The sequence below is a fragment of the Malania oleifera genome, chromosome 6, assembly GCF_029873635.1.
Source record: "Malania oleifera isolate guangnan ecotype guangnan chromosome 6, ASM2987363v1, whole genome shotgun sequence".
In the NCBI taxonomy this organism is placed as follows: Eukaryota; Viridiplantae; Streptophyta; class Magnoliopsida; order Santalales; family Ximeniaceae; genus Malania; species Malania oleifera.
Window position 1 is genome coordinate 93,607,089 of NC_080422.1, and position 72,089 is coordinate 93,679,177.

The window sequence follows — 72,089 nt, forward strand, 5'->3', positions numbered from 1 at the left end:
CAGTTCACTCCCTGTCTTTTCCTTCAAAAATGCCACAAATCCCTGACATCCATTTAGGAGCAATCTCCTCACCTGAATAGTTGAAACTAACTAAGGTGAAGATTGCACTTGCGATCCTAAAAACTTGAATTTTGGTCTTCCTAAAGGTCTAAATATCACTTCTTGTGAATGGCAAACTATGTTAGCATAATTGGCTGCCAACTAGTCCATACCGAATATCACATCGAACCCATGCATGTCTAGCACTATCAGATCAACATACAAAATTTCTCCTTGAATATCAACTGGGTAATCCCGAAATATCCTACTACACCTCACTATTGACTCGGTCGGTGTTGTCACTAACAATTCGGTATCTAACAACTATGTTTCTGCCCCATACAATTTAACACACCTCATAGATACAAACGAATGCGTAGCTTCTGAATCAAACAGTGCAATAACTTTAAAAAAAAAAACGCATACTAACCATACCTATCACCACATCACTGGCTATCTCAGCATCACTCGGCGTCAGAGCAAAAACTCTAAATGGAGTCATATTCCTTTACTAGCCTCCACGTGGCTCCTGATAACCTCCCCAGTACGGTCTAGGAGCAAAAGCAATATCTGGTGGTAAAGGGCAGTCTCGCACTAGATGTCCCTATCTACCGCAGCGATAGCAGGCAGCTTGTCCCACTCGACACTCTCCCCAGGGTCTCCTCCCACAAGTTTGAGAGACAGGAGGACTCTGCACTACCTGAACCTCGTGACCTCCAATCCCCTATCTCCGTCCTCTGCCATAGTTTCCTCTCCTCCACTGACCTAGCCTAGGACCCTACTGGTAGCCCGAAGATGCAGACGTCTTCTTCTACCCTTGTTCCTCTTCGTCCATACGCTCGCTAATCTCAGCCAAGGCTGCTCTGTACTAACTCAGCAAAGTCTTGTATTTTCAGCACCACCACTTTCTTGAATATACCTCGCCTCAATCCTCTTTCAAACTATCTTGCTTTCTTTACTTCATTAGGAACAATATACGAAGCGAAGCGAGAGAGCTCTATAAACCAGGACGCATACTGCTAAATTGACAACTATCCCTACTTCAGATTTAGGAACTCTTCCACTTTAGCCTCCCTGATAGTAGCTGGAAAATACCTCTCAAAGAGTAATTCTTTAAATTCGTCCCATATCATGCCTATCAGTGTCGTCCTCTGCTGCTCTAGGAGCCTCACAGTAGTCCACCACCTTTTGGCCTCCCCTGTCAGTTTATAGGTGGAGAATAGGACTCTTTGCTCCTCTGTACTCTACAATATGGCCAAGACTTTCTCGATCTCCTGTATCCAATTCTCGGCGGCTACAGGATCGACTCCTCTTGAAAATGCCGGAGAATTCATCTTCGTAAACTTTTCTATCGTGCACATATGGCCTGCAAACGAACCACCCTGCTCTCTAGAGTTCTTAGAGATCACAGTCATAACTTGTTGAGTCACGCTACGTAATACTGTGTCAGAATTAGTCATGCCTGCACTCGAGGGCCCTGCTCCATCACTGCCGCTCACATGGGCACTAGCTCCTCCTAAATCTATCCTAAAAAAAAATAAACGTAACTTAGAAATCTTATCCTTATAATTTACGCGCCTAACCTGACCTCTTATCTTAACATTCTCAGCTTATTTCTAACCCCAGTCCTACATTCTAGGAACACAACCTAACAATAGTTTACTATGGTTTTCCTGAAATCGTCACCTCAAGAAAAACACAGAAACCACCATGGAAGTCCTACCTCTAGACTATAGAACAAAACTTTAAATCATTTTCCTATACTCTGGTATCGTTTTCGTTGCACTCTAAAGTCTACATAACCTAACATCCTAGGCTTTGATACCAAACTGTAACGTCCTACTTATTTTTCATATATATTTTTAATCTCATGATAATAAAACCGATGTGATAAACCTAATAGATCATAATCAACCTAAACCCGTGGGTACTAAGGATACATCAGAAATACAACACGGAAGCCTAAGCAACAGGAAACATAAAATCATATACATCTCATATTACCATATAACACAATACCATTTATCACAATTCCAGAGTTACTACATCCATTGTAATTATATATACAACCCAAAAGAGTCCTAGGATCACTTCCCATAAAATCCATCTGACCCTATCAAAATACTTACCCTTTCGTAAGGGTAGATCAGCTGTAATTACCTCTGCAGAGCTTTATCCGCTCTCCTATCCGAGGTTCCTAAAATGTTCATATAATTCAGGGTGAGACACCTCTCAGTAAGAGAAAATAAACTAATACCAGTATGTGGCAACATAAGTTTTTCCGTGTTATACATAAAATCATACTTTAACATATTTGGCAAAACTGTCTGTATCACATTTGGAAAAACATATATAATCATAACATGGTAGAACATACTGGATTTCCACAAACATAATTCATCTCATAATTCAATAACACGAAAATACCCTGGAAGGTTAGCTGGTTGTTGTCATGTCTTACCTGTACAGATTGGGTTGTGTGGCCTGAAGGCGGGACCTGACAATGGCTGGCCGACCACTGCCAAGTCAAAAGCAAAGTCTATAAGTACGATGGGTCTGCCAGACTTGGTCCGTACACTAGGGGCGCCAACACTTCAATAAACCACATCGACTATCCATCCTCATGTTGCCCCGTACAACAGCTATAACATTATCATCATAATGATCATGATCACATAGCTACGATATCGTGCACGTGTAAGCCTAAACCAAGCCAACCAAGTTCTGATAATATATAACATATACCCAAACAGTGATACATAGCTGTTTCATAATAATAATTGCCAAGTTAATATCATCATATCGTTTTGCATATATAACGTGAAAATCATCGGCACGTACGCCGACATTTCATATTTTACCATTCACAGCCCATACATTGTCATATCATATATAAAACTCGGCCTGTACACCGACATATCACATAAATCCTCGACCCGTACGCCAGTATATCATATGAAAACTCTCGGCCCGTACGTTGATATATCAGATTAAAAACTCTCGGCTCGTACACCGATATATCACATAATCCCTCGGCTCGTACGCTAGTATATCAGATCAAAAAATCTTGGCCCGTACACCAATATATCATATCAAAACTTTGTATCATTTAAAATTTCTCCATAAAACAGTAAATCGTATTAAATTCTACTCATGCCACACACAAAATGGTTGTTACATATATTTAAAACATATTCTCATTTACAGCAGTATTTTCCCAAACATAATGCTAATACATATTTATTCTTCTGAAATTAAATGTTGTAAAATTTTATATACATTTTCATGAAAACAACTAGCTTAATTTATCCCCTTACCTGATTCCTGAAAAGACCCTAAGATAATCAATCCAACACTCACAGGATTCTCCGTTCAACACCCTAAAAATAACATCTCCCAAAACTAAACTTCAATATTTCTTCGTGTACAACATTTTCTATAACTATGGTAAAGCCAAATTTTGAATAAAAAGTCTTACCTTGAACCTGGGATGAATTCCAAACTAGCCCCACCGACAATCCACTCCAGCAGATTTATAGAGAACTTCCTTAGGAGTGTTGTGGTGGCTTCAAGTAGTCAATTTGGCGAAGAACCGACTTAGAAATTAAAAGAGAAGGAGTGGAAACTAAAGTGGAAAGAGAGAATCTGTTTTGGGGTTAAAAATCTATGCTAAAATCCATATTAGGGCTATTTATACACTGGTCTTCGTCGACGAGTCACGTCACCTCGTCAACGAGGTCACGAAGGAAGTTCATCGATGAACGTTTGTTCCTCGTTGACGAAATTCAGAGATGAAAAAATAGTCTCTCGGTATTTTCTCGTCAACGAAACGCTCCCTCGTCAACGAGCCCAATAAGCCACTTCGTCGACGAACTCAAAACGTTCGTTGATGAGGCCTTTCATCACCCCCTTTCTAATTCCCATTTTCCTCTCTCTTTTATTATTTAAATATCATAATTCTTCGGGTCACTACACACACTCTCTCTCCTCTTCGATTTTCCCCTCTTCTCTCTAAGATTCTAGGTCCATTCTTCACCGGATCGACGATCCGAAGCCGCCACGACACTCTTAGGGAAGTTCTCTTCAAATCTGCTGGAGTGGATCGTTGGCGAGGTTAATTTGAATTCCATCGCAAATTCAAGGTAAGGGTTTTTATTTGGAATTTGGCTTTCCTACAGTTGTAGAAAAGGTAGAACTCGAAGAAATACTAAAGTTTTGTTCTGTGAGATGTTGTTTTTAGGGTATTTAATGGGAAACCCTGTGGGTATAGGACCAGTCATACTAGGGGCTTTCCAATAATCAGGTAAGGGAAATATGCTATGCTAGTTTAAATAGAAATTTTTACAAGTAAAATATAGTATATGTTCATGGGTTTTTCAAAGCAGGAATTTATACAGTTTTATAAATTATGTTTAATGAATTTTAGTTTGTGTGGCATGAGAATATTGATATAGTACAGAACTTTACACAGCTTTTTACAGAATTATGATTATATAGTTTCTACAGTATCATGATGTACAGATTATACAGTTATTACAAAGTTATGGTTACATAGTACTTACAGAATCATGTTTTACAATATATATACAGAAAGATGTTTTATAGTATTTTCAGGATCATGTATTACAGTGTATATAGACAAGAAGATGTTTTTACAGTTTTTCATAGTACCATGATTATACAGTTTTACAGAACCATGACATACAGAAATACAGTTGGTACATAAATATAGGTGATGCAAAAATACAGTTGATATAGAAATACAGTTTATTACAGCGTCATGGTTAATATAGTTATTATAGAATCATGGTAAAATAAATAGATTTTATATAGAAATATATTATATAGTATCAGACCCTGATGGACCATTACAGATCAGTTTACAGAGCATGGTATCGTAGCTATTTACAATTCAAAGTGCAACCACATAACTCAGATAATATGTGAATTTATAGCAGTCGATCGTGCCTATGTAGTGGACAGGCTCCCCATCAGTTAGGGTTAAGGAGGCCAATCAGACTGTCGGAACATAGTGATCTATCTTGGTAGGCAAGCCAGTGATAGGTCTCGCCTATGGGCCACACAACCCTGTCATGAGGGGTTAAATCATGACATACAATTATCTATCTAGGGAAGTTTTCTCAATTATTATACGTATATTTAGATTTACAGAAACAGTAGATGTATCTATGAATATTAGAAGTATTAAGAATAGAAAATTTATAAAGACAGTTATGTTAAGTAACATATGTACTATACGTTATTTATACATGTACTCTCAGATTCGGTTATCCATGATATTTTTTTAAATCAGATTTTTATAGATATGTAACTCATTTGTCACACACTAGCAATAGCATATTTCATCTTATTGAGCATTGTCTCATCTCAGCAATTTAATATTTTTCAGGTGATCCAGCTAGATGAGCATATCAGGCTAGCAAATAGAGGGGGCTACAGTACTGCCCTATTTGAGGGTGAGTATTTTGGGGGGATATTATTGTTTGGCCCTAGTTCAGTTAAGAGTATTTTTGGGAATAGTTTTGTATATATATTTTGGGAAATATTCTGACACTCTGGTATTGTATATACATGGTTATAGTTTTATGAATTCAACTTCTTGTTGCTTAGGTTGTTTGTTGTAGCTCAAATTTCATAGGTCCTATCTAGACCAGGTTTTTGGTTTGATTTATATTAAGAAGTATCAGAGCAATGAAATTTCACAGTACATATATATAAATGGTGTTATTTTTGGGTCATTGCAGATTATAAATATTAATTCTATTTTCTCTTCTTTTCTCTGGGGGGAGTGAAATGGTAGGGCGAAAATGAAATGGTGTACTTGGTCAAAGGTTTGTAAACCCCTAGATGAAGGGGGTGTTGGCATAAGGGACCTTAATGACATTCAAAGATCTTTTCACATGAAGTTTTCTTTGGAGACTGATGATGTTAGATAATCTTTGGAGCCATTTCTTTAAGGTTAAATATGTTAAATCAAGTCATATGGCTTTAATCAATTATACTTCTACGGGCTCTCGCTTGTGGCAAACAATCTTAGAGGTATTTCCCAAGGCCTATCAGAATATTTATGTGAAGGTTAGAGAAGGAAAAACTTCTTTTTGGTTTAATAAGTGGTTGAGCAGTGGTCCCTTTGCGGAGTGTTCTTACACGATCTAGCATCCTCAGCTTAAGATTCAAGACTGTTGGGAGTCTGAGAATTGGGATATTGATATGCTAAAAGATTTGGTAGGGGTCCCCAAAACGGATGAGATTTTGTTGTCGCCTATAAAGCACAAATCGGGGCCTGATGTGTTTATTTGGAAGCCTTCCATAAATGGAAAATTTTCAACTGCCTCTGCTTGGGAGGTGATAAGAATTAAAGGGGAGCAATGCCCATGGATGGAGTGGGTCTGGCATAAACTACTACCTAAGAAAGTATCGATGTGTATGTGGAAAGTTATGTTTCAATGTCTTCCTATAGATAAGAGATTACGGAAACTCGGAGTTGATATGGTCTCATGTTGCAATTGTTGCGTGGATAATAAAAAATTAAAAAAAAAAAAAAAAAGAATCTCTCAATCATGTTCTGAGTACGAGATCCATCGCAAGTATGGTTCGAAAGAAAGTAGCATCTGTCTTGAAAATTCTAAATTTTGATGATGGACCTTGGAGGGTTCAAATTAGTAGATGGTTCAAATGTGTCAAAAAATTAACCCAAAAAGGTACGATCATCGGTTTGTTACCTACTATAATTTCATGGAGACTATGACTCAGATGTTGTAAAGCCCTCAAGGAAGATAAGTGTTGGCCTAACATGGATTTTGAATCTCGTTTTGATGATAACAAATGAAGGTTGATTTAACATATTGCTGTTAAGTGATTATGTTTCAGGAATGCTTAAATGACAAAGTCCAAAAGATCAAAATAATTGCAAGTTCAAGATCACCAAAGACCATAAGGCCACACTCATCTTCAAAGTGATCCAAATGAAGCTCAAATGGACCCAAAATGATAAAAGCATGTGGAAACCTAAAGTTGACTCAAGCTCAAGTCTAACAGAACTCAAAGAAAAGACTTATATGAAGACTACAAGCTTATAGTGTTTAAGGCTTTAGGATTACCTATGTAAGTACTTCATGCTAAATATCATGTGGAAATGATTTGAAGCTCATTAGGGTTTGTCTTGGACTTAGATACCATTTTTTAAAACCTCGAAAAATGTTTTTATAAGTAACAAAGTAAGAGAGCCAAGTGTTTTTGAAAACTCAACTGAAAAACGAAAAATTTGTCTATTCAGGCGACTAAAGAATAAGTTCAGGTGTTTGAAGATTTTCCTCAGGCGACTGAAGATTTGGCCTAGGTGCCTGAAGATTTTCCTAATGAATTTAAAAAGAGGTAGAGTAGGCTCAGGCGACTGACCCTTGTCACCTTAAGCACCTGACCCTGTTTTCAGTTGAAAAATCACAATTTTAAATAACCTCAGGCGACTAGCCCCGAGACTTCATGCGCCTGAACACTGTTAACGGTTATATTTTTTAAAAATTTTAATATTTAAATTTAAGTTTCTTATGCCCCAAATTTTGTAAAAATTTGGAAAATACTCCAAGTAAACTTGGGCAACACGAATTAACCTTTTGGAGCATATAAATACATGTTTTCACAAATCAAACATACACCAAACAATTGAAAATATGCTCTCAAGCTGAAAGCTCTCTTTTTCTCTCAAAGCTCTCTCTTGCTCACTCTTTGATATTCTGAATTACTGAGATATTCTGAAGTGTTGACCATTCTTCTCTGAGCTCTACAATCTGAATTGTTGATCCTTAGTTAGAGCAGTAATCTGGAGAATTAGTTCTTGAGCTTCAACTCTATTTCTTTTGATATTTGTTATTGAAGTATATAGTGCTTTCAATTGTACTAACCAGCTCTATCTGAGAGCATTTTTTGTACAAAAGAAATTGTTTCTTATTTCTTTTTTTTTTTTATGATTCAGGTGATTGGATCGTTGTAACCAAGCGTGGGGTATCGCTTGGAGAGGGGGCTCCACTCTAAAGGAGGGTTGTAATCGGTTTGTTTCACCCGCAAAGGAACGTGTTAGTGGAATCTTTAGGTGATCTTGCCTAAGGCGAGGACGTAGGCTGGGGATAAGCCAAACCTCATAAAAAATATCGGTCTCACTCTCTACCATTTTCTATTTAAATTTTAGCATATACAAACTATGTTTTCAAAGTGCAAGATTGCTGAAAAACTGAGATTGAGAAGACCTTTTAATCTAAGAAAGCAAGTTGGTTAATATTTTGCGGAAATCTTAAAGGGAGTACATTGATTAACTGCTTGCGGAAATTTTGATTAAAAGAAGCGCATAAAAATTCATTCACACAAGGCTACAAACTGAAATTTGGTAAACGCTGAAATAAGAAAGTGTTGCAAGCTTTCACAATTTGGTTAAGTATTATGTGATTGGGTAATTGTTTATTGTTTGGGTTGTAGTTGGTATTTGGCTTGTGTTTGGATTGTGGTTGATTTAACATTAAGTCATTCTTGTGTGTTTACTTAAGTTTACAAAAGGTTGAAAATTCAAAAAAACACTTAAAAGAATTTTTATAAACCCAATTCACCCCTCCTCTTGGGACTACACCTTGACTTTCAATTGCTATCAGAGCCTAGTTATAGCAAATCCTAATTAGAAGATATATAAAGGTCTAAATGGCACACCTAGGTGTATCCCCTTTTGCTAAAGGTCAATCCTCTACTAGACCGCCTTTTTTTGTGGTTTAAATTAAACATTTTGGAAACAAAGAATGAAGATATATATTCAAACCATGGATTGGAAAGCATGGAAGGTTGTCACACATGGTGACTACATTCCTACCAAACTCGTAGATGGTAAAGAAGTCCCTAAAGAAGAAAAAGACTTGACCGACAATGACTATAAAATGATGCAAGTTAACTCTAGTGCCATGAATGCATTATATTGTGCTTTAGACATTAATGAGTTTAATAGTGTCATGGCATGTAAGTCAGCCAAAGAAATTTGGGACAAATTAGAAGTAACCTATGAAGGAACTATAGATGTTAGAGATAGTAGAATTGACATGCTCACTAACAAGTATGAGGCTTTTAAGATGAATTCGGAAGAAACTATCACAAGCATTTATACTAGATTTACTCACATAATAAATTCTTTAAATGCATTAGGGAAAAATTATACAATATATGAAATGATTAGAAAAATCCTAAGAGAACTTTCTTCAATATGGGAACCAAAGGCCACAGTAATAATGGAAGGTAGAAATTTAAAAAATACCTACCTTGATGAGTTAATCAGATCTCTTCTCACATATGAGATGGCAATGAATGAAAGAAATTTAGAGAACAATAATAAGAACAAAAAATCAATAGCCCTTAAGGCTACTAAAGAAAGTTCTAGTGATGAGGATGAAGACAATAAATTAGATGATAAAGAATTAGCCATCACTAAAAGACGTGGAAAAATTTTCAAGAAAAATAGAAAATTTCCTCGAAAGTTTAAAGAATCAAAAACTAACAAAGGAGAAACAATGACAAAGGAAACTAAAAACGATCCACCTACATGTTATAATTGTAAGAAGGTTGGACACAATAAACCCGATTGTCCATAATTGAAGAAGGACAAAAAGAAGAAAAAGAAGGCAATGAAAGCTACGTGGGATGACCCAAGCTCAAATGAATCAGAGGATAAATCAAGCGAACAAGAAGTTGCCAACATGTGCTTTATGGAAAACAATGCTGAGGCAAACTCTTATTGTAATTCATCGAAAAAATCTAGTGGAGAGTCTAGTAATAATTCATGTGATAGTATGCCTTCTTACAGTGAAATCCAAGCTGAATTATTCAACTTACACAATAGGTTCATCAAAGTGTCTAAAAGAAACATAGCCTTGAAAGAACAAAATGAAAATTTTAAGAATCAACTAGAAAGTTCTAAATCGGCTGAAAAAGAAAAAGATTCTTATATTGATGATCTAATGAATAAAATTAAAAATAAGTCTCAAGAGTTAGTAAAACTACAAGTAAATGATGAAAGCAAGAAAGACCAAGAAATAAGTGAACTTAAAAGTAAAATTGAAGATAAAAATAAAATCATTTACAATTTTACTAGAAGAAAATAGAATTTTGAAAAGATGGTTGGACAACAAAGGATGTTTAGCAACAAAGAAGGAATAGGTTACAATGGAATAGAAAACAAAAGGAAGAAAAATTTATTTATGGGATATATTTTAAAAGAAGCAAAATACTATACAAGCACATCTTCTACAAATATACATGAAAACACTACTTGCTACTTATGTAAAAATAAAGGACACATAAAGTTCAATTGTCCCCTTAAAAAGAAATATGTCAAAATCAAGAATGAATGGAAAGTAAACACTAAAACTAGGCATGACTTAAAAAGAATTAAGAAGGTTTGGGTTCCAAAAGTAACACCATGAATCCTTCCTTGTAGGTATGTTTTAGGACTACTCCTTCAAAGGAAAAATGGTACTTGGACAACGGGTGTTCAAGACATATGACTGGAGATAGAACAAATTTCACCACCTTAGTTCAAAACGATGGAGGGTATGTGACCTTCGGTGACAACGCCAAAGGTAAAATCGTCGGAATAGGTAAAATTGGTAAAGAACCCTCACTTACTATTGATGATGTTTTGTTGGTTGATGGATTAAACCATAACCTTTTGAGCATTAGACAACTTAGTAAAAAAGGTCTTGACATAATCTTTAAGCAAGATAAGTGCATAGTTCAAAGTCCTAGAAAACATGAAATTCTATTCATAGCTTATAGAGTAAATAATGTAAATTGTATAAACCTTGAAAATTTAGTCTCTCAAGATGTAACATGCTTGGCTGCCATGAATGAAGCTAGTTGGCTTTGGCATAGAAGACTAGGACATGCAAGCATGGACCTATTATCAAACCTATATAGAAAGAATTTAGTTAAAGGTTTACCAAATACAAAGTTCATAAAAGATAAAATTTGTGATGCTTGCCAACTTGGAAAATAGATCAAAACAAGTTTTAAAAAGAAGAAACATATATCTACTAGTAGACCCTTAGAACTTAAACATTTGGATTTGTTTGGTCCTACTAGAACCCAAAACATAGGAGGTAAGCAATATGTCTTCGTTATAATTGATAACTACTCTAGGTTTACTTGGGTATTGTTCTTAGCCTCCAAAGATGAAGCTTGTAATATGTTAATAAATTTATGTAAGAAACTTCAAAATGAAAAAGGATACAATGTTTCAAATATAAGAAGTGATCAAGAGAATTCAAAAACAAAGATGTTGATAAATTTTGCAATGAAAATGGAATTAATCATAATTTTTCAGCACCTAGAACTCCACAACAAAATGGAGTTGTTTAAAGAAAAAATAGAACTCTTCATTCCCACCCTCGGTAATTACTCATTGACGAGCTTCAGAACTTTCGTTGACGAACCTCTGTTGTTCCCTCGTCAACGAATACAGGACTCTTGTCGACGAGTCCTGTTGTGTTGCCCCTTTCATGTTTTTCTTCCTTCCTCCTTTGCCTACCAAAATAGAATTATAAGATTCACAACTAACAATCTCCACCTTGGCGATTATACGCCAATTCAAATCAGCATGACAATATATTTAAATTCACACCAAAGAAGGAAGATTCAAATCAAAATGAAGATTGCTCTAGCAGCAATAAAATCAAACCAAAAGAAGGAATGTCCAAATCAGCATGAAGATTCGTTGCTATCCAAATACGAAACCTTCGACGGACATATCGTCATTTTCAAATAGAGGCTAACCCAAAAGGAAACCGTTGATCACACCATTGACGGTTACATTGACGATTTCAAACAGAATATAAACCATCGATCTCACCATCGACAGTTTCATCAAACCGTCAACGAATTTAAAGGAAACCGTCGACGGTTTTGACCGTTTCTAAAGCAGCCGAGGATTCTCTTATTTGAATATTTATTGTGTTTGGCTTTTTGGAGCCTAGTTGTGTTTGATCCGAATGATGAACCGACCCGAAATAATGTTTCTTGGTTTTCTAATGGGAGATTTTTAGCTTGAGGCTTAGTCCATGGAGGATTTTTGGGCTCGTTTTGTAGCCCATTGTGAATCTTGTGCGTGAGATATAAAAACATGACTAGGGTTGGCCATCGTAGTTTTTTTTTAGAGAGAGAAAATATTGTACTGCCGCACTCTCTATATTTTCTTCCTAATAATAGTGAAATCCCTGAAATTCCGTGGATGTAGGCAAAATTGCCGAACCACGTAAATATTGTCTTGTGCGTGTGATTATTTTTCTTTGGCATGTGTTTTTCTCTATTTTGTTTCTCACGGGATTTGGGAACTTCGTGTTAATTTCCTTTCAATTGGTATCAGAGCCTAGAGTTAGGTTTGAGTGGGAGTGATGGCAGAGGAAGCAACAAAGGAAACTGGAATAGAAAATTTCGACGGCATAGACTTTGGATTCTGGAGAATGCAAATAGAGGATTATCTTTGTGGGAAGAAGTTGCATCTTCTGCTTCTATGGAAAAACTTGTGACTATGAAGGATGAGGAATGGACTCTTCTTGACAGACAAGTACTAAGACTTATCAGGTTAACTCTATCTAGGTCTGTTGCACACAATTTTGTAAAGGAGAAGACCACAGCAAATCTGATGAAGGTTTTGTCTGGATGTGTGAAAAGTCGTCAACAAACAATAAGGTGCATCTGATGAAGAAAATGTTAAACTTGAAGATGCTAGAGAATACATCAGTAGCACAACATCTGAACGACTTTAACACTAACACAAATCAATTTTCTTCTATAGAAATTGATTTTGATGATGAGATCCATGCACTGATCGTTTTGGATTCCTTGCCAAACAGTTGGGAGGCAATGAGGATGGCAGTAAGCAATTATACAGGAAAAGAAAAACTGAAGTACAATGACATACGAGATTTAATTCTAGCTAAGGAGATTCACAAAAAAGATGTAGGTGAAACCTTATGATTTGGTTCTACCCTAAACCTTGAGACAAGAGGCAGAGGTAATAACAAAAATTCAAATCGGGGCAGATCAAAATCCAAAAATTCTAATCAGAACAGAAGTAAATCTAGATCAGACCAACAAGTACAATGTTGGAACAATGGGAAAACGGGTCACTTTAGGAAGCAATGCAAAAGTCTTAAGAAGAAGAATGAAGATGATTCTGCTAATGCTGTAATAAAAGAGGTACAGGATGCATTACTTCTTACAGTAGACAGTCCCCTTAATGATTGGGTTTTGGACTCAGGAACTTCATTTCATACCACTTCACATCAAGAAATCATATAGAACTATGTTGTAGTTGATTTTGGTAAGGTGTATTTGGCTGATGATACAACCGTGGATGTTGTGGGTATGTGAAACGTCTGAATGTTGTTGCCCAATGGGTTTATTTAGATACTGGAGAAGGTTTGACATATTCCTGACCTGAGGAGAAATCTTATTTATGTTGGACAACTTGATGATGAAGGGCATGCAATGTTGTTTTTTAATGGTACTTGGAAGGTTACAAAGGGAGCCAAAGTATTGGCTCATGGAAAGAAGACTGACACTCTATATATGACCTCAAGTTCAAGAGACACAATTTTAGTTGTTGAAGCAAGTACCAATACAAGCTTATGGCACCATAGACTTGTTCATATGAGTGAGAAAGGGATGAAGATGCTGCTGTCAAAAGGGAGACTAACAGAATTGGAGTTAGTTGATTTTGACATGTGTGAAAGATGCATCTTAGGAAAGCAGAAAAAGGTGAGCTTCTTGAAAACTGGTAGGACACTGAAAGCTAAAAAATTGGAGTTAGTACACATTGATTTTTGGGGGCCTTCTCTAGTTGCATCCCTTGGAGGTTCAAGGTCATCACTTTCATTGATGACTCAAGAAGAAATGTATGGGTTTATTTTTTGAAAAATAAATCTGATGTATTTGAGACTTTTAAGAAGTGGAAGGCTATGGTTGAGATAAAAACAAGTTTGAAAGTAAAATATTTGAGGTCGGACAATGGAGAAGATTACATAGATGGAGGGTTCAGTGAGTATTTTGCTACACATGGAATTAAGATGGAGAAGATGATTCTTGGGACACCATAGCAAAATGGTGTGGATGAGCGCATGAACAGAACTGTCAATGAGTGTGCTAGGAGTGTGAGGTTGCATGCTAGACTACCAAAATTTTCTAGGCTGATGCTGTTAGTACTATAGCTTACCTGATAAACTGAGGACCTTCAGTTCCCATGAAGTTCAAACTTCCTAAAGAAGTTTGGAGCAATAAAGGGGTAAAGTTTTTTCATTTAAAAGTTTTTGGTTGTTTTTCTTATGTTCACATATTGATTCCAATACTCATAGCAAACTCGATGCGAAGTCTAAAATATGTTTTTTCATTGGCTATGGTGATGAGAAATTTGGCTATCGATTTTGGGATGAACAAAACATAAAAATTATCAGAATTAGAAATGTGATATTTAATGAATAGGTTATGTACAAAGATAGGTCTACTATAGCACCAGATGTCACAAAGATAGATGAGAAGAAATCAGAGTATGTCAACTTAGATAAATTGATTGAAAGTATTGTTCAGGAAAAGGGTGAAAAGGATAAGGAGAATGTAGAATCACAGGTATATCAGAGTACACCTGTAGCTGAAGTCCGTAGATCTTCCAACACTATTAGACCTCCACAACGTTATTCACCCGCTCTAAATTATCTCCTATTGACTGATAGTGGTGAGCCAGAGTGTTATAATGAAGCATTGTAGGATGAAAATTCAAGTAAGTGGGAGTTAGCCATGAAAGATGAGATGGATTCCTTCTTGGGGAATTAGACATGGGAACTGACTGAATTGCCAGTAGGGAAGAAGGTTTTGCACAAAAAGTGGGTATATAGAATAAAGAATGAATAAGCATGATGGTAGCAAGCATTACAAGGCCAAATTAGTTGTCAAAGGGTTTCAGTAGAAGAAGGGCATTAACTACTTAGAAATATTTTCTCCAGTTTTGAAGATGTCAACAATTAGACTGATACTAGGAATGGTGGTTGCATAAAACTTACATCTTAAGCAGTTAGATGTGAAAACGGTGTTCCTTCATGGTGACTTGGAGGAAGACATTTACATGATTAAGCCAGAAGGGTTCATTGTTCAAGGACAAGAGAATTTAGTCTGCAAACTGAGAAAGAGCTTGTGTGGCCTAAAACAAACTCCAAGATAGTGGTACAAGAAATTTGACAGTTTTATGCATAGAATTGGGTTCAAGAGATGTGAAACTGATCACTGTTGCTATGTTAAGTTTTTTGGTAATTCTTACATCATTTTACTGTTGTATGTAGATGATATGCTCATTGCAGGGTCTAGCATTAAGGAGATTAATAATCTAGAGAAGCAATTGTCAAAACAGTTTGCAATAAGGATTTTGGGAGCTACAAAACAAATCCTTGGTATGAGAATCATTAGAGACAAGGCTAATGATACATTGAAACTTTCATAGTCAGAGTATTTGAAGAAAATTCTCAGTAGGTTCAGCATGAATGAATCTAAACCAATGAGCACACGCTTGAGTAGTCATTTCAAATTAAACAAAGAACAATCACCGAAGACAAAAGAAGAAAGGGACCATATGAGCAAGGTGCCCTATGCCTCATCTATTGGCAGTTTGATGTATGCTATGGTGTGTATAAGGCCAAACATTGCACATGCAGTGGGAGTTGTGAGCAAATTCATAAGTAGGCCAAGAAAGCAGCATTGGGAGACAATCAAGTGGATTCTGAGATATTTGAGGGGTTCATCAAATACATGTCTTTACTTCACAAGTGCAAGTTTGAAATTGCAAGGTTATATAGATGCTGATTTTTCTAGTAATATTAATAGTAGAAAGAGTACTATTGGGTTTGTATTTACTCTGGGTGGTATAGCTATATCTTGGGCTTCAAATCTACAAAAGATTGTTATTTTGTCTACTTCAGAAGTTGAGTATGTTGCACAAACTAAAACTGGAAGGGAGATAATTTGGTTACATGGTTTTTCATATGAATTGGGTAAGAAGCAGGAGATAGGCATTCTACACAGTGATAGAGTGCAATTTCCCTTGCTAAAAATTCAGTTTTTCATTCAAAGTCGAAGCATATACAGACAAAATATCACTTTATCTGTTACCTTGTTGAAGATAAGTTGGTAATACTTGAGAAGATCTATAAATCTAAGAACCCAGTAGACATGTTGACTAAGGTTGTCACTATAGAGAAGCTAAAGCTATGTGCAGCTTAAGTTAGCCTTCTAGCTTGAGGACAGGATGATGAGTTACAGGGATGAGAGATTGTTCCTTTGGAGGATTGCAGTTGATGTTAGTGATTGAACTAGTCTCCAAGTGGAAGATTTGTTGAGCTTTGTGGAGTCTCTAATTGTGTTTGATCCGGATAATGACCCGACCCAAAATAATGTTGCGTCGTTTTCTAATGGGAGATTTTTAGCCTGAGGCTTAGTCCATGGAGGATTTTTGGGCTTGTTTTGTAGCTCATTGTGAATCCTATGCACGAGATATAGAAATCGTGATTAGGATTGACCGTCGTAGTAGGGTTTTTCTTTTTCTTTTTTTTTATAAGAGAGAAAAAAAAAATATTGTACTGCCGCACTCTCTGTATTTTCTTTTTAATAATAGTGAAATCCCTACAATTATGTGGACGTAGACAAAATTACCGAACGTAAATATTGTCTTATGCGTATGATTATTTTTCTTTGGCGTGTGCTTTTCCCTATTTTGTTTCTTACAAGATTTGAAAATTTCATGTTAAATTCCTTTCATATTGAAGATCTGATATCAATCGCAAAATCTGCAAAATATATGCTAACTTAGCAATTTTTACGAGATTTATAATATCTCTTTGATTTACAATTATTCATATAACTCCTTCTAAATTCTACTGCTTGTATCACCTAGCGTTCACGTTGCCATTCATTTTTGAAATAAGAAATATTATTTTCTTCAAAACAAATCCTCTGTTTTTTCTTTTTTCTTTTTTTCTTTACATTCAACATAAAAACGAGGATGGGACTGAATATAACGTGACGCTCCTCCTCCTATACTCGCAAAACCAGAAGCCTTGTGGTCTAAAAAAGCCTTTTTTATTTTTTTTGTTCTTAATGTTTCTAGTTACCTTGTTGCATGCAGTTAAGAGTGGAGAAACACGTTGATCTTGTTCTCCACCCATTTACCCCTTGCTAGAGTATGCTAGCTCTCCACTAGATTTTCCCCATACTTCCACCTTTTGGAACCCACCATAACCTCTTCAGGCTTGTTCAAATACAGAAACATTTTCTATTATTTATTTTTAAAAATTTTTTAAAAATTACAAAAATATCATATATTTTAAATTTTTAAAAATAACACACACACACACACTAAGAGAGAGAGAGAGAGAGAGAGAGAGAGAAGAAGGTAACATATTTATAGTTATAAGAATAAAGTAACTTTCCTTTTTGCACATTTTGACCTCATGAATGCTGTTTTCCTGATATGAACCTGTTTCTTCTTGTGGGCAAGGAGGTATGCATTCATTTCTTTCAAAATAGTTTAAAGGAGGTAAGCAAATTATGTAATCACATAATTGCTGTTACTCAAAGCCTCTGAACAAACAATTAGTTAAATCAAAAGCGATTTATCATAAAAAAAATAAAAATAAAATAAATAAAACAATAGAGGCAGTCTAGCCAGCCCAATCTGGTTGCTACATCCTGCCATGGATGATGTATGGCATGTTTCTTTTGAAGCTTATTTCATTTACATCTATAATCATTTACAGAGGCAATCCCAAAAAAAAAAAATTAAAAAAGATATATTAGCTAACCTAGGTGCTGATCTCTCCTCAAATGGCTACACCGACCAGAGATGATTTATCCACTACTACAGTGAAAATAAAATTAAAAATTAAAAAAAAAAAAAAATTTTGATTAGCTAATGTGAACAAATTTTTGCAAGCAATTTGCACCTCCTCTCTCCATCTACTTTTTAATCGATGGTTTCAAATTATTTACCTGTCCTTAGTCGACCTCGAACGGAGAAGAAACTCCAAGAATTCTAAAGAAGCTGAAGCCATTTCAAGCATCTTCCTACCACTCTTCTAGCCATTCTGGAGTGTTGAGTTCTTCAATATCTCGAGATGGGGAAAGTTGAGGAGCAGTAAAATCTTCGGAGTGACTTTCCAAATGTTGTGCTATTCTAGAGGTGATCTCAGGCGGAACAGGAAAGGTACATTCTGCGACCGCTTTCCAATCAATGCCATCAAACCACGGATGACTCTTGACAGAATCAGGACCTTGGCTTCCAAGTCTCGCATTTTCGTCAATATCAAGTAGCTGAACAAAACCACCAGTCAAAATAATAATGAAGCTTGGAGGGAAGGGATAGAGGGTGGATTTCATCCTTTGGTATTGCATTAAGAAAATAAAATGCCAGAAAATAAAACCAAATGGTTGGTAGAGACCTTGGTGATGAGATCAGCAGCCACAGGAGAGAGAGTTGGAGGAAGAGTTAGCTGTCCCTTTGCAATCTTTGCACATGTATCAAGCTCACTTTCCCTCCAAGATCCAAATGGCATTTCACCTTGTAGCATGAAATATATCAAGACTCCCAACGCCCACCTGAACAGTTTTTTACTAGAATAATTTTAAACTCTGCAAACAGATGTAGGAGACTCGAAAGGCAAAGTAAAGAAAAACATTTTGAACAGCTTAACAAACTATGGCTAGATTGCTGAACCATAAAAAATCCATGAATAAAACTAATGATGTGCAACCACATAGAAGTTATTAAGTGCTTGTCTTGGACGAGATGATAGCTGAACCAGTTTTGAAAAGCAAAGAAAAAGAAGAAATACGTGGGGGATAGAATGACCAAGTGCTGAAATAAGATTCCGCAAGATTAACAGTATAATACCAACAACTGCATAGTAAGGATGGCATGGAAGGGAGCTGTAATCTGTTTAAAGGAATACCTTCCCCACTAGGATAGAGGTAATGGCATAATTACAGAAAATGCTAACACCCTAGTGAACCACGAATTGGTACGAGGATTACAGAATGTGGTACATTTTTGTTACGGAAAGCTAAATCTAACAATCCAAAGTTTTAATTCAATGTTTTTTCCTGCAACATATTTTTTTTATAAGTTAAAAATTCTATTTTTGGTCATCATTAATCTATTTCACAAAAGAAAATCTCTTCCAGATTTAGAAACATCTCAACATCCTCTCCAAAATATACGAGTTCCATTACACATTTTACACCAATATATCTCAGAAGTATACCCCTAATGTTCCACATTTTAGAGCATGTGCCATACCACGATCCTATTCTCGATCCACGAACCTAAACATTCAAGGTTCAGGGAGACACTGGGTATGGATCATACTAAGGTTTTAGATCCACTGTCTAGTCATAGCTACAAAAGTAAAGGAGGAATCTTGATTCCATCCACCAATTGCAGGAAGAATGGAGTGCAAGTAATGGATGCTAGTGCAAGGGAGAGTATGCATGAACAAAAACAACGGGAAGAACAGAGTCATAACTCAAATAACCTCCTGGCCATGATTGCAATGAATGGCGGTGGGCATGCCATCACAAGCAAGAGACAAAGGAAAATAAAATCTACATTAACGTTTAATATTTTGAATTCTGTTTGAATAGTATCTACGTATTTCATCAACTCTGTAATGTTCCAGTTAAAAACTAATCCCCAGATCAATCACTACAAAGTCCAAACAGAGATTTTGTTAGAAAAAGATAATAATTATAATAACAATGAAGGAATAACAGACAGTTGCAATATCTAATGCCCTCTGCCTCCACACAAATTTTGCTATCAGAAGTTTGTATCCAAATCATAAATTAGATTATCTTTGCAATAATGATTTACATATGCTTGTCTAGACTAAACATCAGTGACCTAAAGGAACATAAAAGGTTAAGATAATTTGTATCCAAGTTGCATTTTTTTACCAGTCAGCGGGTAGGCTATGACCTTTTCCTTGGACAATTTCAGGAGCTAAAGAGTCTGCCAGCCCACATATTGTAAATGTTCTCTCACCAGATAACTTCTTTCCGAATCTAAAGTCTACTAGCTTCAGGACAGCAAGACAGGTTAATACAGCATCATACCATGCTGACTCAGAGAAGGAATTGAAATTATCATTAGCTCAAAGTTTCAAGACAGAGATAAAGATATCATATAACAGAGTGTAAGATAATATGCCAACCTGTAAATGTCCACTTCTGTCAAACATTAGAACATCTGGCGATACACCTCTGTAAATAACACCATTCTGAAATTCACAATAAAAGCACAATGAAAAGGAATTGAAAGCACCAATTCACCATCTATAAACAGGAGACCCAGGAGTTGACGAAGGAGGAGGAGGAGGAGGAGGAGCGATTCTACTTCTTGCACCATACCTTGTGTAAATCTCCTAAAGCAGTAACAACAGAGGCAGCACAAAACTGTGCAGATGGTTCATCCAATGCAGTGTGGAGTATAGAAGCAAATGGGCAAGCAAGGCATGTGTTCAACAGTATGCCAGCATATGTCTGATCAGCACAAGTGCATAGAAGCTGTGGCACACTAGCTGAAGGGCTCAAACTCTTCATCAGGTCCTTCTCTTTTAAGGCCTGTGCTTCCTTTCCTAGTCTTTTGATCTTCTGCTTTGAAAACCTCTTCAAACTAAGGAGATTTTCTAAAAACATCCAGAGAGACGAATTTCAGTCATGACACATCCATTGTTATGCCACATATTTAAGTTCCTAATATCATTGTATTGTATTTGATATCCATCAGCCCTCATGATCACTAGTGCAAACTTCATCATAAGTAAAGAAGGCAAACCATGCTTTTATAGCAATTAATGAGGAATGCCATTGAGAGTGGCCAATTATGTCTCATATTCAGAGCGGGCTATCCATTTGAAGTCTATTACAAATGGGAGGGCTTAGCGGGAGTGCTTATCCACTTGAAGCTTGAGCCCTCCATGTGCGAAACCTCTGTCTTAACTTAAGCCCAGTAGGGGTGCGTACAGTACGTTTGAGTCGGGGCATAATGTAATTGTCTTGTCGTATGAGGATATTTTGGAATTTTTCACACAGGGCTATATATATTATAGCCAGGGGATGAATCCCTAAGGCAGTTTTCATAGTTTTCATTTGATAATAGTGGAGCGTAGGGGATCCATGGATGTAGGCACATTGCCAAATGTAAATTTGTTCTTCTCTGTTTTGATTTTTCCCTATTTTTCATAATTGCTGTGTGCATGTGCATAACCTTAGGAGGAAGAAAGTGGACCACAAAATGAGCACAAACCTGAGTCTCTTAAAAGTACAAGCCCAATCTCACTGCAGTCAGTCGAATATAGACATAGTCTCCAGTCCTACGTAGATATTATTAGATGATGCAGAGTGTAAGACACTTTCCAGAACATGGCCTTAACAACATAATTACAAGCAGAATTCTGCAACACTTACCAAATCAGAAAGCTGAACTCTACCAAGATTTGAAGGATCAATATTTTTCACAGAATCCCCAGTAAACCTTGAAGAATTGTCCCTTGACCTAATTGAATTCAGCAGCAGGAGAAATATGAAATTTTTTTCTAATCAAAGGCATAAAACAAGTGTAAAAAGAAAACATTGCTGTTTGCTAAAACTATATTTCCGAATTGAACCCCTTGGAATCTAAAAAGGAAATTTCATTGTTAACAATTTGAACAGAAACGTACTTCTGAACATCCTCTGAAAACTTCGCCAAAGGACCAACCACCAAGTCAAAATTTTCCTTGGTTAAAATGGCACATACCACGTCCCCAACAGCTACTGCACTTAATGGGCCAATATGTTCACCAAGAAGTGTCCATTCACCAAAATAGCTTCCCTCTGTCTTCTCCACAGAGAGCACTTCATTACTCTGAATATCATCATCATGCTTCTCACCATCAGACATGAGGCTGTGGACATGCTGGCTCTTCACCAAATCCATGTTAAAAGTAATTCTCACTTGTCCTTTCTGGATAATGTACAATGCAGAGAGACTCTCATTCTGTAAAAGATGGGGGAAAACATAAGATACAGAAAACATAGTGAACAGGATATTTTCTTTAAGAGATCAAGTGAACCTGGTGAATTATTGACTGGCCATCTGAGAATGGAACTTCAGAAAGAGAATCTGCAATGTGACTCAGCTGCAAAATTGTTAATCTTGAGAGAAGATCTACGGATCGTAGTAGCTTCAATGATGACAAATTTGAAAACTCTGACATAAGAATTCCCCGAAAATCTTCTCTTTTCAAAGCCCAGAGAGTTCCACTTGTCACAGCACAGACAGAGGCCTGGAGTGGTTTATTATACCTGTAATGCCACAAATCCCAAAGAAAAACATAACCCATCATAATAATCCAACAAAGTTGAAGTGGACCAGCAATAGCAATAATCAAGCTATTATATTATGTTAGCACCGAAAGAATCCATGGGTGGGCTTGATACACATGGGTGAGCACCAACTTGACCCAAAAGCTTAAGTTTGTTGGGTCTTAAGTCCAACCACGTACATAAACACCCATCATCCACTCGATTTTTCCAAAGTGGGACAAACTCAAAAGTGGAATTCCCAACACGTGCCTCCAAACCAATCCTACTTCCCACATCCTAACTCTATTCGGATCCATCTTCTAGGCCTAAATGATCTTTACTGGCCTCGGTCACACACTTGGTTCTCCAACTGTTAACACGTCAGGAGAATTAGCTTCATGCCTCGACTTTTTATGATGTCGCTCGCCCAAAGTTATAAACCGTAAGCTTTGATACCACTTGTTAGCACCAAAGGAGTCCATGAGTGAGCTTGGTACACATGAGTGAGCCCCAACTTGAGCTAAAAGCTTAAGCATGTTGGGTCTTGAGCCCAACCATGTACATAAGCACCCATCATCCACTCAATTTTTCCAATGTGGGACAAACTCATAAGTGAAATTCTCAACATATTAGATATATATCAGGGAATTACACACAATTTTAGAGGAAACTAGTACATATAATAACAGAAAAAATGCACCCCGCAAATTTTAAGTGATGATTTCTGAATATTTATTGTGCAAAATTAATTAATTCTGCACCAATATTAACTAATTTTGCACCATTCAATTTCTGTATAAGGTTCAAAGGAGAAAAGAAAACAAGATAATTTGTTAAAATTTGAAGAATATGCTTTGCTTGTGGCGTGTGGGTGGGTGGGTGAAGATAACATGACTTCACTTTTACTCCAGAATGAGATTTATTATTTTAGTAGAAAGAGATGTCTCACATTAGCGCCAGTTCTCCAAAGGATGACAACTTATCAGCTGTGTATCGTTGCAGAACCCTGGGGACCTCACCATTTTGGTCTTCCTGCTATTCAAAGCATCTAGTCAATATTCAATCCCAAATGGTGAACAGAAAATAAGAAAAAATGTTTCAACTAACACCTTTTCCTCTTGACAACACTCCAATAGATGACAGGGAAAGCTATGCCAACCAAGCATAACCACAATGTATGCTCAAACATTACTTTAAAGAATAACTTTGAACAGTCTCTAAGAAATTAAATTCATTCTATCAGATTAACATATTGAACAGCTGAAGAAACAAGAAAATGAGAACCTGGGTGGCCAGGACCTCGAACTCTCCACTGCCAACCACATAAAAGCAGTCACCTTCACCACCCTGCAAAAAGAGGATTTTCATTACAACTTCTGCATTTGGTAGATTGTTTAAGAAACTCCATTTTTTGAACATGAAATCACTAGATTTTCTGTCGTTTGGCGTCAAAAACAGAAACATCAAAATTGGACAAAAGTCAACACCTCCCAACTCATGTCAGCATTTTGGGTTGAGAACTGAAAGGGGCCACCCCCAGGGGCATACTGTTTTGGGTGTTATACTCCTTTAGAAAGAGGGCTGCAATTTGCAAATGTTTCATGCAGAAAACTGTAAGCGCCCGCCACCCTCCAACCCCCCCAGGTGTCCAAAACAATAAAAGAAAATAAAAACTAAACAAAGCAAAACAAAAAAATCCAAAACAGGAGAGAACATCAAGATATATATATATACATACATATATATATATATATATATATCAGACTGCTGGACATTATACTAGCATTGTTTTCAGTAAAAAAATTTCACGACAATGCTGTATTAAGCCCTGGTGTTGGTGGCTTCTTCTAGTATGACATTCATAATGTTAGTATTTTGTGTAAAGGTATTTCAAAAGCCTTAATTGTTTCTTTCCTCCAACGGATTTTTCAAGAATTTTCTCAGCTCTATTAACCGTTTTAAAATGATTATGACCATTTTTGTGAATGTTTTATGACTGTTTTGCAACCATGTTATCATAGTTATATATAATTATATATATATATATATATATTCTCAGTTTATAAACTGTTTTAAAACGATTATGACTATTTTTGTGAATGTTTTATGACTGTTTTGCAACCATTTTATCATAGTTATACATATAGATATATATATATATATATTGAGGCTAGATATATTTTTAGTAAACGATTGCTACTGTTTTCTTCTTCCTCCTTACAAATTCCTCTCTCTGAAAATTCTTCTGTTGCTGATCTAATTGTGGTTTCTTTCCAGTGATCATTTATATCTATTTGGATGTTAGGATTAACCAAGTCGTGTTGTTAATGTCTCCCGATTGGTGAGTGCACACCAATCGAAAGGTTTGTTACATCTTGAGAGTGGATTCCAACAAGTCTACTGAAGATTCTAGAAGTTTTGAATTGGTATCAGAGCCTCCCGAAAACCTCCATCAAAACATAAGCCTCCAATACTACTCTGAACAATCATCGCAGCAAACAACTACCACCATATGGCTCTCGAATCTTCTACTCTCGAACCATCAACCCCAGTAATTCATATCCAATCCGAAAATTCTGGCTTCCATGCCGTAGTTGTCCTCACCGAAGTTAACTATGATTTATGGTCCCAAAAATTACAGATGCAAATTGCAGGACGTGAGAAGCTTGAATATATTATGGGTAAAACTGATCCACCAAAGGAAACTGATGCTACCTATGCAAAGTGGTATGCAGAAAATCAAAAGGTCAAGGACTGGTTGCTGACCTCCATGTCGCCAAAGATAATGAAGCGTTATCTGCAACTGCGTACCACAATGGAAATCTGGAGTGCTCTTGCCAAAGCATTCTATGATGGATCAGATGAGACAACTCTTTGCACTAAATCAGCGTGCCTTCACCACCAAACAAGCTGGTCAACCTCTATCAACTTATTACGGTGAGCTTGTTGAAATGTTCCAAGAATTAGATTATCGTGATAAAGTTATCATGAAGGATCCCGATGATATTGTCATCTATAAGAAATATGTTGCACGGTTGAGAGTGCACATCTTTCTTAGTGGCCTGGTTGCAGAATTCGAACAGATTAGAGGTGAGGTTCTTCGAAAGAACCCCTCGATGGACCTCGACGACACCTATGCCTATGACCGTCGAGATGCTGTAAGCCGAGCTACCTTAAATGTTGAACCCGATAATCCTGAGTCTTCCGCTCTAATGGCTCAACGCGCTAAGCCCCAGCCTTGACAATCCACTCGAAATATTGATTCTGACTAAGCATGATCTCAGAAGGGCAATTATGAAATAGGTGCTGCCAAACCCAAACGTTTGTGCACTCACTATGGTGAGACAGGCCATACAAAGGCATGGTGTTATGACTTAATTGGCTATCCAGAATGGTGGGATCCAGCAGAGTCACCACACAAGCGCAATCCGAAGCCAAACCACCAAGCCTCTGTTGCTGTGAGTCTGTGACCAAACCTTCCAATGATGTTGCAGAAGCTGCCACTTTGATTGCTACTTCAAGTAATATTGGTAAGGTTTTCTATACTTCTGCATCAGATAGTAGTAGTAGTAGTAGTAGTAGTAGTAGTACATGGATAATTGACTCCGATGCTATGGATCACATGACCTTTGACAGTCAGCATATGAAACAGTCCAACACACATATAGTCTCTACCACCAATGGCAATCCCTCACCTGTGATTAGAGAATATTCAATTTCTCTCTCACATAATTTGAATTTTGATTCTATTTTAGTTGTACCTTCCCTCAACCATAATTTATTGTTTGTCACTCAAATAACCAGTGTGTTGTATTGTGTTGTGATTTTCTGGCCTAACCTTTGTGTTTTTAAGGACATTTGACCTAGGAAAACGATTGGTTGTGGTACTAGAAGGGGGAAGCTGTAATATCCAGATCTGAAACCTACTAGCTCACATCAATTGGCTCAAGCTCTTCAGCGAGTCATGCGTCTTTTGGATATTTAAAAAAATTGTTCCCAAAGTTGTTTTCTTAGTTAAATAGTTCAGATTTCAAATGTGATATTTGTGAACTCACAAAAAATCACCGTGTATCGTTTCCATTGAGCAGGAATAAAAGTCCAATACCTTTTATGTTGATCCACACTGATGTATGGGGGCCAGCCAAAAACCCTTCCTTGAATGGTTATCGTTGGTTTGTCTCATTTATTGATGATCACACTCGAATGACTTGGGTTTGCTTGATGAAATCAAAGAATGAAGTTAGCTCCTTGTTTTAGAAATTTCATAAGATGATCACTACTCAATACCAATCTTGATTACGCGTCAAAGTTGCATAATTAGGCGTTAAAAATCATGAATTAAATATTATAATTTTAATTAAATACCTAATTATGTTCAATATTTCAACATTGAGCTCAATTTACAATATTTGGATTTTTATTTGATAATTTACGAATTTTTGTACTTTATTATTGCAGGGTAATTTTTGGACATTAAAGCCGAAATTAAAAATGTACATGCGTATACGTGAGCCGTGTACGTGAGCTGGAGTCCAAATCAAGGTCATGTGCATGAAACCAAATATCGAAGACCGGACCGTGAGCCACATGCATGCAACTGATGGGTCGTGTGAGCGAGCATTAGGCTGGCTATGAAGTGCAAGTTGGGCAATTGAGCAAATTATATGCATGCAAGCACGTGCGCTTGTCATGCACATCGTCACGTGAGAAGAAGAGGAAGGCCCGTCCATTCATGAAAAATCTTATAGGGCTTTCACAAGGGCGCTGGAGCACATGAGGAGTCTTGGAGGCCCATGGGGCTGACGTGACCTCGTGGGCTGCCAGCATGCATGAAACGGAAGAAGGGCTTTGAAGCCCATGAGGCAGCCACTAAAAGGAGAAGCTGGGCTATTCTAGTGAGCTGGGAAGAGGGCAAGCCGAGCTGCGAAGTGATCCGTCCATGAAGATCCATGTGAAGAAGGGCATGTGTTGGGCGTGCATGTTAATCGGGAGGAAGCAGCCGTGTTGGGCTTGACAAGACCCGCCCATGCAGATCACATGCAAAGAAAGAAGCCCAGCAAAAAGGGCATGCGCTGCATGGGCTTGGGCGCTAGAGGCCGAATGCGCTGGGGGTTGCTTGTGGTAGGGTTTTAATAGTGTTTTATAAAAGTAGTTTTTTGGGGAGAATAAGGAGGCAGCTGCAGGAGAGTTTCGGGGGTCTGGAGCTGCATCAGGGGGTGTCTTCTCCTCCACTACACAGCAGAGCTCTTTGGCTGCTACTCGAACAGCACTCCACGGCCATCCATCTCTCTCTCTCTCTCTCTTTGTTTGAATCTTAAACACTTCGATTTATTTTTATTAAAAAGTCAGTTTATTTATGTTTTTATTTGTGGTAGTTTAATAAATCTCTCTCTCTCTCTCTCCCCCTTATTTCTTTGTTCGTTTCCTTTACTTTATTGTCCTTTAAATATATTGCTTAAGTTTATTTTAATCAAGCTTTTATTTAGTTTTAACGGTTGTTTAAGCCAGTATTTAAGCCTAATTTATTTTTGAAGTCTTTGTTTAAGTTAGTTTAACGTTGAAGTTTAAATTAATTTATTTTTTGTTTGAAACTAGTGTTGGATTAAGTTTAATTTTTGTTTACGTTATTGATTGGGTTAAGTTTAGTTCTTAAGTTGGTGTTTAATTGAGATTTTTTTTTTTATGGTTGAATGCTTAAGTTGATTAATAAAGTTTTTATTTTTGGGCTTTTGTCCAAAATTTCAAACGTAGGATTGTATTCGGCATTTAATTTTGTTATTTTTTATCTTATTTTGTGGATGAGTCATTGAGTGAGAAATATTAATTGTATTAATTTATTTATCGTACCTGTTTCTTGTCATTAATTTTAAGCATGTGTTATCCGTAGTTTATATTTTGTTTCATTTTAACTTCGTCACAAAATCTCAACAACCCCAAGAACTGAATTTGAACTGTGTTCAGTAAAATTTGTTTTCTTATTTTCTTTTTTTATTTTACGCGAGTTTGAAACCGATCTACATTCCCCGAGGAGACGATCTGACCTTCGGACTAAACATTACATAACAGAACTCCTATACTTGGGATAACCTTTGTACTGCTCATTTTTAGAGTGAGTCACGTTTTTGGCACCGTTGCTGGAGAATGTCAAAATTAGTTTCAAACTAGTGTTTTTCCTCTTACTTTTATTTTCCTCGTGAAAAAAAAAAAAAAAAAAAAATTGAAGAAAATATGGCTGCACCTGCACCACACACACTTATAGATTTTTTGCAGTCCACACGAACCACACAATCATCTTGCATCATATTGCTTGAGAATGCACAGATCTTTAACATTAAGCATGGAATGATATCTGCAATACCTCAATTTCATGGGATGGAGTCTAAAAATCCATATCAGCATTTAACTGATTTTGTGCTTGTATGTACTACATTCATAGATAGGGTTGCTACTAATGAGGCAATTAAATTGCATCTATTTCCTTTTTCATTGAAAGACAAAGTTAAGACGTGGTTTAATTTTTTGAGATCTTACTCTATCTTTAATTGGAATGATATGGAATATGAATTTCTGTATAAATTTTTTCCCTTACAGAGAACTCAATTTTTGCAGGAACAGATCAGTCAATTCAAGCAAAGAGCGGATGAGACATTTCATGAAAACTGTGAGAGATTTAGAGATCTGGTTAACATGTGTCCCCACCATGGATTTGAATCATGGCGTCTGGTCAACTATTTCTACACTGCATTGACTCCTGAATCAAAATAGTTCGTTCATACTATGTGTTCAGGAGATTTCTTCAACAAGGAGCCTGATGACGCATTGAATTTTTGGATTATTTAGCTGAAAATACTCAGCAGTGGAACACTAGGATTGACAAAAGACCAATGGCAGCTTAACCATTAAGATCAATACATGGTGGAGAGTGGTCTGAACTGAAAGATGATGTTGATGTTGAAGCACGTATAGCTAAGATCACCAGAAGATTGGATGCTATGGAGATAGAAAAGGAGAATAGTACAGAGCAACTTTGGAATCAACCTCCCCAATACTAAGCACCACCTTATCAGCCATCACATCATCATGCTGCCTTTTAGCATCAATATCAGTCACATCAGATTTCTCATATCTATTCTTTAGCAGCACCTGCTCCACCGAAAAGTCTCTTGAGGATAGCATGTCACAGATGACTAATACACTTCAGCAATTCATGGCAAGCCAAAATGTGATCAACTCTCAGATTTCTCAAGCCATCAACGAGATAAACACCGATTTGACTAGGCTGAATACAACATTGAGTGCATTGGAGATAGATGAATCTCAATTTCAAGCCCAGCCAGATACTCAAGTGCAGTCTGCAATCGTGGAGCTGTCATCCTCTGCTTTAGTAAATGTCAGGGATTGCAATGCCGAAACAAATCTCTGTAGTGGTAAGGTGACTAGTACACCAGATAGGGAGGCTAACCAGAATGGTGAGAGTTCAAATTTCAAGAAATCGGGTAAAAATTTTAATGTTGATGTTTCTGAAGAACTGAAGATAACTGCTCTGACACCTTTACCTCAAAGACCGGTTCTTAAAGAATTGAACTTCCTGAAAAACATACTAAATAAAAATCCTTTCTTGTTAAAACAAGGAAGTCAATTTGCACATGTTTTGTCTGCGACTTTGAAAAGCAATGATTTATTTGAGGCTAACATCTGTGCAGGCAACAAAACTGATTCATTGTGGCGACTCAAATTTGGAGACTCACCAGTTCAATTTACAAACCTTCACCCACCAAATAAAATTCCTCCCGAGCCTCCACCAGACATACTATGATGTTTTTTTTTTTCCTTTATTTTCATTCTGTTTTATCTTGTTTTTCTTTTAGTTTATTTTCAGGTACATTTTCCCTTAGTTTTAGTTTTTCTTTTCCTTTACTTCTCTACCCAGGTACACCTCTACTCCCCTCATTATCATCTTTCCCGTCTCCCTTGTGCTTTCACATTGAGGACAATATTTCATTTCAGTTGGGGGGGGGGGGGGGGGGGGTTTGCACGTGCAATTGTGTACTTCCATTTGACAAGTTCTAGTGACATTTGCTAGTGATGTTTGCATGTGTTGGCAGTTTGGTCCATCCTTTGGAAAGTGTTAGTGTTAAGCTCAGAGCATACTAAATTCCTTATTTGTGAATGTTACATGCCAATTTTTGTTTTTTTATCTTTCGAGGATATGGAACATTTAGGATGTAGTGCAATCAGAGTTTAAATCAAAAGAGAATTTTATCCATTTCACTTAGTTTCAACCAAAGAAAGGATGTTGAAAGTTTTGCTACACACACTACACAAGTCAGAAGACTTAAAGAGACTACCTTAAGATCGTTTTTGGTTGATACTTCAATTGTTTGAGACTCTAATGAACCATATCCTAATGGCTTAGAAAAAAGAAAAGAAAGAAAAAAGAGAATGTTTGAAGTAGATGAAAATAAGAAACAAGTCAAGGATCAATAGCAAAAAGAAAAGAAGAAAAAGATGGAAAAGAACAAAAAAAGAGCCAAAAAGAAGGAAACGATTGTGTATTGGAAAGGGCTACCTATTACCAGGGTCCTAACTAAATAAAAAAAGTGAGTACCTTTTAAAGTGTAGTAATGTGAAAACCACCATTGTACATTCACGCATTGAAAACGGCTACTTGCTACCGGTGTCCTAACTAAACAAAAAAGTGGGTGCCTTTTGAAGTGTAATAGTATGAAAGCCGCCAATAAAATAGTTTTGAATTAGAGTAAGACCATGCGGTTGTCTCAATTTAACTGTTGTTATTGAAATCGTTAATGTCTATTGGTAGTCAATCTTGGAATTCTAGCCCTATTTTCATGCACGTAAGCTTTGTTACATTTCATTACCTTGGTTGACTTACTAATTGGTGTATAAATCTTTAAGTTGATACTTAACTTAGGTTAATCTGTTTCCTATGTTCATAAACTTATTAAGCATATTTCATGGCATGTGATTTTTAAAAGTATTGGAATTATGGTTGCTACTTCCTTGGTATGAATGCATTCACGTTATTTGCTAGAAACTAAAAAAACGTCAGTTGGGGTGTGTGATTATGAGTCAAAGTTGCGTAATTAGACGTTTAAAATCATGAATTAAAGATTATAATTTTAATTAAATGCCTAATTATATTCATTTTATTCAATAATTTACGGATTTTTGTACTTTATTATTGCAAGATAATTTTTGGACATTAAAACCGAAATTAAAAGTGTACATGCGTGTACGTGAGCCGTGTACATGAGCTGGAGTCCAAATCAAGGTCATATGCATGAAGCCAAATATCGAAGACCGGACCGTGAGCCACATGCATGCAACTGATGGGCTGTGTGGGCGAGCGTTAGGCTGGCTATGAAGTGCAAGCCGGGCAATTGAGTAAATTAAATGCATGCAAGCACATAGGCTTGTCATGCACGTCGTCACGTGAGAAGAAGAGGAAGGCCCGTCCATTCATGCAAATTCCTGTAGGGCTTTCACAAGGGCGCTGGAGCACGTAAGGAGCCTTGGAGGCCCATGGGGGTGACGTGACCTCATGGGCTGGCGCATGCATGGAAGGGAAGAAGGGCTTTGAAGCCCATGAGGTAGCCAATAAAAGGAGAAGCTGGGCTATTCTTGTGAGCTGGGAAGAGGGCAAGCCGAGCTGTGATGTGATCCGCCCATGAAGACCCACATGAAGAAGGGCATGCGCTGGGCGTGCATGTTAATTGGGAGGAAGCAGCTGTGTTGGGCTTGATAAGACCCGCCCATGCAGATCACATGCAAAGAAAGAAGCCCAGCAAAAAGGGCATGCACTGCATGGGTTTGGGCACTAGAGGCCGAATGCGGTGGGGGTTTCTTGTGGTAGGGTTTTAATTGGGTTTTATAATAGTTTTTTGGGGAGAATAAGGAGGCAGCCGCTGGAGGGTTCGGGGGCCTGGAGCCGCAGCAGGGGGTGTCTTCTCCTCCACTACGCAGCAGAGCTATTTGGCTGCTACTCGAACAGCACTCCACGGCTATCCACCTCTCTCTCTCTCTCTCATCTCATTACTCTCTCTCTTTGTTTGAATCTTAAACACTTGGATTTATTTTTATTAAATAGAAAGTTTATTTATGTTTTTATTTGTGTTAGTTTAATAAATCTCTCTCTCTCTCCCTTATTTCTTTATTCCTTTACTTTATTGTCCTTTAAATATATTGCTTAATTTTATTTTAATCAAGCTTTTATTTAGATTTAATTGTTGTTTAAGCCAGTATTTAAGTCTAATTTATTTTTGAATTCTTTGTTAAATTAGTTTAACGTTGAAATTTAAGTTAATTTATTTTTTGTTTGAAATTAGTGTTGGATTGAGTTTAATTTTTGTTTACGTTATTGATTGGGTTAAGTTTAGTTCTTAAGTTAGTGTTTAATTGATTTTTTTTTTTTTTTTTATGGTTGAATGCTTAAGTTGATTAATAAAGTTTTTATTTTTGGACTTTTATCCGAAACTTCTAACGTAGGATTGTGTTCGGCATTTAATTTTGTTATCGTTTATCTTATTTTGTGGATGAGTCATTGAGGGAGAAATATTAATTGTGTTAATTTATTTATCGTACCTGTTTCTTGTCATTAATTTTACGCATGTGTTATCCGTAGTTTATATTTTGTTTCATTTTAATTTCTTCATAAAATCTCAAAAACCCCAGGAACTGAATCTGAACTGTGTTCAGTAAAATTTGTTTTCTAATTTTCTTTTTCTTTTTTACACGAGCTTAAAACCGATCTGCATTCCCTAAGGAGACGATTTGACCTTTGGGCTAAATATTATACAATAGAACTCCTATACCTGGGATAACCTTTGTGCTACTCATTTTTAGAGTGAATCAGATCTCACATGCAAGTTCTTCGCACTGATAATGGTGTAGAATTTGTTAATCAGGACCTGAAGAAGTACATACAGGAATAAGGCATATCTCACAAGAAGACTTGCCCTTCTTCCCCTCAGCAAAATGGGGTTGCATAGTGCAAAAATCGCCATCTACTTGAAGTTGTACGAGCCTCTTTGTTTGGAGCTCACATGCCCGCCAATTACTAGGGTGAAGCGCTCGGTGTTGCGGCTTACCTCATTAACCGTGACCCTCCAGCTCGCTGAATTTTTAGACTCCCTTTGAAGTCCTTCATTCGACTGTAAGTGCTCCTACTGCTCCAAATTTATCAACTAGAATTTTCGGGTGTGTGGCATTTGTGCATCTTCCTAAGTCATTGCATGGAGACCTTCAAGAAGAAGTATACATGGAGTTGCCCCCCGGATGTAATATGCAGTCAAAAGGCGGAAAACAAGTCTGCAGATTAAAAAAAACCCTATACGGTCTGACGCAATCTCCAAGAGCATGGTTTGGAAGGTTTACGAAGTCAATAAAAGTTTTTCGATACAAACAGAGTAACTCAGAGATCATACTTTGTTTGTGAAGCATAATAAAGGAATGATTACTTGTCTCATTGTGTATGTTGATGATATGATAGTAACAGGAAATGATTCAGAAGAAAGGAGTGCATTGCAGAACAACCTAGCCCGAGAATTTGAGATGAAGGACCTTGGTCCATTGAAATACTTTCTTGGTATTAAAGTGTCAAGATCAAAGGAAGGTATCTTTCTATCTCAACAAAAATATGCCTTAGATTTACTAAGTGAGACTGGTATAACGGCATGTAGTCCAATTAGCACTCCAATGGAAGAAAATTTGAAGCTAGGCATATATCCGGATCAAGTTCCAACAAACAAGGAGAGATATCAAAGACCAGTTGGGAGACTGATGTATCTTGCACATACTCGGCCTGACTTGGCATGTGCACTAAGTGCCGTGAGCCAATTCATGCATTCTCCAAGCAAAGAACATATGAATGCAGTTACCCACATTTTGCGCTACTTGAAGTCATCTCCAGGGAAAGGGATTATGTTTTAAAAGGGGAATAATCTAGATGTCAAAGGATACACTGATGCAGATTGGGCTGGATCAATCAAAGATAGGCGGTCTACAGCAAGATATTTCATGTTTGTACAAGGAAATCTGGTCACTTGGCGAAGCAAGAAGCAAGCTATAGTTGCTCTATCTAGCACTGAATCTGAGTTCAGAGGAATGGCTAAGGCAGTATGTGAATTATTATTATAGATCCGTAATTTATTAGAAGATCTGAATATTAAGCATGACAGCCCAATGAAATTATATTGTGATCACAAGGCAGCTTGTGATATTGCCCACGACCCAATTCAGCACGATCAAACCAAACATATGGAAGTTGATAGGCATTTCATAAAGGAGAAACTAGAAGCAAAGATCATTGAAACACCTCATGTCTCGTCTCAAGAACAACTTGCTGACCTACTCACCAAGGCCGTATCAAGTTGAGCATTTCATGATGGTCTCAACAAATTGGGAATGAGCGACATCTACGCACCAACTTGAGGGGAAGTGTTGAAGATTCTAGAAGTTGACTTTCCAAGTTGGTATACTTTCGTATATAGATTGATTGTAAATATGTTTCCTAGATTAGAGATATGCTCTAATGGCTGAGAGATTTGTAGTCCTAAACTTTAGCTTTAGCATTCCAATTATGTATAGTGGCTATTTATGGCTACAATATTCTAAAGCAAAGCACAAATGAATAATACCATGTTTTGACTAAGTCTTCTACACGGTAATTGGAGGGGCGAAATCTTCCCTAAGGGCAGCGCTACACATGCTTCAACCGATAAGTTTCCTTAATTTTATTTTTAGCATCCTATTTTCAGATTCATTGTTTCCAACACATAGTGCTACTGCATTGCCAGACAAACTGAAGGATTTTTCAGCAACCATTAAATATAATCCACATCCAGTAGTGGGACACAATTAGACAGTACTCATGTTATGACAACATCTGAAACTCTTCCAGAATAAATAAATAAATAAACAAAAAAACATTTAGAAAGAACTAGCCTGTCGCACAACAACATCCCCTGCCTGAACTTCTACTCTTTGCATACAATCCAACAAAACATGACACTGAGAATCCGTGAGTTTCTTGAAGAGGAAATGGTCATGCAGTGCCCGTCCTATGTGCGCCTGTAACACATATGAATTACCAAGAATTTAGGATATTGAGAATATGGACCTACTATTGCACTTAATATTAGCATTTCTTTCAAAAAAAAATTCTGCTCTTGCAGATGCAGTAAAAGAGGAGCTTTACTTCTTCTTCCCAGGTCTTCCTGTGAGCTGGTGGTGGAGGAACCCAAACTTGCCCATTCTCTAGAGAACTTTCAATGGCACGAAGGCGTGCCCGTGATAAGTCATGCCTTGCACGATGGATCCTAGAGTTCCAGCTTATGGTTGAAGGAGACTCTGATCCTGTAACCTCTACGACTTGAGGAAGTGGAGGCCTCAAAAGAACACCGGAACTTGTTGGTTGGGCAACAGAAGTCTGGAAAAGACAAATAATAGCCAAAAAGAAAATAAGATCATGTAAAATATAATAAATATATAAAACCCATAGTGTTGTGCTCTCCCTTACATCATTTAGGCCATTAATATGCACTACTATTATAGTGATATCATCTGTGCGAGTTTCGTGCTGCAGCCATAATCGATAAGATTCAGCAACAACTGCAGCACAAGCATCACGAGGATCTTCAAATTTTGCAACCTGAAAATTTAAATTAAGACACTGATAAATAAATTCAGAAAGAAGAAAGATGTGATACTTGGCTGGCAAATATTATCTAGAAATGAGGATATGGGGTGCAAAGATGATAGAGGGGCAAACACATAAGAACAACATGTTCTCAGTATACAGACCGAAGTGATTAAGTCATTTTTCTAGACCAGAAAGGAATATTATTAGATCAACTAAAACCATGACTTTTTTGAGAGTTTAGGAAAGGGCATTATAGCATTCAAAACATTAGCAGATTAGCCATACCTGTATGTTGTTTGCTATATTTAGGAATTGATAGTGGTCCTAATACCAAACAGCCTAAATATAGCCCTATTTTCTTGGCTGCTGTTTTGTAAACAGAGAACAAAGATATAAAGTGTCAGGATAGAACTGACATAGACAGGGAATAAAAGGTAATTTTTATTTATTTATTTATGATTTTTTTGGGGGGGAGGGGGGGTTTAAACCAGTTAGGTTTGATTGGATCTGATAGGTTCAGAATTGTATCAATTTCTTAATTTAGCTCGATTTAAGGGGTGTGACCAATTCCAAATGATTCAGTTGTGCATGTGTTTTTGTTTACGTGGTAAAATTTGAAAACATTTGGCGTGGAAATAATACAAATTTTATGATTTGAAATGCAAATTGTAGGTTCTAACAGCTATGCATCAGAATTTGACCAAGAAGCAACAAAAAAGACTGTAAGGAATGACTCCAAGACCTGCACTATAGGAATAGAGAGGGGATATTTGATTGAATACTTTGAATGATCTTGTCTTCAGAATGATTGGTGATAGAACGGATGATGGATCCTGATCTGGGTTTCTTCTGCTTGATAATGGGATTGTTCTGTCCAGTTTTTCTTCATAGTGATGATTGTTTTTGACCTTTTCCCTTCTCTTTTTCTTTTTCTTTTTCCATTTTTCAAAGATATCATATTTGTAGAGCTGGTGGTGATTTGTAACTGTAGTGACTTTATTTCAATCATCAGTGTGTCCCTTTTGTATCTTAGTAAGAGCAAAAAATTTTGGTATTCTGCCATCCTGTTCATCAGATGATCTCTCTCTCTCTGTTTTGTTGAATACATCAATATGTTAGCAATTTGAACTCTGGTTAAAGTTTCAACTACTGTTCTCTAAACAGTTCATCTTTATTTTATTTGTTTTTTTTCAGTTCTTCCTTCCATGTCAGATTTCCCTCATAAAAAACTTGCATGCATGCTTTTTATCAAATTTGTGTCTTATGATTTATTTGAAATGCTTGAAATGGTATTTCCCATTAATCATTATACACTGACAATGTTTAGTACTACAACAACATAGTAATAGAAAAATTCAAGGGGTTAAAAGCTTGCCATCACACTTCTGGCCTCCAGCTTCAATATATATTCAATAATAAATTCTCGCTTGTTTAGTTATATACGTTTTCTAGAAGATATGATATTTCCAATCTTCCCAAAAATAATATCTCAAATCCTAAAAAGTTCTAAATTAAACCAGATTTAAATGTAATTCAGTGCAAGTGTTTCACAAAAACCACCAAGCCTTAAGTCCCTCAAGGAGGGCTGGCTACATGAATCCTCTTCTGCCATTGGGAACAATCTAGGGGTTATAGCAAGTAATCTAAAAATTCAAAAATACCCCCAAACTTTTAAGTAGTTCTCTTATGGATTGTTAGATTTCCAATTTCCAGGATCACCACATGCTTCCTCCCTGTCATAACCATGATTTTAGCATAATCACATTCGTAACCAAAAATTTCAGACTAGTTGAATATCCTTCCAAAATTCCAAATTAGATCAAGTGCCTTGCTCCCTGAATTCACCACCTGGAACAATTTACCCCGTATTGGGTGCAGTCTATGATAAGGGTGAACAACGGACTGCCAGAGGTCCTCGGTTTGATTCCCCATGGAAATGCCCCCAGATTACAAGGTTCTGGCGATGGTGGGCGTAGTCAATTCACCCTAGGTTCAGTAACGAGGTAAGGGTCCAACAAGGGCTTCACCACCTCAGCCACCTAGGTTCCCAGTGATTAATAGAAAAAAAGAACGGAGCAATTTATTAATGTTTGAGATAATACAATACAGTTGATGTACATTTATGGGAAATCAGTAATTAAATGCCCCAAAAGGTTATCTAATTATGAGCATTGCCCTTGCACAGTGCATTAACATTTAATTTTCAGTTACAAACCATCACATAAGCAGAAGTTAATTGTAATGACTAGGATAAAGACTCTTAGGAACGGTTCCTCCATGCGCGATTCAGAACCCACCAATCATAAGATTGTATATTAATGTTTGGAAAGTATCAATGGGACCTACATCATTGGGGCACACATCAAACCATACTTCTCACTTGTATGGGTCCAAGTGCTAACGTAACATCCTATGATTGGTGGGTTCTAAATCCTATGTGGAGGAACCATTCCTTACAAGCCTTTCTCTTTTTGAAGATGGCTTTAACTCCTCTGCTATGCACTAAGGCATGTAAAAAATATATATATAATTTTAATTATATTATTTCTTAAAGTGGTTCACATTATACACTCATGAATATTGGTGGTTTCAATACCCCTTAAAGTTTCATATACATGTATTGATGGTTTCCATGTGCCCCATAATTTAATGAGATACGTATAGACATTCTTAATTTGTGAAAAATTAAAAACTCTTCATATTTTGTTCTTTGATGGATGGAGCAAATAATGAGGAAGCTGAAAAGTTATAAGAATTAGATGAAGGGTCCCTAGTCTTTCCTATATATAAAGGCCTGTGTATTCCATCATACTATCCCATGAAGTCTAAGGAAAAGGCTAGAAAACACTTCACAAAATAGTAGTTTTTTTTTTTGGGTTCGGAGACAAGAAGATATCTAGTCTTCTAGTTTCACGAGTCATGTACAATGGCTGGAGGTAACGATTTCTTCCGCTGCACATGTTTATTTTAACATGCTATTTTGACTATTATTTTTACATTTAATATTAGAGCCATTGCCTCTGTGTCTACAATTTGGTTTTTTAATTTTATGCATCGAGTCTTGTCTCTATATAAGTTTAATGTTCTAAGGTTTAAAATTGATGATTATGCAAGAAATTTTGTTTTTGATGCGTGAAGATGATATAAGTTATTATCATATGAAGTTTTTGGACTTCATTAAGGCATCAAGTCTAATTCTTAGTTTTTTTTTTTTTAATGGAGTTTTTTATTCTCATAAAGAATTAAGAGAATAATAAGTTATGCAATTAGATTATGTCAGAGAAATTTCATTTTATGGATGATTATAAAGTACTGTTGCATTGACATCTTATGATCGAATAGGAATATCTTAAAGAGTGTTGGATAAATTCATATATCATGCCATTTATCACTAACAGTAATTATCACTTTGTGATTATGTCCATAACCTATGAGATACTCTTGTTTATTTAGTATCTATGCAGTATGAATTAAGACCTTTGAATGATTAAATGATTAAATTAGTGATTATTTTTATAAATTTATGTCATATGGCTCGATTTTAAATTTTGGGAGTAGCCATAGCATCCCAATACGATAAATCAATAAAGGTTCTATCACAATATGGTTATTGACATTAAAAATTTGTAATTAAATTATGAAATCAGTGGCCTGGCCCTATAGGGAAGTCATTGATTTTCTAATCTAGTTAGTATGAGAAGGTAAATTTGTCAATGTGGTGAGGATTGCCCTAATGCCTTTAGGATAATGGGTAACTTTGTCATATTAATTAAATTTACTTGTCTCACTAGTAAATTCATGCATTTTTGCAACCTCGGCCCATAGGAAGGTAGAATTTACTATATAAAATTTTAAAATTTTAATTCATACCATTAAAAGTCATTTCTTGGTTTTGCAGCTTTTTCTTTAGTTAATAGTGCACAAAATGCTCCAATGCTTGAAGATAATAATTTTTCTGACTGGAAGGATTCCCTTATGTTTACTCTTGGGTACTTGGATCTTGATTATGCCCTTCAGGAAGCGAAACCACCTAGCCCTAAGGATGGTGACGCACAGGAAGTTTTTGATAAGCATGAATGGTGGGGAGCGAACCAATCATTTAAGTCTAATGCTCATAAAATCCCATATGGGAAAGAGCATTAGGAATGTGATTGGTGAGCATGAACATGTTCAAGACTTCTTAAAGGCAATCGAAGATCAGTTTGTCAGTTCTGACAAAGCTCTTTCTAGTACCCTAATGAAGAAAATCACTAACAAAACTTTTGACAACTCTAAAAGTGTTCGAGATCACATCATGGAAATGAGGAACTTAGCGGCTGGATTAAAATCCTTAAAGATAAAGATTGAGGAACCATTTTTGGTCCACTTCATTCTAAACTCTCTTCCACAAGAGTATGGACATTTCAAGATTTCATATAACACAAATAAAGAAAATTGGTCAATAACGGAACTCATGACCATGTGTGTTCAAGAGGAAGAAAGGTTGAAACATGACAAACTAGAAAGTGTTCACTTGGTGGTGCATGTGAAGTCAAAGCCCAACAAGGGCAAATTTGACCAAGGCAATGAGAAGCAAAATTTGTCAATAAAGAAAAATGACGATAGGGTACTTAAATGTTTCTTTTGTCACAAGAAGGGTCATATGAAGAAGGACTGCCTGAAATACAAGAAATGGTTAGAAAAGAAAGGTAAACTCTTATCTCGAGTATGTCATGAATCATTTTTGGTAGAAGCTCCTAAAAATTCTTGGTGGATTGATTTTGGTTCTACGATCCATATTGTTAATACCATGCAGGGATTTCTTAACCTAAGGAAGCCAACAGAAAATGAGCGATTTGTCTATTCAGGAAATAAAGGACAATCCTTGGTCGAGATTGGCTATAAAGGGTTATGGTTTCCTATTTGAAAATTTTGTAACTATACTTAAAAATAAAGTTCCTATTGGTACTGGTATTTTAGTTGAAAATCTTTTCAAACTTGACTTAGATCCCGATTTTAAGCAAAATTATTTATGTTTAAATGTTTCTTCTGGAATCAAAAGGAACCTTTAGATGAAAGTTCCTCAATATTATGGCATAAGAGATTGGGACATATCTCTTTAGAGAGGATTAAGAGATTAATAAATGAAGGAGTCCTAAAAACTCTTGATTTTACTAATTTTGAGACTTGTGTGAATTGCATAAAGGGCAAGCAGACCAACAAGACATCTAAAGGTTCAAGAAGGAGCTCAGACATTCTTGGACTCGTAAGGCAAAAGTAGAGAAACAAAGGGAAAAGAAAATCAAGGTCGTAAGACCAAATAGGGGAGGAGAATATTATGGTAGATACACAGAAAATGGACAAATGACTAGTCCATTTGCGCAATTCTTTGAGCAAGAAGGTATCGTTGCTCAATACAGTATGCTAGGCACACCTCAACAAAATGGTGTTTCTAAAAGAAGGAATCGCACCCTTATGGACATGGTAAGGAGCATGATTGCTCATTCCAGTTTGCCACTAACCTTGTGGAGTGAAGCGTTAAAAACTGCTGTGTATATATTAAATTGTCTTCCATCCAAAGTTGTTCCCAAGACACCTTTTGAAAATTGGCATGGATGGAAACCTAGTCTGAATCATACACACATATGGGGTTATCTTGTTGAAGTGAGGATTTATAATCCTCATATAAAGAAACTTGATCCTAGGACAACTAGTTTTTCATTGGGTATGTGCTAAACTCTAAAGGTTTTAGGTTTTATTGTCCAACTCATAGTCCACGAGTTGTTGAAGCAAGAAATGCAAGGTTTCTTGAGAATTGTGAACCTAATGAAAGTAATCTTTCATGAACTACTGAGTTTAGAGAGACACGTGAACATGCAGGGTCATCAAAAACAACCATTGTCAGAACAGAATGTTCACGAAGAAGAGGTTCAACCTGTAACAAGTAAATTGTTACAATCAGCTTCTACTGAATCATTTCCTAATGAGGAAGTAGGAGTTAGGAAATCCTCAAGAATAAGGAAACCTGCAATTTCAAATGAATATGTTGTATACTTGACAGAATCTGATTTTGATGTTGGACCTATGAAAGATCCAATTATATTTTCACAAGCCATAAGTACAGATAAATCTACACTGTGGCTAGATGTCATGAAAAAAGAGTTGGAATCCATGCATAAAAACCAAGTTTGGGATCTCGTTGAATTACCAGAAGGGAAGGCAACTATCGACTGTAAATGGGTCTTTAAGACCAAGCGCGATGTTTTTGGTAATGTCGAATGATATAAGGCTAGATTGGTTACTAAGGGTTTTACTCAAAGGGAAGGTATTGATTATCATGAAACCTTCTCTCCAGTCTCGCAGAAGGATTCATTTAGGATAATCATGGATTTGGTAGCTCATTTTGATTTAGAGTTACACCAAATGGATGTGAAAACGGCATTCCTTAATGGGGATCTTGATAAGGAAGTATACATGAGGCAACCTGAGGGTTTTAGTAATGATAGTTATAAAGTTTGCAAGCTAAAGAAGTCAATCTATGGTTTGAAACAGGCTTCCCGCCAATGGTATTTAAAGTTTCAAGAAGTTATCATCTCATGTGGTTTTGATGAGAACATTGTGGATCAATGTATATACCTGAAGGAGAGTGGGAGTAAGTTCATTTTCGTGGTCCTGTATGTATATGAGACTAAGCATTTTCTCTCTCGAAATTTTGAAATGAAGGATTTAGGTGAAGCCTCTTATGTCATTGGCATAAAGATTCATAGAGATAGACGACATAGGATTTTGGGTTTGTCTCAATAGGCCTACATTGAAAAGGTTTTAGAGAGTTTGGTATTAAAAACTGTAAGTCTTCAGTAGCTCCCATAGTCAAAGGGGATAAACTTCGAAAAATCAATCGCCCCAAAATGCATTTGAAATGGAGCAGATGAAAGACACTCCATATGCATCTGCTGTGGGAAGTTCAATGTATGCTCAAGTTTGCACTAGACCTGACATTAGCTTTGCCATTGGATTGTTGGGTCGCTACCAGAGTAACCCAAGATTCCAACATTGGGTAGCTACAAAGAAGGTGATGCGATATTTGCAAGGAACCAAGGATTATATGTTGACTTACAGACACACCGATTTTTTGGAAGTAATCGGGTATTCAAATTCATATTTTTCCGGTTGTGTAGACAGTAAAAAGTCAACTTCTGGATGTATCATTCTTCTTGCTAAATGAGCTATATCCTGGAGGAGTGTGAAACAGAAATTATTGCTACATCTACTATGGAGGCAGAGTTTATAGCCTGCTATAAAGCATCAACACAGGCCTTAAGGTTAAAGAATTTTATCAATGGTCTCAAAATTGTCGATTCTATAGAAAGACCGATAAAGATTCTTTGTGATAATTTTGCTGTAGTATTCTTTTCTAAGAACAATAAAAGTGGAAGCAGAAGCAAACATATCGACATAAAGTATCTAAGTGTGAGAAAGTACATCAAGAAAAATTTGGTTACAGTTGAACACACCTCTACAAACTTAATGATTGTGGATCCAATGACCAAAGGTTTACCGGTTATGCAGTTTAAAGGTCATGTGGATAATATGGGCCTTTGTGGCGTTTAATTTCTCTTATCTTGTATTTGTTGATATTTTGTCAAACAAAAAGTTATTTTGATGAATTATTCAGTTTTTATGCGTATAAAGGAAAATTCATCATATCCATCGGGATATTAAGGTAGGACCCAAATGACTTTGATCATTCATGTAGTTTTCCCTAAAGTACTTACTTAAGAAATATTATACATTGCGATCATGGATGGGAATGCTTGATAAATAAAGCACTATTGCTATGGTTCCTTGGGTAGTATGTCTTAAGTGAGTGGGAGTTTTCATAATAAAGAATATGTGCATGCAATTAAAGTTTTATCATGTCTCACGGGGATAAATAATATGTTTATGTGAACCAAGTGAGAGAATGTAAAAAAATATATACATATATATATATATATATATATAATTTTAATTATATTATTTCTTAAAGTGGTTCACATCCTACACTCATGAATATTGGTTGTTTCAATACCCCATAAAGTTTCTTATACATGTATTGATGGTTTCCATGTGCCCCATAATTTAATGAGATATGTATAGACATTCTTAATTTGTGAAAAATTTAAAACTCTTCATATTTTGTTCTTTGATGGATGGAGCAAATAATGAGGAAGCAGAAAGGTTATAAGAATTAGATGAAGGGTCCTTTCCTATATATAAGGGCCTGTGTATTCCATCATACTATCCCATGAAGTCTAAGGAAAAGGCTAGAAAACACTTCACAAAATAGTAGTTTTCTTTTTGGGTTCGGAGACGAGAAGATATCTAGTCTTCTAGTTTCACGAGTCGTGTACAATGGCTGGAGGTAACGATTTCTTCCGCTGCACATGTTTATTTTAACATGCTATTCTGACTATTATTTTTACAGGGCACACCCATGCTTTGCATGCCGAATAGCTTAAGAAGTAATCTCACCGCATTAATATGAATTAATGATGTGGAACCATTACATGAGATATTTTATTTGTATGTGGCAATATATTAAACATGCAAATCACAAGTACTATGCAGCAATGCACGGTAGAGGATTCAGAACGTTATTACATTAAACATCTAGATTGAAAAAAGTAGAATACCTTACCATATCAACCACAGTTTGGCTGGAAAGGAACTCAAACACACCATCACTGGCAATCACAAAGAAAGGATGATCTGCTGTGAGCTCCAGAACAACAATTTCAGGATCAGCAACAACTCCAATTGTCTCAGCAATTGAATCACCTATACTCCTTGTAAAAGCTGTACCAGGATACATCCCATTTTGCACCCACAATCTAGGAGGGTCACCCTCATCTCCTTCTTCCGTGGCCCAACACTGCACATCTGGGTTCTTCAACCCTTCAATCTGATCCAAGGTGAGCACCCTTGCTCCACAAAACTTAACTCGTTCAAGTTCATCTGCTCGAAATGGAGTTTGATCAATTGATAGATCAATGGCTACAAAGTCTTTCCCTTTCTTCTCTGCTATAACAGCCCTTGAATCACCTGAATTAGCAACATATATAGTCCGTCCCCGAACCAAAATTGTAATTGCAGTTGTCCCACTCATGCTATCATCCAAAATATCCGCCCGCAACTGCAAATTGGTTGTCAAGAACGCAGCATGACACGCTTCAACAGCATTCTCACAAAACTGACTATTCCTAAGAAAATTTTCACACAACTTTTGCTTCACAAACTGGGAGCACTGAGCCCCATACTCTCCATGCCCATCAAACACCCCGAAGAAATGGTCATCAGGGTTTGTCCCAAATGGGGTGTGAATGCAAAAACTGTCCTGATTAGCTTTATCAAGAGCATCAGGGTAATACCCTCTCTGGGATAGATACGAATATTGCAATTCATAGTTTCCTGATGGGACCTTTATAGTTCTTGACCCTTCGGGTGGTAGAAACTGTGAAGAAACTCTAGAAAGCCTAGTAATACCCACTTCAGAATCTCTGGTTATACCCAACTGGATCAGTTGATCTCTGGTTTCCCCTTCTCCATCGTCTGAGGACACAGGGGAGAACACAGGAATCTCAGATGTTCCCACATTTTCGCTCTCTTTATCTCGACCCTCTCTCGGATTACATAAATCACCAATACAAGTCCTCGAATAAACACAACCCATTACTCAAGGCAACAAATTGAAACGCACCCAGATGCCGAAATTTCAAGAAAACTCATCAGGTAAAACACCCGCGATTCGTTTCAATGCCAAACACAAAACAACTACTCAATCAGAGTTCCCTGCTTCAAAAACACAATCCCAGCTCCAATGCCTTGAGAAAATGCTAAACAACGCGAGAAACTAATAAATTTAAGTAAAAAAAAATGAAAAATTACTTATCTTCCAACAATCTCAGCAAATGAAGCTTGAATTCGAGCTGACTCGAATTACGCAGAAACCCAGAAAAACCCACAACTTGAATTCGACAATTTCGAATCTTCCAATCAATATTGGTCCTCTCTCTCTCCCAAAAACACGAACATTTACCCTCTTGATCCACTGTTCTTGAAAAAAAAAAACCCGTTTACATGGGTTGCAGAGAAATAAAATTAAAAAACGGCGGCAGGCTGGCAGCACCAGGAACAATATAATAAATGTAAGACACATAAATGAACAAAAATTTAAAGAGACGGTGAGGGAATACGTGTGGTTTGGGAGACTTCTGAATCCGGAAAAGTCAAATAAAGAAAAAATTTTCAGCTGCAGAGTCAAGGTGGATGTGCTGGGAATGCACACGGCCTCGACCTCAGCTGATCAGCATTAAAGGACGCCGAGAGCGTACTGCGCTCCACTGGCGACTGGAGTGGAGGAGGTGCCCTTGTGCCCACGGCGTACGATAGGGTGGCCGGACACGTTGAGGTTTGGGCCTCTGGAAGCAGAGTCCAAAGCGGAGACGGCTCAAGTGCATGTGTGGATGGTCAGAGCCTCAGCTTTTGCTTTCCCCACTTGCTCTCGCCACGCGCCACTCATCTATTAACTTATTAAATTATTAGCTAACACCTTGCCGCAAAATGAATTTGCCATATTAATTATTTCTCTGTACATATTTATTTGAAAAATAAATAAATAAACATTAATAGCGAAAAGATATAGTGGAATGCATAATTGCGTAATTATTTTTAACTTTTCACTTTTAAACAATTGGAAAATACAATCTTATATTTTATTTTTTGACATTTATATAAAAACTCAAAAAAAAAATCTTGCTTTATACTTTTTTTACCCATATTAAAAAATAAATAAATAAATAACATTTTTATTATCTCTTTAAAAGAGTAGGAATAAGAACATTAGAAAAACATTTTGTATTATTATATAAATATTTTAAATTCTCCTTCCGTATTAAACATGAGATAAGGCTGATGTTAGTTTTACACTTTCACTATTATCATACGAGTTAAGTTTTAGTTTTTTATGTTTTTAATGAGATTTTTTTTTTCGGGGAGCAATGAAATATATTTTTTGAAATTAATTAACTAAAAATATTTATCAGTATTAAGGGAGTCCCACTCATCATCCACTCTTAGAAATGTCAAACTTGTTGTTCTTTTTGAAAGTTATTTGGATAGGTGTTATATACCATATTTGGAAAGTTATTCGTGTTCGATCTATTTCTTGTCAAATTTAGCTGGAGTCTCTGTATTATCAAATATATATATATATAATTATTATTTTTTAAAAAAATAACTGCTAATTTTCATAAAAATGTATAATAATACGTGTTTACTCAAGGTTATAAACAAATTAAGCTATGCACCCAATTTTTTTCGAAGTAATGATCTAGAAAATCAATCAATGTCAAAATAAGATAAATAAAACACTTAGGACGAAAGTAGTTGAGTTCAACAGAAAAAAAAAACATCTACTCTCCTCATTTTTTACAAAGTTCCATATATCTATTTTAAGGTTAGAGAAAAAATTTCAAACCTTTCTTCATATTTTGAAAATCTCATAATTATTTAATTTTTATGGTCCTTCTATCTCTTTATCGACTTATTGTCGAGTCCAAACAAGGGATATAAATATCTTAAAGTCAAATGCCCAAAAATATGTACGAAATTTTAGCAATTTTGAGGGAAGTCTAAATCATTTCACCAACTCTTGAAGAAGTTTACGTCTAAACCCTAAGAAAAAACACTATCTTCTACATTGTTATGAAATTGAACTAAAAAATTATCTACTAAATTAATCTAAAGCTGGATCTAAATAATTTAATTAATTATATAGTTTAGTTTGCAATACTCATTATCACTTGAGGATGAAGCTCAATTCTAAGAATTAGTCGGTCCAAAAATTGATTAAACTTAGCCTAATCATTTAATAAATAGTACTCAAGCAAGTTTTTAATTAAATCCCATTAAACTTAAATAGCTTGATTTGATGCACACTCTAAAATAAATTCAGCTGAATTTGCGTCATAATTAAACAAATTAAGTGATAATGAGTTTAAATTATGTATTCAAGGCTTAACACAAAAACATCAAATTAAGTTTTAACCAAAACATTGCTCGGGAGGAGGAGTCCACGCGCCCTTGAAGGCGCGGGAGCGTGAGGGTAGCGGGGGTACTTGGTGTGGAGATTGCCACGTGGGAGAGGGTCCCACATCTCCAGCCACGGTGAAGCATATCTGTTACCTAAACGGGCTCTCATATATCATTCCTCCTCACCTTTTCAAGTTACATCAAATTAAATAGACCCTCCATTGCATTGAAAGGGCCACCCCCACCCACTCTCATCGCACACCATTCCAATGTGGTCCTACGTGTGCGACTGAGAGAGAAAGAGAGGGATGTGGTTTGGGATGAAACGTGCAAGCAATTTGATCAATTAGTGGGAAAATTTTGATTAATTATTCATCATAATTAAATCAATCAAACTACCTTTTTTGATTATCGGTGAGGTTTTGGCTCGCTAAAAATTGTAGAAGGCATGAATGGTTCTCTGCCTTCTATTGATAAGAATTTATCATAAGAGTTTTAAGGGAAAACGATATTTCCGAAACTTAGAATTCTTTGAAAAGTAGTATGGAAAAAGTTTCCTGTAGGGTTGGTTGAACTTAAATATTGATGGCTTTTGTAAAAGAAATTTAGATTCTTGTGGTGGTGGTGGCATCATTCGCAACTCTTCAAGTAATATTAAGGCCGCATTCTTTGAAAATTTTGAGTCTAATATTAATAATGGAGTGGAGTTGCTGACTCTTACTAATGGTGTTCGGCTATGTAAAGAGTTGGAATATCAGAATATTTGTATTGAAAGCGACTCGAAATTGGTGGTGGGATGGATCACTTTTGGAATTTGCTCTTCCTGATACTTTTGGGAATTGTTAGAGAAGGAGCTACAAGGCCTTTAATTCTCTATAAAGTACCAATTTAGAGAAGATAATCAAGTGGCGGATTATTTGACTCATCAAGGCGAGGGAGGCAATACAAGTAGATATTTTGTAGGTAATGTGCTGTCGAGTAAAATGAGAAGTTTAACTCGTATGGATAAGATAAATACTCCAAACTTTCGTTTTTAATTGGCATCATTTGGTTCTCCTATGATTTCCTCAAGTTTGTTGTCTTGCTGCTAATTGTCATCAATTTGCAAATTTTTTGCTTTTTTTTTTTATTTGTTTTGTTTTGATTCATATGGTCTTATTTAGTTTGGTTTTTGGGTCGTGTTCTGTTAGTTTTGTTTTGATCTTGTTGTCTGGGATGGTTTTACTTGGTTAATTGTAAATCTCTTGGGGCTTAGTTGTAACTATGGTTCTCCTCCGCTATAAGTGAGAGCTATCAATAAATTTAGATTTTTCGTTTAAAAAAAAAAACAAAACTATCCTTCTTATCTGAATCTTATCTAATCAAATCGGATTTTGATTAATTCGGTTAACCAAATTTAATCCAAATAAATTATAACTAATTATGAGAAAAAAAATATGATTGCATGTTTTCAATATTTAATTATTAATTATATAACAATTATGGAATCCTAATTATAAATTATATAATTTATATTTAATTATATAATTCAGTTAAATTGGTTAACCAAAATATAATTTCTTCATAACCGAACCGAAAATCTAATAACCGATTTTACCAAAATATAAAACTAAATCGAACTGAATTAAAAATTAATTGAACTTAACATACCTAATTTGGTCAGTTATTTCAATTAACTTGGTTTTCACTGAATTATGCACACCCCTAGTTTGGGATGTGAAAATAGATTTTTTTTTTTTCTTACAAAATTTTATAGTAAATTATTTCAAATTTGGATTATTTTTTATTTTATTGATTTTTTATTAAAAACTTTTAAAATATCTTATTATGGAAATAACTTGTAAATGATATTATATCTATAAATGTGAATATATTTTTTTGTATTTAACATACTATTTCATAATATGACAGAGCCTCCCTTCTACCACTTTATCTTTCAATGTGGGCAAGTCTCTCCTCCTTCACATTATAATTTAAGAGTTAAATTGTCATGAATCTCTACATGTCATTTTTTATCACTCAAGCATTTAAAAGTTAGCAAGTCATGTGAGAAAATTTAAGAGTTAAATTATCATGAACCTCCCTCACACTAGTCATTTTCTACTACTCTCAAATATTTAAAAGGTAAGGGTCTTTGGTATTGTTATTTTCTATTTTCTATTCATATTTCTACACAATAAAGAAATAGATTATTAAAATATATTTGTTTATGTTTCTAGTTTTCTATTTTTGTTGTTTGTTGTATTCTACTACTCTCAAATATTTAATATTGTCACTATTTTCTATTTTTTATTTTTTATTTCTATTTTTGCTCAATGAAGAAACATAATATAAAATTGCGTTTATTTATATTTTCAGTTTTTTTCTGCTTCTATTGTCAAATTTTAGCTATTTCCAAAAAAAATTGAAAAAAAATTCTTTTTCAATTTTTTTTACCAACCTGTTGTTAAATATTTTAATATCTAGAAATAATTTTTTGGATTGAATCATTCATTTTATATATGTTTAAATTTATATTAAAATAAAATAATCAAATAATTTTAAATATAATTAAAATATATATATATAAATTTTAAAAAATAATTAAAGCCAATTATAAAATATTTTTACTATTTTTAGATTATCATGTACAATAAAATTTTTATTGTCATGCAAAATTTGAAACCATCACAATTAAGTAAAATAAGTATTGTTAGCATTGTTGGCTACACTATAGCGGTTTATATATTTTGATGATATTAACCTATATGTTGTTCTTAAGGCATTCTATCTTTGCAGATCATGTTTAGTACAGATTCAAGGATCGAATACATAAAGTAGAACCGAATCAAAGGTAAAAATCGGGCCAAGTTGACATTCGAATAGGGAGATCAAATGGACACGTACTCAAAAAGGACACAAACATGACCAAAGGAAGTTTAACGTAGTTTTTATGTTATTGGGGAGTGTTTGAGGTAGTATGTTTTGTAACTTGTGATTTTATTTCATGCATGATTTCTAAATAAGAGTTGAGCAAAATGCATGCATATCAGGATACATGAGTTTATAGGATTTCACAAAGTCACCAACTCAAAATATATAGTTTTCAAAGTTAAATCAAAGAGTTTGTCAAAAAAGTCCTGAACTTAAATATGTTTTCCAGAAGGACAAGTTTTCAATATTTTAGTTTTATAATCATTTCCATACTAAGTCCCAATTTTGTTAAAACGATCTTTATGTCCTAAAGACTCAAGAAAGTCAAGAATACTTTTATAAAGGACATACTTAGTATATAGATATCGAAATAAGCTTTCAAATGTGTTTTATTAATCAAGATATCTTATATTCAAAGGGAAACTCACTTGGACAAATTTTAATCTTCATTAGACTTAATATATTTCATATACTTTTGTCTAAGTAAAAGACTTTTTGACAAGGAAAAACAAAGCTATCATCGACTAACGTAGTGCAGTCTCGAGTTCTGAACATCTTTCGGTATTTAAGGCATAACTTTTGTTAGAAAAATCCAAAAAGGACGATCTTAGTGTTCCTGGAAAGCTAAGAAAAAATTTCACAACTTTTATATTGATGACTTTTTCTAATTCAGAGTACTAGTCAATGATTGGTTGCAACTCATTGATGAGTCCAGGCAGAATGTTTACGATTGCTGGCAGAGTGTCACTAGTCGACGAGTGGGGGTCACTAGTCAACGAGACGTATCGTGAACAGCGCAATAACGACTAGAAAATGGCTAGTTTCTTTTTAGAATTGCTCCTAATGATCCAATAACAGCTAGTAAGGGTTTTTGATTATAAATACAAGTCCATAGACTTGTTTAGTATGGTTTTTGATCATTCTTAGTGAAAAACATCTTTGATTACAAAACCTATGCACTTTGCATCTTAGTTCTTCATTTCAAGTGCTCAAGTATCTTTTGTTCATTTATCTTGTATAAATGATTACTTGAGAGATTAAGTGTGAGGTTTGTTTTGTAATTGCAATCAGCTCATTGTGAGGAGCATCATTTGTATACCCATCTTATTGTAAAGGTTCTTTGTGAACCAACTTGGTGAAGATTCTTGGTAAACTGAACCTGCAAGGCTCTTGGTGAACCTTGTCGCTCTTGATGTGTAACGACCCGAATATTTATAACCTATTACAATCATAAATACTTTTTGATACCACGAACATAATTATAAATGCAACCCGCTCTAACCAGGAAAACTCGGGTGCACCAGCCATTACTAAAATTAAAACCATACAACGAAAAATTTCTAAAAACATCTAAACACTTTACCAGAGTTCTAACTGTTCCCAAATACATGCATACAAAATAATATCACATATTACAATCCCAAAATAACCAAAATAAAATATCTGGTATATTACCTATTCAGATAACTACTCCCAATAGTTTAATCCCAGCCCCGAGGTAAGCCAGGTACGATTCCCTGAAGGACCTGAAAATAGTTTGTATAATGGGGTGAGACACTTCTCAGTAAGACGAATTATATTATTATCAATGTGTGGCTAGCATGAGTTATCGTGTGAATATAAAATTTCATCATTTAACTGTATATGAAAATGACATTTAAACTGTACTAATTAGTATGACTGAAAATACATAATTTCTGAATAATAAACTTTCGGCTCAATATAACCCATTTATAATAAATTTGCCTATATATGCATAAAAGACACAACCTGGACTGCTGAAGTAGCGTCGTCACGCTATCACATACTCATATGACATGCTTCCCCCCATGACAGATTATGCGGCCTGAATGCTGGAATCAACTCGCAACCGGCAGTTCCGCAACTGAGTCAAAACTAACATCGCAAGTACGATTGGACTACCTATGGTCACCCAATATACCACGAATGGGGCCCCCTGACAAAAACCTCGGAGTGGTATTGTGGCCCACATCTCCAATCGACTTATAACACTTTCATGCCCGTGTGATTACACTCACTGCCCATATACAGTTACAGTACCATGCTCACAATATCTCATATCTCAATCCATAAGGTTCTAGAATCATATATGGCAATTTACATAATAAAAACTATATTATAATTCATTTCATATGAAACTTGATATTTAGTAAGCCTAGCCCCCGACCATCATATCAAAACTCGGCCCTCGGCCATTATATCAAAACTCGGTCCCTGGTCGTTATATCAAAACTTGGCCCCCGACCGTCATTTCAAAACTCGGCCCCTGGTTGTCATATCAAATATTGCATAAAATCAATTTAAGCATTCTATTGTTTTTTTGTCCCACATTGGTAGAATACTTCCACCTTAGTATAAAAGGTGGTTTTGAATTTTTTATATTATTTGTCCCACATTGGAGAGAAGTGTTTTTTAGACTTGAGGTTGAAGTTATATAAAGAGCTCAACTCTTCATTTGTAAAACACACCTCCAAGTTGTACTTTGTCAAGAAGTAGTGGATTGATCATCGGCGCCCGAGGACGTAGGTAATTCTATACCGAACCTCGTAAATTTCTTGTCTTGTTCTTTTTATTGCTTTATTATTAGTTTCTGCATTACTTTAATTTTCTTTTATATTCAATAGCAATAGTTGTAGTATTGGTATTTGGCACAAGTGGGGTGCCCGACACAACAATTGGTATCAGAGCTAGGTTGAATAGTGTTGATACGGAGGTGTTCCTCCATTAGGATCCTTAATTCTACGTTTGATGCCTAAGAAAGACCTTGTCTAAGTGAGTGCTCAGAGACCATTGCGGCTCAGTCGCTCCCTGGAGGTCGGCCTGGTCAAAGTGGAATTTCATAGGATAAAACAGAGTAGACACAGTTGGTACGTACTATTCATCCTAGGCCTTTTGCTTTGTTGGTTGCTATTGAATATATAGAAGATGGCAGAAACTAGTGCGGCAGTAGAAAAAACTCTGTCCACACGAACTCCAACCCCTTCGGCTTCAACATCATCATCGAAGATGATAGTTAATGCTCGGTTTGAGGTGGAGAAATTTGATGGTACCAATAATTTTGGTATGTGGCAATGTGAGGTGATGGACATCTTGTATCAACAAGAACTAGATATTGCCTTGGATGATAAACCGGTAGATATTGGTGACAGAGATTGGGAAAAGATCAATCGTCAGGCATGTGGTACGATTCGTCAGTGTCTCGCCAAAAATCAGAAATATTGTGTTATGAGGGAGACATCTGCAAAGAAATTGTGGAAGACATTGGAAGATACATTTATGACCAAGAGTCTGGAAAATCAGCTCTATTTGAAAAAGAAATTGTTTCGCTTCCAATATCAACCAGGTATTTCAATTAATAACCACATAAATGCTTTTAATAAAATTTTGGCCGATTTATTAAATTTGGATGAAAAGGTGAAAGATGAGGATAAAGTCATATTGTTACTGAATTCTCTCCCTGATGAGTATGAACATTTGACCACCACTTTATTGTATGGGAAAGATAAAGTTACTTATGATGCTGTTTGTACTGCATTGATTAGTACTGAATACAGAAAGAAGGATCAGAGGGTCCATAAGGAAACAGCAGAAGCACTAACAATAAGGGGACGTTCTCAGAGTCATATGCCTGGAAGGAAGAGTAAATCTCATGGGAGGAGTAAATCTCGTGAGAGACCTGCTAAAGATGAATGCGCCTTTTGTCGTGAGAGAGGGCATTGGAAGAAAGATTGCCCTAAATTACAGCAGAAGAATAAGGGCAAAACACATTCTAATGCTAATATAGCCAATGAAGATGGAAGTGAGTCAGATTTTTCTCTTGTTGGAATATCTTCTTCACATTATATTGGTGAGTGGATTTTAGATTTTGGTTGTTCCTATCACATGTGTCCCAATAGGGAATGGTTTTCTAATTTTGAAGAATTAGATGGTGGGGTTGTTTTTATGGGAAATGATAATACTTGTAAAACAACTGGAATAGGATAAATACAGTTGAAATGTCAAGATAGAACTATCAAGACCTTGACTGATGTTAGGTATGTGCCAAGCCTAAAGAAGAATCTGATTTCATTGGGTGCCTTAGAATCTAAAGGGTTCAATATCACTTTGAAAGATGGAACCTTAAAGATTAAATCAGGTGCGCTGGTGGTGATGAAAGGAATAAGGAAAAATAACTTGTATTATTTACAACGTAGTACAATTATTGGCTCAGCAGCTATTGTTTCTAAGAAAGTTGCAGGTTCAGATACAACCAAGTTATGGCATATGCGATTAGCATATGCAAGAGAAAAATCTTTGCAACAATTAGCTAAGCGAGGTTTGTTAAAAGGTGCAAAGGTGTGCAAACTTAAATTTTGTGAGCATTGCATTCTGGGAAAACAAACTAGAGTGAAATTTGGCACAACAATCCACCAGACTGAAGGTATTTTAGACTACATCCATACAGATGTATGGGGGCCCACAAAAACGGCTTCGTTGGGTGGTATGCATTATTTTGTCACTTTTGTTGATGATTTTTCTAGAAGAGTTTGGGTGTATTCTATGAAGCATAAAAATGAAGTGTGTGATATTTTCCTTAAGTGGAAAAAATTAGTTGAAACTCAAATTGGCAAAAAGATTAAACGGCTCAGATCAGATAATGGTGGTGAATACACGAGTGACCCGTTTATGAAGATATGTCAGGATGAAGGTATTGCTCGACACTTCATAGTTCGAAATACACCACAGCAGAATGGGGTGGCAGAGCGTATGAATCGGACTTTGCTGGAGAAAGTTCGATGTATGTTGCCTAATGCTGGGTTAGACAAAAGGTTTTGGGTTGAGGGTGTTAAATATGCGTGTCATCTCATCAATCGTCTACCATCATCTGCAATAGGGGGAAAAACACCCTATGAGGTATGGTCTGGAAAGCCTTCTAGTGATTATGATTCTTTACATGTATTTGGTACTATGGCTTATTATCATGTTAAAGAATCTAAGTTGGACCCAAGAGCCAAGAAAGCAATATTCTTGGGGATAAGTGCAGGAGTCAAAGGATACCGTCTTTGGTGTCTAGAGACGAAAAAAATGATTTCAAGTAGAGATGTAACTTTTGATGAACTTGCAATGATAAAGAAAACAATATGCAAGGAGTCACGAGTTGAAGAGAAGACCATTGGTACTCAACAACAGGTGGAGGTTGAGACAACTTTGGGAAACTCAGTAAGAAATGAGACTACACAAGGTAACTCTCCAGTTACGGTGGGGAATAGTGTACAAGAAGAGCAGATTTCAATTCGAGAATCTTCACAGCAATAAGAATCAATTGTTTCTCAAAGGCCAAGACGAGAAATTCGAAAACCTGCTCGATATACTGATATGGTGGCCTATGCACTTCCAGTTGTGGATGATAATGTTCCTTACACTTTCAAAGAAGCAATGAGGAACTCTGAATCAGACAAGTGGAAAAAAGCAATGGATGAAGAAATGCAGTCTCTTCATCAGAATCAGACTTGGGAGCTAGCCCAGCTGCCTAAGGGTAAGAAAGCAATTGGTTGTAAATGGGTTTATGTAAAGAAAGAAGGATTTCCAGATGCAAATAATGTTCGCTTCAAAGTTAGATTGGTAGCTAAGGGCTACGCACAGAAGGAAGGCATTGATTATAATGAGGTATTTTCTCCAGTTGTTAAACATTCTTCCATTCGAATTTTGTTGGCTTTGATAGCACAATTTAATCTTGAACTAGTTCAACTCGATGTAAAAACTGCATTTTTACATGGTGATTTAGAAGAGGAAATCTATATGACTCAGCCAGATGGATTTCAGGTTGCTGGAAAAGAAAATTGGGTATGTAAACTGGGTAAATCGTTGTATGGTTTAAAACAGTCTCCAAGACAGTGGTACAAATGATTTCTTCAGTTTATGATGGATCAGAAGTACATCAGAAATAAACATGATCATTGTATTTATTTTCGCAGACTACAGAATGGATCTTTTATATATTTACTCTTGTATGTTGATGATATGTTGATAATTTCAAAGAATAGGGAAGAAATCAATAAGTTGAAAAGTCAGTTAAATCAAGAGTTTGAGATGAAAGATCTTGGTGAAGCAAAGAAGATACTTGGCATGGAGATTCGCAGAGACAGAATGAGAGGAAGAGTTAGTTTGTCTCAGAAACAGTATTTGAAGAAGGTAGTACAGAGTTTTGGCATGTCTGAGCAGTCAAAACCAGTAAGCACTCCTCTTGCTCCTCATTTCAAACTTAGTGCTGCTTTATCTCCTAAATCAGATGAGGAACGTAAGTATATGTCACAGGTTCCTTATGCAAGTGCTATTGGTAGTCTGATGTATGCAATGATTTGTACTAGGCCTGATATTTCACAAGCTATTAGTATGGTGAGCAGGTATATGCATGATCCGGGTAAAGGACATTGGCAAGCTGTGAAATGGATTTTGAGATATATTATGAATACGATTGATATTGGTATAATATTTGAGAAAAATAATACTATTGAACAACGTGTTGTTGGATATGTGGATTCAGATTTTGTAGGTGATTTGGATAAACGTCGATCAACGACTGGATATATTTTTACATTTGCTAATGGTCCAGTGAGTTGGAGGTCTACCTTACAGTCTACCATTGCCTTGTCTACAACAGAAGCAGAGTACATGGCAGCTTCAGAGGCTGTTAAGGAAGCTATTTGGTTGCAGGGTTTACTTGAAAATTTGGGAGTTGTACAGAAGCACATTGTTGTGTTCTGTGATAGTCAAAGTGCTATTCATTTGGCAAAGAACCAAGTCTACCATGCACGAACGAAGCATATCGACATTCGGTTTCATTTTATGTGGGATATTATTGATGGAGGCAAGATACTTTTTCATAAGATTGCTACAACTGAAAATCCCACAGATATGTTGACCAAGACTGTGACAACAATCAAGTTCAAACATTGTTTGGACTTGATCAATATCCTACAAATCTGAGTATTTTTGGAAGGCGCCGATGATGTGGAACTCCAGAAAATATTGGTGACTGAAAATTTTGTTGAATTTATCGTCAAGGTGGAGATTTGTTGTTTTTTTGTTCCACATTGGTGGAATACTTCCACCTTAGTATAAAAGGTGGTTTTGAATTTTTTATATTATTTGTCCCACATTGGAGAGAAGTGTTTTTTAGACTTGAGGTTGAAGCTATATAAAGAGCTCAACTCTTCATTTGTAAAACACACCTCCAAGTTATACTTTGTCAAGAAGTAGTGGATTGATCATCGGCGCCCGAGGACGTAGGTAATTCTATACCAAACCTCGTAAATTTCTTGTCTTGTTCTTTTTATTGCTTTATTATTAGTTTCTGCATTACTTTAATTTTCTTTTATATTCAATAGCAATAGTTGTAGTATTGGTATTTGACACAAGTGGGGTGCCCGGCACAACACATTCTGCTTACATATGCTATTTAAAAGTTGTTCCCATGCCATACAATTTTCATTTGTTAACCATAAATAAAATAACCTGATAGGGAAAGACGTAAATTGCTGAAAATAACGTCTGAACATCTCCAGGGTTTTATTTAACTTAACCTACTTATTTTATAGAAAATAGGAGATGATCAAACCACCCACATTAATTTTCCCAAAAACATATACTGCATTTTAATCAATTTATATTTCACAAAACAATTGACATAATATAATCCTCTTATCTGTTTACTGAGAAAGTTCCTATGACGCTCCTAAAGCCCACCCTACAACGATATAGAGTTCAAAATCCTAAAACCACATTTCTACCAGTTTAATCAACTCAAATCCCAAATTAGCAACCATTAAACATCCCTATGCCCATACACCCCATTTAACTAATTACATGCTAAACAGATAGCCTATTTCTACCCTTACCTCAACTTTGGAGTGATGCCTAGAAAGACCTAGTTCAAAAATCCACTCCGCTAGACTTGTAGAGAATTTCTCCTAGATCCTCGTGGCGGCTTCCGATCGTCGATATGGGCAACAAATGGGGACAAATCGAAGAGAGAGAGATAGAGAAAGTGGGGCATAGGTTTTAGAGAGAGAGAGAGAGAGAGATATTGATTTCTTAATGAAGAAGTAAGTTAAAAACCTATTTATAACCCTTTAACCCAGCACAATTCGTCGACGAAATGTAGCCTTCGTCAATGAATTGCAAAAGGACATTCGTCGATGAAGGAGAGGTTCGTCGACGAACCTTAAGTCTGATGTTTTCCTATTGTTTGGGATCTCTTTGTCGATAACACCTGAATTTCATCGACGAGACACAGAAGGGAACTCGTCGACAAACAGGAGATTCATCAATGAGTCTTGCTATTTCCCTTTTTCAAAATTTTCTTTCCTCTTTTCTTATTTATTTCCTAACTTTCCAGGTTGGGTTTCTACAATCTCCTCCCCCCCCCCCTTTATAAAAATTTCATCCTCAAAATTTGATAATTGATTTCCTTTACATCTCCTGAATTATCACTGATTTGCTAATCCAACTCTAGAAAGAGCCGACGGCCACCCACATAGCAGTCACGTCCCAAATTTATTAACTACCCTCACTTATGACGGAGGAATACCGTGGTTACATATCCTGTCTCGAGAGATTACAATATCCACACAAAACTCTCCCGGAGACCAACCATGAACAAAACAGTAACAACTGATCAAGCTAACAAACCTACTCTAAGCAGCCTATATACAAAACCAATACTCACCTACTGTTTTACTTACTTGTTTAGTGTTGAGCCTCTCCGAATAGCTATGGATACTTCTGACGTATTTCTATCTCTAATTCCCATGATGCTTCCTCCACTGCATGATTACGCCAAATTACCTTTACAAGCAGAATCCTCTTAGTACGTAGCTTTTGCTCCTTATGGTTTAGGATCTGAATCAGTATCTTCTTATATGCCAACGTATCCCTGAGTTCCAAAGATTCGTAACTAATCTCATGCGAAGGATTCAGAATGTACTTCCTTAGCATGGACACGTGGAACACATCTTGAATCCTAGACAGTGCTGGGGGTAATGATATTTTGTATGCCATTGGACCAACTCTCTCTAGAATCTCGAATGGTTCAATGTATGTAGGGCTTAGGTTCCCCTTTTTCCCAAATCTCATTACCCCTTTCATCAGAGCAATCCTAAAAAATACGGCATCACCAACCTCGAACTCCACTACTCACTGGCATGTATCCGCATAACTTTTCTGCCGACTCTGTGTTGTCTTTATTTTTTCCTTGATAAACTGAACCTTGTCAGAGGTCTGTTGAATAGCTCTGACCCCAAAATTTTCCACTCACCGACCTCGTCCTAGTGCAATGGAGATTTTCACCTCTGACCATACAGTGCCTCATATGGTGCTAACCCGATATTGGACTGATAATTTTTATTGTATATAAACTCAACTAATGGCAGATATTTAATCCAACTACCTCCGAAATTTAGTACACACGCCCACAACATATCTTCTAGAATCTGAATAGTCCTCTCTGTCTAACCATTGGTTTGCGGGTGAAAAGCAGTACTAAGTGAGTTGAGATCCAAAGCTTCCTGTAGACTCTTCCAAAACCGGGAAGTAAATCGTGAGTCCCTATCTGAAACAATAGACACAAGCACCCCGCGCAGTCTGACTATCTCTTGCACATAATACTCTGTCAACCTATTCATAAAATAACTGACTTTAACTGGAATGAAATTGGCAGTCTTTGTTAATCTGTCAATGTTACCCAGATAGCATTCTGTCCATGAAGTGTCGATGACAATCCTAGAACAAAATCCATGAAAATGTACTCCCACTCCCACTTAGGAATGAGAAGGGGTTGCAACGGTCCCGTTGGCCTCTAGTGCTCGGCCTTCACCTGCTGACACATCAAGCACTACTCAACAAAACTGGCGTTCTCTATTTTCATGTTAGACCATCCGAAAGATATCCGTAGATCTCTGTTCATCTTTGTACTCCCTAGATGTATTGTATATAGAGAGCGATGTGCCTCTTCCAGGATGGTTCGTTTAATCTCAACATCATTTAGTACGCATATCCTGGTGTGAAATCTCAACACCCCATCGTCTGAAACATTAAAATCTACCTTTAACCTATCATGTACTCCATTTATAATCTCTACCAACTCTGCAACTTCCATCTGAGTTGTCCTGATCCTTTCCCGTAAGGTTGGTCGCACTACCAGACTAGTAATGAACGCCTAGTGATTTCCTTCCACTAACTCCATACCCAACCTTTTTAGGTCCATCCTAATCTCATACTAAACCCCAACTTCTGAAACTAACGCATTCACTGACTTCTGACTCAAGACATCAACTACCACATTAGCTTTTCCTGAGTGGTAACTAATGGTACATTCATAGTCCTTTATCAACTCAAGTCATCTCCACTGCCTCATGTTTAACTCCTTTTGAGTGAAAAAGTACTTAAGAATCTTATGGTCGGTAAAGATCCCGCACCTTTCACCATACAGGTAGTGCCTCTAGATTTTTAATGCATAGACTATTGTTGCCAATTCCATGTCATGTGCCGGATAGTTCTTCTCTTATTCCTTGAGTTGGCGAGAAGTGTACGTGATAACCTTTCCTTACTGCATTAAGACACACTCAAGCCCTTTCTTAGATGCGTCACTATGGATCACAAATCCAACATCTCCTTATGGAATAGCCAACACTGGGGCAGTAACTAGTCGCTACTTCAATTCCTGAAAACTCTGCTCGCACTCATCAGACCATTCAAACTTCATGTTCTTCCTCATGAGTTGTGTCAGTGGACCTAATAATCTAGAAAATCCCGATATAAACCATAAGTAATATCCTACCAAACCCAAGAAACTTCTAACCTCATGCATGTTCTTCTGTCTCGCCCAATCAAGTACCATTTCTATCTTGCTCAGGTCCACTAAAACACCTTCCCTGGACACCACATATCCTAGAGATGCCACTTGCTCTAACCAGAATTCGCATTTCTTGAACTTCGCAAACAATTTCTTTCCTCTAAGTACCTGGAGTACCAACCTCAAATGATTTACATGCTCCTCAGGACTCCTCGAATAAATTAGGATGTCATCGATGAATACCACCACAAAATGATCTAGGTACTCGTGGAAAACCCTGTTCATCAGGTCCATGAATACCACAGCAACATTGGTCAATCCGAAAGGCATAACCAGAAATTCGTAGTGGTCATAAATAGTACAAAAGGTTGTATTTGGTACATCCTCTGATTTAACTATCACCTGATGATACTTAGATCGCAGATCGATCTTGGAGAAGATCTGTGTGCCCTATAGCTAGTCAAATAGATCATCAATTCGGGGTAACGAGTACTTATTCTTTATTGTCACTTTATTAATCTCTCTATAGTCGATGTAGATCCTCATCAACCCATCCTTCTTCCTTACAAACAACACCGGTGCTCCCTAGGGTGATACACTTGGTATGATAAACCCCTTATCAAGAAGTTCCTGCAGCTACTCCTTTAACTCCTTTAATTCAGTTGGAGTCATTTTGTAAGGAGCCTTAGAAATAGACGTTGTCCTTGGAAGCAACTCAATAGAAAACTCCACCTTGCAATTAGGAGGCAATCCCGGTAAGTCCTCTGGAAAATTATCTGAGAACTCCTTTACTATGGAAATATCCTCCAGTTTACGTTCCTCCCTCGGTGCCTCTTTTATGAATGCTAAGTACCCCTGGCATCCCTCTAGGAGTAGCCTCCTTGCATGAATGGCTGAAAGGATCAGTGGTGCAAAGCGCACACATGACTCGACAAATATAAATTCCTGTTCCCCAAGAGGTCTGAAGACTACCTCCTTCCTGTGGCAATCAATACTAGCATAACTGGTTGTTAACCAATCCATTCCCAAAATGATATCAAAACCGTGCATGTCAAAGACAATCAAGTTAGCAGGCATCATTCTCTCCTGAATACCCATTGGGCAGTCTTGATTACTTTGCTACACACTACCACTAACCCTGTCGGTGTGACCACCTCTAACCCAGCATCTAATGATTGTATTTCTACCCCGCACAATTTGATGAATCCTAAAGAGATAAAAGAATGCGTCACACTTGAATAAAACAATACAATAACTTTATTTGAAAACACGTAAATATTACCTGTAACCACATCTCTTGCATTCTCGGCATCGCCACGAGTCAAGGAATATACCCGCGCCTGGGTTGTACCCCACTGGAAGTTTCCACGCAGTGCCTGGTTACCTCCCCGATATTACTGCTATGCAGGTGGGAAGTTTAATGTCGTGCGGCAATCTCTCACTGTGTATGGGCTTACCACACCTGTAACAGTCACTTGGTCTATCTCTAAAATTCGCCTGAATGCCACCTGCCACACTTAGGGCAAACAAGGTGTGATGAGGTACCCTAAAATGCCCTATCACCTGTATCCTGTCACTAGCCTCTGCCATTACCATACCTCCTCCAAGGACCCTGCCTCGTACCTGAAACGCCCCCAAACCTATCAAGTGGGGTCCGAGGGTTACGTGTTTCATTTGCCTATTTTTGATACCATACACCACAATCATGCAGCGGAAAAGTAAATAACCTAAATTTAAATACTAGAGTCCATCTATATATCCCGAAAACAACTACAACCATATGTTTATATTACATTCAAGCATTTATAAACATAAATTATACATAAACTATTGTCACAAACACTCCAAAGTTTACTAAAAATACTACCCTCCTGAAAATATAATCATCCACTAGGGTGAGACACATCTTGTAAGAACCTGAACCATGATATATGGATTAAATTAGCGAAAAGAAAGGTAAAATGGTAAATTAGGAAGGCTTCATCGACAAAGTCAGAGTTTGTCAATGAAGGCCTTGTATTGCTCGGCAACGAAATGCAGGGGCTCATCAACCAGGAGAAGCCGAGGGGTTTCGAGAATCTAGAAATCTCAGGTTCATCGACGAGGTCACTATCTCGTCGAAAAATTGTCTTTAGTGCCTCGTCGACTAAGACACCATCTCGTTGATGAGGGTGGTCGAGCCAAAGGGCTATAAATATCTATTGTCATTACTTCTCAGCTAAGAAAACTCAAATCCTCTCTTTATCTCTCTAGAAACTCGAAATACTCTCTCTCTCTAGATTTCTTTGCCATACATTTCGAGAATCGTCGATCCGACGTTACCACGAGGATTAGGGAAAGATTCTCTACGAGATTTACGAATCGGATCTTTGTTCTAGGCATTTTTGGGTTTCAGCTCAAAATCGAGGTAAGGCTCGACTTTCAATTCTGTTTCGATAGTTCTATAGAGAATAGGGTTGTGAACATATTCTGTAATGTGCTTTATAGGTTTTGGGAACTTGGTTCGCTGTTTAGGGACCGTAGAGTTCGGGATTTGTTATTTGGGGAAAGGTAAAGGGATTCAGTTTATGTCGGTTATTTTTGAAATTGGACTCAGTAGAATTGTGGTTCATGGTCTTGTGTGCATTTTGGTTACTCATTTGGGGGAATCTAACGGGTAAAATTATGGGTTTTTCATGTTACAGTTTTTGGAAAAAAGGGGGCGATGGGCTGCATCCTTGGTTTTATTGGAAAACCGTAAATATATTGTGATATATATTGTGTTATAGGGATGGACATGCCTTAACTTGTTTAAACTATATATGTTTGTTAAGTCATGATTTAGATTACCAAATGGGTGTGGAATTGTTTGGTTATATGAACATGCATGAGTTGTGCTTTGGTGAAATAGTAACGGGGTTCCGAATTGTTCTAGGTTTTGAAATCCGGCTTTTTCCAAAGAGTGCGCAATACCACTAGATCAGCCAGCTTTTGCCGAAGAGTGTGCGAACACCAGATCTGCACTAGTTCAACGCTGTGGGCTGATGCTATGCCAGGTTACCGGGGGCACTGGCTTTTGCCGAAGGGTGTGAAATATCACCAGACTGCCGGCGTTTGCCGAAGGGTGTGAGATATCACCAGATCATCGATTTTTACCGAAGGGTGTGAAATACCACCAAATAGTCCAGCTTCGAGCCGAACGGTGTGACGACACCAGATTGTATGGCTTGTTTATGAAAAAGTTGGAACTGGTTTAAACTATTTTGACTGTTGAACTATGCATGTTAGTATGTCATGATAACACTCATATGCCACACACTGATATAACCTGATTCTTCCTTACTGAGATGTGTCTCACCCCTACTATACGTACATATTTTTCAGGTTCTTTGAGTAACCGAAACTAGTGTCCTTGTGTTGGGAGCGTAGTGGTAGGTGTACTAAGGGAAGTACCTGGGTAAGTACTAGGATTGTGTTGGGTTGTCTTTTGTGGTTTTGGTTGACACCCAGGTTGTATTTTGTGTTATGGATCCTAGTTCTCTTGTATAGACTCTGGTATAGTACAAAATATGTATAGAATGACCTTTTTCCGCTATATATATGGTTTGTATATGGATGTGTATAGGGTGCCAAGGAACCCCACAGGGTTGGACCCTCATTCATTTTGGAGTATCATGGATGTTTTGTATAATACAGGGACAGGTTAGGTTTCTAATTCACCCCTAGGTCCCATTACCGGATTCAAGGCGTGACACATCTCAGTAAGGAAGAACAAATCATAGCAGTGTGTGGCAAAGAGTTTAAATAAATACATAACATATATTCATTTGTGTTTCACAAAAAACAGCAGCTGAGAAAACGCATCATTAACAACAATACTGTTATATGATATCATATACGCATTCATAAATATTTTTAATAATAATACCCAAGAATACAGAAGATTACACGCCCATACAAGTAGCTTCCCTCTACTCTAATTCTAATATCATGACACCCAACTTACTCAGTAAGCCCTCGGGCTATGTATATTGGCAAAGTCTCCAAGAATAGGGAAGGTTACCCGCCCATACAAGTACCTTCCCTCTACTCTAGTACCAAACTAAAAATACCAGGGCACTCGCCTTTCTCAACAAGCTCTTAGCAGAAAGTTTTACCTTGCCATAAATATACATATAATTAAATTAACATACCATTTATTTTATAAAACCATATTCCACACAAATTATCCACACAGGACAACACTGTCCACATAGGACTCTCATTCATACAAAATACACGGTCCATACAGGACTCACACTCTCACAAGATGCATGGTCCACACAGGAACGACATCTTCACAGAATACACGGTCCACACAGGACTAACATCTTCATAGAATACACAGTCCACACAGGACTAATATCGCACAGAATATATGGTCCACATAGGACTAGTACACACATGATTAACATCACACAGATTACATGGTCCACACAAGACTGGTTTACACAGGACTAACATCTTCACAGAAATATATCGTGGCCCACACAGGCACCAGTACCAATCCACATGACCTACCTATAGTGTATCAGTAGAACAACCTCCTCGGGCTTGCCAATGCTCTACCCCAATATATAATTACTATATACGAACTCCTCAGGCCTACCAATGTATACCGTGATTACATCTAGGCAATATAACAAACTCCACAGGCCTGCCAACGTTATATTGTGATACACACGAATGACCACACAAAATAACCCATATACACACATCACATTATTTGTCACACAGTAATCTCAAGTAGCAGTATTTTCAAACAATCATTATTCACCAATAACTGTACTCACAGCTAACCAATGTTTACAATCCAATAGTATATTTCATCATTATGTACTCACATCAGCCAATTAAATTGTGAAAGTTGTATTCCTGCCACACAATTTCTTTTTCATATATATATATAAATTATATCAATGGCCAATATTTTCCAAATGCCCAACTATTCAAATAAATCATACCTAAATATATATATTTTGTATACCCAAATTAACCGGTTTAAAATTTAATAAAAACCAACTATAATTAGTTCCCCTTACCTGATTTCCTAAATTACACCCACAGTAACCCCGAAACGATGCCTGCGGCACTCACCCAAATCCTAATTCAAAAACCCGAGTTTATCAACCAAAATCTCAGTAGCACGCTATTTTATCATTCCATAAACCCTATATACTCCATATTAATCATTAAACCAATATTTAATACTCTTACCTTAGTTTTGGGATGGTACCCCAAAACCTCAAACCAAAAATCTGCTCCGCGTCGGTTGCAGAGAATCTTCCCAGGAACCCCGTGGTGGTTCCTGATCATTAATCCGGGCTTTATCGGAGCCTGAATCGAATAGAGAAGGGAGAGAGAGCCATGGGTTTGGAAGAGATATTGAGAGAAATCTTTGTTTTGTTAAATAAAATGACACCCTCGGTTTCCCTTATAACGCCCACTGCAGAGAAAACTGTCTCTGATTTTCTCTGACGTTCAGAAAACCGTCGCCGGTTTTCTATTTAACTGGCTTGGTTTTTACTGTTTACCTGTTACCATTCCATGATAACTCCGAAAATCGTCGCTGATTTTCTACCCTCTCGAGATTTTCTCCTGAACTAGACAAAATACATATTTCTTGTATCTTGCCAAGAGTCTCCAGCCCGGAGTATATAGTCTAGAGGGGGGGTGAATAGACTCTTTTTGCGAAATACATATTTTTCTACAAAATAAAAACTCTTGGCAAGATACAAGAAATTATATCGCAATTTAAATATAAATCATGCACAAGATATAAAATAAAGAGTGTAAGGGAGAGAAAGAACAACACCGGTATTTTTACGTGGTTCGGCACCAAGCCTACGTCCACGCCTTAGCACCAAGCCAAGGATTCCACAATCCACTAAAGATACTCCTTCACCGGCGGAGAAGCCTTACAACTCGATAACAAATCCCTACACTTGGGAACAAACCCCTACCGCGCTCACCAAGAGCCTTCACTTCGGTTCACAAAGAACCTTACAACAATGGTTCACAAAGAACCTTACAAGAGATTGGAAATACAATTTAATGCTCCTTAAATGAGCCAATATGAAACACAACTAAATCCTCACTCTATTCTCTCAAGGAATGAATCTTACAAGATAAGTGAGCAAGAGAGGATTGAGCACTTGTGAAGAATAACTAAAATGCAAAGGGCAAAGTGCTTAGGTTTTGGATAAAATGATATTTTTCACAAATATGATCAACAATGCTCAAAACCATCTTAATACAAGTCTAAAAGCTTGTATTTATAGCTCAAGAACCTTAGGAGCCATTAACTAGCCGTTGGGGGGAAGAAAAAATACTTTATTTGGCAAACTAGCCGTTTTCTGCCCGTTGGGGCGCTTCTGCCCAGAATTCGTCGAAGAAATCTGAATTTCGTCGATGAGGTCCCTGAATTAGAAAAATTCACCAAAATGAAAGTTGTGGAATTTTGTTTTAGCTTTCCAGAGACACAAATATAGTCCCATTTTGATTTTTATAGAAAAAGTTATGTCCAAAATACCGTAAGGTGTTCAGGACTCAAGATTGCACTACGGTAATGACGATTGCTTTGTTTTTCCTTGTCAAAAAGCATTTTAATGACTTAAAACATTCAGGGAAAAAAGTATATGAAATATATTGAGTCTAATGAAGATTAAAACTGGTCCAAGTGAGTTTACCCACAAATATAAGATATCTTGTTTTATGAAAACATATTTGAAAACTTGTTTCGATATCTTATATGCTTAGTATGTCCTTTATTGAATATACTTGACTTTCTTTGAACCTTTAGGACATTAAACTTGTTTTAACACAATCGGGACTAAGTATAAAAATGTTCTTAAAATTAGGATGTTAAAAACTTGTCCCTTTGAAAACATATTTGAGTTTTAGGATTCATTTGACAAACTCTTGTTTTAACTTAGAAAGCCATGAAAGGTGAGTTTGTGTTTATGTCTTTAGTGCGATCCTATAAAGTCATGTGTCCTAGTATGCATGTGATTTTCTCAACTCTTGCTCAGAAATCATCCAAGAAACACACTCACAAGAGTTAGAAAATGTACTACCTCACACAACCCTTATTACAAATAATTCTCCAATTAAGCTTCCTTTGGTTGTGCTTGGGTCATTCCGATTACGTGTCCATTTGATCTTTCCTTCTTAACGTCTACTCGGTCCGATCTTTGCCTTCAATCCAATAATTCATGTACGAGTACCTATAGTAAACATGATATGCAAAGATAGGAAAACACTAGGAACAACATACAGGTTAATATCATCAAAACACATTAAACAATGATGGTGTAGCCACTAAGGCTAACAATTATATTTTCTCGGGTCCCTACATTCTCCCCTCCTTATAAAATTTCGTCCTCAAAATTTGTTATTCCATCATTCTCACATTTTAAAAGCTAATTAATCACATTTACACAATTCAATTTACGCCAACATATGAACCATCGAATCACTTAAAATCAATCAAGACTATCATTTATACAATCATAAATATATTACCTACGCCTTTAACATTGTCTCCCTTAGTCATACCAAGCATATAGGCACACGCCAGGTCACCATCGCCACAAGATACTGGGTTGTTTCTCCTATCTTGATCAGGAGCGAGTGCACTACTCGATAGAGCACGACAATCACGAGCGATGTGGTCATGCCTGCCACACCTATAGCATACGGTATGTGAGTTGGAAGGTATGGATCTCTTCTTCTGTTTTGCTTCTACCTCATTCTCTTGTATACTGGCCTCAACCACCATGGCCCTGTCCACCAGCTTAGAGAAACTCTAAGTCATCAATGCCACCACCTGAGCACATATCCTCGACCTTAATCTTTTCTCAAACATCCGAGCTTTCAGCGGCTCGTCCGGAACCATGTGTGGAGCAAAACGTGATAACTCCACAAACTTGGTCGCATATTGTTGCACTGTCATGGACCTCTGGGTCAAATGTAGAAATTCCTCTGCTTTCGCCTCTCGGGTGGCAACCGAGAAGTATCTGCCAAAGAAGACCTCCTTGAAATGGCTATAGGTAATAGATGAATACCCTGGACGCTGCTCCTCCCCCAATTTTTTCGACCTCCACCACCTCTTGGCCTCCCCAACCAGCTTAAAGGTGGCATATTGTACCTTATGCTCCTCAATACAGTGTAGAACAATCAGGAGTTCCTCCATCTCTTGAATCTAATCCTCAGCTATGATCGGATTTGCACCTCCTTCAAAAGCTGACGGACTTGTTCCGGTGAACTGCTGAAATGTGCAGTCCCAACTGCCAGTGGCTGACCCTACTCTCCCGACCTTCCTTCCTAGCATGACGTGTTATGCTACACGGCACCACCGAGACATCAACGTCATCCTTACTAGAGCTATCCACTTGTATTTCTCCTCCAGTATCAACGTCCTTCACCCTAGGATCCATCCGTCTTACTACAAAATCATAGCACCAACACCACAACGTGCTTAATCGACCTACTGTTCCAACTTACATGCCCCAAGTTCTGGTCTCTCAACCCAGAAACGAAACCATTAATGGATTTGCCGTAGTTTTCTAGAAATCTACACCCCTAGAAAAATACAGAAGACCATCAAGAGATAACTCCTCCAAGTTTCAAGACCACTATTCCTCCTAACCTACCCACTCTTATCCTTATCCTAACTCAAACCTATGTACTGGTATTAATTACCCTTAAAGTCTGCAAGACCGTTAGGCTCTGATATCAACTATAACGGCCCCAAACCCACCAAGTGGGGCCCAAGGGTTATGTGTTTTATTTGCCTATTTCTAATACCATACACCACAATCATGTAGCAGAAAAGTAAATAACCTCAATTTATATACCAAAGTATATATATATCTCGAAAACAATTGCAACCATTTGTTTATATTACATTCCAGCATTTATAAACATAAACTACTATCACAAACACTCCAAAGTTTACCAAAAATACTACCCTTCCTGGAGCTTTAAGCTCGATCGCCTAATGGACCTGAAAATATAATCATCCACTAGGGTGAGACACATCTCAGTAAGGAAAAACAAATCATAGCAGTGTGTGGCATAGAGTTTAAATAAATATAGAACATATATTCATTTGTGTTTCACAAACAACAGCAGCTGAGAAAACACATCATTAACAAAAATACTGTCATCTGATATCATATATGCATTCATAAATATTTTTAATAATAATACCCAAGAATACGGAAGATTACCTGCCCATTAAAGTAGCTTCCCTCTGCTCTAATAATAATATCAGGGCACTCACTTTACTCAGTAAGCCCTCGGGCTATGTATATCGGCAAAATTTTCAAGAATAGGAAAGGTTACCCACCCATACAAGTAGTTTTCCTCTGCTCTGGTACCAAACTGAAAATACCAGGGCACTCGCCTTTCTCAGCAAGCTCTTGGTAGAAAGTTTTACCTTGCCATAAATATACATATAATTAAATTAATATACCATTTATCTTATCAGACCACATTCCACACAAACTATCCACACAAGATAACACTGTCCACATAGGACTCTCATTTATACAAAGTACACAGTCCATATAGGACTCACACTCTCACAGGATATATGGTCCACACAAGATTGGTCCACACAGGACTGACATCTTCACAAAATACACAGTCCATACAGGATTGGTCCACACAGGACTAACATCTTCACAGAATACATGGTCCACACAGGACTAACATCTTCACAGAATACACGGTCCATACAGGACTAACATCACACAGAATACACGGTCCACACAAGACTGGCTCACATGGGACTAACATCACACAGATTACACGGTCCACATAGGACTAGTCCACATAGGACTAGTATCTTCATAGAAATATATCGTGGCCCACACAGGCACCACCAACCATCAGTACCAATCCCAATGACCTACCCGTAGTATATTAGTAGAACAATCTCCTCAGGCTTGCCAATGTTCTACCCCAATATATAATAACAATATACGAACTCCTCAGGCCTGCCAACGTATATCGTGATTGCATCTAGGCAATATAACGAACTCCTTAGGCCTGCCAACGTTATATTATGAAATAACCACACAAAATAACTCATATACACACATTACATTATTTGTCACACAA

At 36.8% G+C, this 72,089-nt stretch overlaps 1 protein-coding gene across 9 annotated transcripts; it reads right to left on the minus strand.

Annotated features, from left to right (window-relative positions):
• Nucleotides 1-17,838: 17,838 nt before the first annotated feature.
• LOC131157079 (protein phosphatase 2C and cyclic nucleotide-binding/kinase domain-containing protein) lies at nt 17,839-46,603 on the minus strand. 9 transcript variants are annotated; one of them, XR_009137209.1, is made up of 17 exons: nt 46,342-46,594; nt 44,787-46,196; nt 36,005-36,136; nt 35,684-35,914; nt 35,431-35,556; nt 23,752-23,814; nt 23,417-23,499; nt 22,236-22,467; nt 21,843-22,159; nt 21,589-21,676; nt 21,428-21,494; nt 20,530-20,807; nt 20,334-20,399; nt 20,077-20,198; nt 18,564-18,720; nt 18,115-18,435; nt 17,839-17,980 (listed from the first exon to the last, which is right to left on the minus strand). XR_009137209.1 is itself a non-coding variant. In XM_058110950.1 (16 exons), the coding sequence occupies exons 2-16, from the start codon at nt 45,816-45,818 to the stop codon at nt 18,190-18,192; spliced, it is 3,240 nt and encodes a 1,079-aa protein (XP_057966933.1). In that variant the 5' UTR covers nt 45,819-46,196; nt 46,342-46,603; the 3' UTR covers nt 17,839-18,189. The 9 variants fall into 9 exon arrangements, 6 of the variants coding, with proteins under 6 accessions (XP_057966933.1, XP_057966932.1, XP_057966934.1 ...); XR_009137208.1 differs by having other exon boundaries at nt 17,839-17,983; XR_009137210.1 differs by having other exon boundaries at nt 17,839-17,983; nt 44,787-46,594.
• Nucleotides 46,604-72,089: the final 25,486 nt, after the last annotated feature.

What these genes read in the sequence shown, in the direction of transcription:
- LOC131157079 (XM_058110950.1), bottom strand. Translation starts at nt 45,818, where the DNA reads ATGGGTTGTGTTTATTCGAGGACTTGTATTGGTGATTTATGTAATCCG. An exon ending in GGAAGACCTGGGAAGAAGAA is followed by an intron (nt 35,557 to 35,683) that starts GTAAAGCTCCTC and finishes TATGTGTTACAG; the next exon opens with GCGCACATAGGACGGGCACT. An exon ending in CTTTAGGAGATTTACACAAG is followed by an intron (nt 20,400 to 20,529) that starts GTATGGTGCAAG and finishes TGTGAATTTCAG; the next exon opens with AATGGTGTTATTTACAGAGG.